Source organism: Hevea brasiliensis, chromosome 2 (genome assembly GCF_030052815.1).
Source record: "Hevea brasiliensis isolate MT/VB/25A 57/8 chromosome 2, ASM3005281v1, whole genome shotgun sequence".
Lineage (NCBI taxonomy): Eukaryota > Viridiplantae > Streptophyta > Magnoliopsida > Malpighiales > Euphorbiaceae > Hevea > Hevea brasiliensis.
The window spans coordinates 37629203-37701291 of record NC_079494.1 but is presented as its reverse complement, the minus strand read 5'-3'; positions in this window follow the sequence as shown (position 1 = coordinate 37701291).

Below are 72089 nucleotides of genomic sequence, written 5' to 3'. Positions count from 1 at the left end.
TCAAATTTTGAATCGTAAAATGTGACGTCGCTGTCCTTAGGACTATTGTGAACACAGTGGAAAAGAGAAAATCATGAAAAAGAATTGTTAAGCAGGTCAAATAATTAGGTCAGAGATCCGAAAGAAATATCGAATAAATTGCAAAACGTATTGAACCAGTGAGGGGCAATTTGGTCAATTTACCCCTAGAGTTGACTCCTGACCTAACTGTCCGATAAAATTAGAGAAAAGAAAATTTTGGGATCGAGAATTAAATTAAAGAACTAATGGAAAAAAATAAATGCAAAAGAAAAAGTAAAAGGAAAAAGTTTATTACATCATCTTACATCACCTTTATGACATCATTATGATGTCAAAATACAATTTTAATTTTCCTACCATAATTAACCAAGTTAATTAAGTGAAAATATACATAAAAATAACAAATTAAAAGAAAAAAAAACTCATTTTGGTCTTTTTCCCAAATGTGTGCCGCCCCACATCTTCCTCTCCATTGAAAAACCACCATTGAAGCTTGAGTTCAAGCTTTCTTCCAACCACTTCAACCCACTTTGACCCCAAAATAAACCATAAAAACTTGTTAGTTCAACTTGAGGAAGCTTTAGAGGAAGGAAAGAAAGAAGAAAAGGAAGAAATTGAAGAGTTGCATTTCAAAGTTAGGGTTAGTGGTTTAAATTGAAATTTTATTTTTTAATATTTGTGTTCTTGGTGTAAGTTAACTTAGAAATTAACTTAAAATCAAACAAAAACAATTATTGAGGGCCAACATGAAATTCATCTAGCTAGGGTTAGGGTTTGATATGAATGAGTTTGATGGTGTTGAATGGTTATTTGAGGTTAATTAGGTGTGTAGGTCATGCATGTACACTTTGAAATGCATTATATGAAACTTTAGATGTAGCTAGGGTTTTGAACATGTGAAAAATTGATGAAAATTTTGAGAATTAGCCAAATGATGTTATTGACCTTGTTTGAGTTGAGAAATGGTCAATTGTGACCATTTGTAGTGTGTATGAATTGTTGGAAACAAGTTCTAATTCGGATTGGTGAGGGCCAATCCGCTGACAGCTTGACCTAGGTCCCTTTCAAGGACCAAAACTGAAAATTTACCAACCTAATTGGTGTGAAGCCAATTGGGAATGAAACTAGACACAAAATGGCACATTTTTCATTTAGGAATCATGCCCAGAAAGTGACCATAACTTAGTGAACAATTAGGCCAAATCCGGAATTGGTAAACTGACCTGTACAAAAATGAGCAAATGAACAGTAGTTACGTAAATGACCATAACTTGGTCTAGGAAGGTCCAAATGACCTGAATTTTTACTAATAGAAAGCTGAGACATAGCCCTACAACTTTGGTTAACAAAAAAATCCAAATTTTGACCATAACCTATTTAGAGAACCACCTACAGTCAATGTATAAAATGCCATAATCCAGAATTTGCCCAGAATTCTGGGTAAAACCAAATCCGGCCAGCCATGTTCAAATGGCTATAACTTAGGCTACAAAACTCCAAATGGAGTGATTCAAAAAGAGAAATAAAGTTAAGAAAATAAGGAACAACTTCTATGAAGAAAACTTAGCCAAATTATCATAGTAATGTGACCAATGGAACAGTGCAAAACTGAATACCAAAACTGAAAATTTGAAATTTGTGCCTAAGGCACTTGAAGTTTGAGAAAACAACCAAAACTAACAAATTAGGTAACCAAAATGTGGTATGGGGTGAAATTAGAATTCCCATACCTATTAAGCATTAGAAAGTCAACAAATTGACTTGAATAGTATCATGAATAGTAACCCTAAAATAGAAATTTCAAAAAACGTCAAATTAAGCATATTAAAGTTAGATTTGAAATTATTTTCTGGCTTATGATAATTATGGTACTGAAATACTATGAAATTGTGTGTTTCAGTGGAAAAGAATACCGGAAAAGAACCCAAAGCATCGAGTCAAGGCCAAGAGGCGACTCGTATAAGGTTTGTGCACAACATATAATTTATATAAATTTTCTTCTGTAAATTGTTTTGAATGAATTGAGATATTAAATTGTGACTCAATTGTATTGAAATGTTTATTATGCTTTTGACTTAAATTGTTGAAAGTTTACTTGTATGTATTTGAAATGGCAATAAATGTTTAATAAATTTCTAAGACAGTTTTGAAACCACAGTGTTATGATCATATATTTGAATGCTTCACTAGCATGACTAGTGGGGGAAATTAGTTCTGAATTTTGATTCCTTCTCTGGCTGAAGTGTTGAGGTGTGTGCCAGTAGAAGAAGAAATTTGAATGGATATCCATATATTTGAGCTAGCTAGCTTTGTGATTACTCATAAGCCTCCAGCTATTGAGATAAATATGTTTCGAATGGCATGATATAACTGTGTGTTTTTATGAAATTGTTTTCAGACTTCCTAAATGAAATTGTTTGGACTAAAAGTTCATAAATCATGTTTTGCATCTGTCTTTCATTTTCAGTACTGTATTTGAATAAATGTGATTCGAATTATGCATAAATATTATTTTAGTATGTTTTGCACCACTGAGTCAGAATACTCAGCGATGGCTGTTATTGCTGTCGCAGATATAGGGACTAGAGGAGCAGCAGAGTGAGCTACTGAGGATCTTGGAGCCACCTTTCTTGAAGTTTTGTCGAGTATAAATTTATACCCTGAATGTAATGTTTATATTTGTGTATGTAACGGTATGTATATGTAAAAACTGATCATGAGCAGTTGTATAAAGTTGTAATAATATCATTTTGGATTTGCTAATGTAAAGTGGTTGATAAATGTAATTTGTTTTTACTTTAATGAAAAATGAATGAAAATATTGAGTTGTAAATTATTGATTTGAATTTTGGAGTTTGAGAAATGATGTTGAAGTTGGTTGTGGTAGTTGTTGAGTTGATAAAATAAATTATTGGAAGTATTTTTACAGGTTTTTGAAGAACTGTTTTCTTAAAATACAAATGCCACTCTGTAACACCCCTTTTTGCATAGCCTGGTATATTTTACTGTTCCGGTGACCGATGTCGGTCCGGACAATTGAGGGGATTAGAACCACACTTAAGACAACTAGATAAGCCTTAAACTCAAATAGTTAGTAATTGTCAATTAGTTAAGTATAAAATAAGAAAAACAGAACATAAGAAGTTAAACGAGTAGAGAGTCACAGCGATGGGTGACCTTCTCAGAAAGGACTGCGAAGTCATTTTAAACTCAAATTTCGAATCATAAAATGTGATGCTGCGGTTCCTAGGACCCTTATAAACACAGTGGAAAAGAGAAAATCACGAAAAAGAACTGTTAAGCTAATCAAATAATTAGGTTAGGGAGCCGGAAGAAATATTGAATTAATTGCAAACCGGGATGAACCAGCGAGGGGCAATTTGGTTAATTGACCCCGAGAGCTAACTCTTGACCTAACTGTCAAATAAAATTGGAGAAAAGAAAATTTCATAATCGAGAATTAAATTAAAGAACTATTGAAAAATTAATTAAAAAAAAGCTTTATTTCATCATCTTGATGACATCACAAATAATGTCAAAATAAAAATTAATTTTGCCCAGTAATTGACCAAGTCAAATGGCTAATTTAAGAGATAAATAACATAAAAAAAAAACAAAGAGAAATTCATTTTGCTTCTTTCTTTCTCCTTCTTGCCGATTCATCTCTTTCTCTCATCTCTCTCATTTTCTTCCTCCACCATGAAAGCTTGTGTTAAGCTCTCACAACCCTAAAAACCTCCATTAATTTCACAACTCCCATAAGAAAAAATCTCCCTTGAGCTTTGATTTGAAGATTGAAAAAAAAAAGGATAAGGAAAATTGAAGGATTGGAGAAGTGGAAATTCACAAATTTAGGTAAGTCCATTTCCTCTTTTAAATTAAAATCTCATAATGCATGATTTGTATTTAATTCTCATGTTCAATCAAATTTTTAAATAAATATGATTTAAGTTCTGCATAAAGATTATTTTAATATGTTGTGCACCACTGAGTCCTAGTACTCAGCGATAGCTTTTATTGCTGTCGTAGATATAGAGACTAGAGGAGCAGCAGACTGAGCTGCTGAGGATTGAGGATCTAATAACTTGGAGTTATCGGGTACAATTTATACCCTGCCTGTAAATATTTATTTTGATGTATGTATTGCACATAAATGTATGGACATGTAAATCGGTCTTGAGCAGTTTGTACAAAGTTTGTATGAAGTTGTAATAAAATTTAGTTTAAATTTTCGTACTGTAGATTTTGGTATGATGTATATACATAGTTTGTTGTCTTTAATGAATGGAAATGTTTTATTTTAATTTGAATGAGATTGATAGATATTATTTTACTGATGATTGAATTTTGGAAATTGAGAAATGTTGACTGTTGAATTTTGAGATTTGAGAAATTGTTGAGATTTATTGTGAAATTGAAGTAGTGGTTGAGAAAATGTTTGGAAGTGCTTTTTAAAGGTATTTGAAGAACTGTTTTCTCAAAATATAAATGGAACTCTGTCAAAATTTTTATAAAATTTGCAAAAAAAATAAAATGGGCTAAAAGTTTTAACTAGTTTTTAATTTTAATTAAATGTTTCAAATACCTATTAGAAAGTGCTCACCACTTACTAAAAATAAGAAAATTATTTTAAAATCCCTTGTAGGGTACTTAATGAGTTATCAGTAGATGAAGTGTGGTAGTTCATTAGATATTCTACGGGATGATGTTATGCCTTACAGAGGGGTAAGGTGTGACATGTTTTAGTGGTATTAGAGCAAAACTTTTGAAGTATGTTTTAACTTGTGAATTTGTGTCTTTCTTTGTTAAGTACAACTGCTCAATGTCCATATTTGTTACATACAGTGCATTAAATCATAAATATGAACTAACAGAGGGAAATCTCCATGTGTTACTTATTCAGGAGATACCTTAACTTCAGTCTGAAATGGAAGAAGGGGATCACTCAGTCGAGCAATTTGTTGAAGCTGAGGCACAAAGGGTAGCCCCAACTTTACAGAATGTCAGTGGATCAGTAGCACCAGCCTCGCAAATGTCGCATTTTCCTGCACAGTTTGCACAGCAGATGGTGGTAATGTTTTAACAAATGGCTGGGGGTATGCCTGCTCAAGCTCCACCTCAGACACCTGTAGCACAACCACTACCTCCAGCCAGATAGTATGATAAATTACTAAAGTATGGGGTTGTAGAATTTAAGGGTACAGTGGACCTTTAGAGGCAGAGCAATGGCTTGAAAGAATGGATAGAGTATTTAAGAAGCTGCACTGCCAAGATGAACTAAAGTTTGAGTATTCTGTGTCATTACTGCAAGGGGATGCATATGATTGGTGGAAGACCATCCCCCACAGCTTGGCTGAACCACCAGTGCTAACCTGGGATGACTTCATCAGAGAATTCAGACAGAAATACATCCCAGATGCATATGTTGATCAGAAACTGCAAGAATTTTTGAGTTTGAAACAAGGGAATAGATCAGTGGCAAAGTACGAGAGGGAGTTCTCCCACTTAAGTCATTATGCTGGAAATCTCCTTTCCACCAGCAAGGCAAGGTGCAAGAGATTTAAGACGGGTTTGAAGCCCAGCATAAGGATGTAAGTTATGGGATTTCAACACAGCAACTTCTCAAAGCTCATGTCTCAAGCACTTGAGTTGGAAAGAATAGAATCAGAAGCAACCCCAGTGAAAGAAAAATCAGAGAAAGCTGAGAAATCAGAAAAAGACAAGGGGGAAAAGTTAGTATAATAGAGTTCTGGTGGGACTTCTGGGAAGAAGAAGAAATTTAGTGGACCCAGCAGGGGTCGAGGTGGAAGATTTGGTAGGGGTAGATTTTCTGGATAGAGACCCCCTAGGTCTGGTCAATAGTCGAGCAGGGGTTCACCTATGAGACTTGTGGCAAGATTCATGGGGGGAAATGTTATTGGGCCACTAGAGCCTGTTTTAACTGTGGAGGCAAGGGCCATATAGCTAAAGACTATACTAGTGCTCCGAGATATGGTCCAGTTCGTACTACTGCCGAGGGATCTATTCAGAGTCCTGCTCCCAGAGGTTCACAGTCTGTTGGCAGAGGAAGAGGCAGAGGTAGAGGCACTGCTTTAGGCAGTCAGGGCACAGTTGGTCAATCAGTATAAGGAAGTGCTTCAGCCAGAGTTTACACGATAAGACAGCGAGAAGAGGTTGAGACTTCCGATGTGGTAGCTAGTACATTCTCTATCTCTGATCAAGAAGTATTTGTATTGTTTGATCCGGGTTCAACCCATTCATATGTTAGTGCTAGCATAGTCTGTTCACTTGCTGTTCCATGTGTGCAAATGGGTTTTGAAGTGCTAGTAACTAATCCATTAGGACAAGAGGTTTGGGTCAACAGAATCTAGAGAGACTGTCCTTTGGTAATTCAAGGACATGTTTTTCTATCAGACTTGATTGAAATGCCCTTCATAGAGTATGATATCATCTTAGGCATGGATTGGTTAGCCAGGCATCACGCCATGATTGACTGTAGATTGAAGACAGTCATTTTTATTCTCCCTTTATACGGTGATGTGGTAATACATGGGGAGAGGCATTTACTGCCATCAAACATCATTTCGGCTGCACTAGCCAGAAGGATGATTAGAAAGGGGTGTGAAGCATACTTGGCACATGTGATAGACACCAAAGTGGGGAGTCTAGCACTAAGGGACATCCCTACGGTATGTGACTTTCCGGATGTGTTTCCTGATGAATTGCCAAGATTACCTCTAGAAAGAGAGGTGCAGTTTGATATTGATGTTATGCCTGGTGTGGACCTAATCTCCATAATGCCATATAGAATGGCACCTGCAGAATTGAAAGAGTTGAAAGTGCAGTTGTAAGAATTGCATGACAAGGGCTTTATCTGAATTAGTGTGTCACCTTGGGGAGCGCCAGTGTTGTTTGTTAAGAAGAAAGATGGCACTCTCCATTTGTGTATTGATTATCGACAGTTGAATAAGGTGACAATAAAGAATAGATATCCATTGCCCTGCATTGATGACTTGTTTGATCAGTTGAGGGGTGCAGCTGTGTTCTCCAAAATTGACCTGAGATTAGGTTATCAGCTGAAAGTACAAGAGCAGAGTATTCCTAAAACTGCCTTCAGAACCCGCTATGGCCATTATGAGTTCTTGGTTATGCCATTCAGGTTAACTAATGCTTCGGCTGCTTTTATGGATCTGATGAACACTATCTTCAGACCATACCTCGACCAGTTTGTTGTGGTATTCATAGATGATATATTGGTCTATTCGAGGAGTGCAAAAGAGCATGATAAACATCTGCGAATTGTATTGCCAAATTGTCGAAATGTGAATTTTGGCTGAAGGAAATATCTTTCTTGGGGCATGTAGTATCAGAAGAGGGCATCAAGGTAGATCCAAGTAAGATAGAAGCTGTCCTTAATTGGAGGCCACCCAGAAATGTCATAGAGATTCATAGTTTTCTGGGTTTAGCTAGATACTACCGTAGATTTGTAAAGGGATTCTCCATGTTGGCATCTCCATTGACCATGCTGCTTAGAAAAGATGTAAAATTTCAGTGGATGGATAAATGCCAGTAGAGTTTTGATGAATTAAAGAGATGTTTGACTGAAGCTCCAGTCCTTACTTTACCTACTCCGGGTAAAGAATTCACAGTTTACAGTGATGCTTCTCACAATGGGTTAAGCTGTGTATTGATGCAAGATCGAAATGTCATTGCCTATGCATCACGCCAGCTGAAACAGCATGAGAGGAATTATCCAACACATGATTTGGAGCTTACAGCTATTGTGTTTGCTCTTAAGATCTAGAGGCACTATTTTTATGGGGAGAAATGTTATATCTACACAGATCATAAGAGTTTGAAGTATTTAGGCACCCAGAAAGAGCTGAATTTGAGACAGAGGAGATGGTTAGAGTTGATAAAAGACTATGATTATCTGATAGACTATCAGCCAGGGAAAGCTAATATTATAGCTGATGCCTTAAGTCGCAAGACTATGGCAAGTCTGCGGGTTACTCCTTTGTCTTTGGTACATGAGTTAAGATCACTGCATGCTAGCTTAGAGATTAATGATGATGGGCAGACAGCAGTTGCATGGCATGTACAGCCATTGTTGATTGATCAGATTAGAATGGCTACTCAGAATTATCAGAAGTATCAGAAGTTGTTGGAAGAAGTCAGGCAGGGCAAGAAACTAGAATTCTCAATAAGAGATGATGGTCTATTGCTACACCAAGGAAGAATATGTATTCCTAATAATGTTGATTTGAGGCAGATCATTTTGAAGGAAGCACATGAGTCTCCTTTTGCCATGCACCCTGGTGGCACAAAAATGTATAGAGGGCTAAAAGAGCAATATTGGTGGATGGGTATGAAAAGAGATGTGGCAGAATTTGTTTCTAAATGCCTAACTTGTCAGCAAGTGAAGGCAGAGCATCAAGTACCCACTGGGTTGTTACATCCACTACCAGTACCAGAATGGAAAGGGGAGAGAGTAACGATGGATTTTGTGATGGGACTTCCGAGGACACAGAAGAGTCATGATGCAGTTTGGGTCATTGTTGACAGACTGACCAAGTCTGCTCATTTTCTGCCAGTCAGAATGGACTATAGTTTAGAAAGATTGGCCAAGTTGTACATTGATGAGATTGTGAGACTGCATGGAGTGCCAGTATCCATCGTATCAGATAGAGATCCTAGGTTCACTTCTAGATTCTGGGGTAGTCTTCAGAGAGCCCTAGGAACTAGATTGAACTTCAGTACTGCGTTCCACCTACAGACAGATGGCCAGTCTGAGAGGGTAATTCGGATCTTGGAGGACATGCTACGGGCTTGTGTGATTGAGTTTGAGGGCAGTTGGGATACACACTTGCCTTTGATTGAGTTTGCTTACAACAACAGCTGCTAGTCAAGCATTGGAATGCCTCCATATGAAGCTTTGTATGGCAAAAAATGTAGAACCCCGTTGTGTTTGGATGACGTGGGTGAAAGAAAGATGATTGGACTCGAAATTGTTCAACAAACTGAAGAGAAAATCAGGGTGATCCGAGATCGACTTAAGACTGCATCAGACCGTCAGAAGTCCTACATCGATCTGAAGAGAAGGGATATTGAGTATGTAGTGGGTGAGAAAGTATTGCTCAAGGTTTCTCCTTGGAAGAGAATTATGAGATTCGGCTGAAAGGGGAAACTAAGTCCTCGTTTTATTGGGCCATATGAGGTTCTGGAAAGAGCGGGTCCTTTGGCATATCGTTTGGCACTACCTCCAGAGTTGGAGAAGATACATAATGTCTTTTATGTGTCTATGTTGAGGAGGTATCGATCAGACCTATCTCATGTACTACCAGTGGAAAAAATTGAAGTGAATCCAGACCTCACATATGAGGAAGAACCCATAGTGATTCTGGCTTATAAGGTGAAGCAGCTACGGAACAAGCAGATATCATTGGTAAAAGTGTTGTGGAACCATCATTCGGGCCAGGAGGCTACTTGGGAACGAGAGGAGGACATGAGGAGACAACACCCACAGCTGTTTAGAGATTAATACCAGGTAAAATTTTGAGACAAAATTTATTTTAAGGGGGAGAGAATTATAACACCCCTATTTGCATAGCCTGGTATATTTTACTGTTTCGGTGATCGGTATCGATTCGGACAATTAAGAGGATTAGAACCACACTTAAGACAACTAGATAAGCCTTAAACTCAAATAGTTAGTAATTGTAAATTAGTTAAGTATAAATAAGAAAAACAGAACATAAGAAGTTAAACGAGCTGAGAGTCACAGCGATGGGTGACCTTCTCAGAAAGGACTGTGAAGTCATCTTAAACTCAAATTTCGAACCGTAAAATGTGACGCTGCGGTTCTTAGGACCCTTATAAACACAAAGGAAAAGAGAAAATCACGAATAAAAAACTATTAAGCCAGTGAAATAATTAGATTAGGGAGCCGAAAGAAATATTGAATTAATTGTAAACCGGGATGAACCGGCAAGGGGCAATTTGGTCAATTGACCCCGAGAGCTAACTCCTGACCTAGCTGTCAAATAAAATTGGAGAAAAGAAAATTTTGGAATCGAGAATTAAATTAAAGAACTATTGAAAAATAATGAAAAAGAAAAAAAAAGCTTTATTTCATCATCTTGATGACATCACAAATGATGTCAAAATAAAAATTAATTTTGCCCAATAATTGACCAAGTCAAATGGCTAATTTAAGAGATAAATAACATAAAAAAAATAAAAAGAAATTCATTTTGCTTCTTTCTTTCTCCTTCTTGCCGATTCATCTCTTTCTCTCGTCTCTCTCATTTTCTTCCTCCACCATGAAAGCTTGTGTTAAGCTCTCACAACCCTAAAAACCTCCATTAATTTCACAACACTCTTAAGAAAAAATTTCCCTTGAGCTTTGATTTGAAGATTGAAAAAAAAAAAGGATAAGGAAAATTGAAGGATTGGACAAGTGGAAATTCACAAATTTAGGTAAGTCCATTTCCTCTTTTAAATTAAGTATTATGAATGGATATGAGGTTGAATAAGTGTGAATTGCATGGAAAATATGAAAAATCATGCTTGTTAGGAGTCATAAAAAAATTCACAGCCATGAGATTGAGTGGAGATGATATGTTTTAGTGTAATAAATTATGTACATAAGTGCAATGGAAGTAGTTGTTGTGCTTAGAATGTTTCAATTTCATGAATTGTGCAAATTAAAAAAATTTAGGGTTCTTGGTGCCATTGAAATTGGGAGAAAATTTTGAGAATTAGCCAAATGATGTTTTTGACCTAATGTGAAGTGAAAAATGGTCATTTGTGACCAAATGAAGTGTGTTGGAATGGTGGGAGTTAAGGCCAAATTCGGATGAAGTATGGTCATGCTGCTGACAGCATGACCAAATTTCCTTTAAGGGACCAAAAATGAAATTTTACAAGTTCAATTGGTATGGGACCAATTGGGGATGAAAATAGACACTAAATAACACAATTTTCATTTAGGAAGCATGCCCAAAAAGTGACCAAAACCTTGTGAACAAATTAACCAAAGTTGAAAAATCACAGTCTGCCTCCGTACAAACTGACCAAATGAACAGTATTTGTTTATTTGGCCATAACTTGAGCTAGGTAGGTCAAAATGACCTGAAATTTTACCAGTGGTTAGATGAGATATAGACCTAAAACTTTTATGAAGAACACTAACCCAAATTATGCCATTAACCAAGTCATTTGGCCACCCAAAATTGGTGACCTAAAACTGCCAGCACAAAAAAATTGCCCAGAATTCTGGGTTGTGTTCAATCCGGCAGCCATGGTTCAAATGGCTATAACTTGAGCTAAAAAACTCCAATTAGAGTGATTCAAAAATGAGAATAAACTTAAGACAATAATGAACATTTTCTATGAAGGAAGTTTTGCCAAATTCTAACAGAAAAGTGACCAATGGAATAGTGCAACCTTAGACTCCAAACTAAAAATTATCAAATTTGCCTAAAAAGACTTAGAATTTGAATAAACAACCAAAACCAACAAATTTAATGACCAAAATGTGATATGTGGGTGAAGTTGGAATTCCCATACCTATTAAGCCTTAGAAAGTCAATAATTTGACTTGAATAGTGTAGTGAATAGTAACCCCGAAACACAAAATTTCAAGAACGTCGAGTGTAGCAAGTTAGAGCTTGGTAAAAGTGAAGTTAAATTTATTTTTGGATTTATGCTAAGTTATAGTACTGAAACACTATAAAATTGTGTGTTTCAGTTGAAAAGAATACCGGGAAAGAACCCGAGGAACCGAGTCAAGGCTAAGAGGCGACTCGCTTGAGGTTTGTGCACAACATTACTATGCTTTAAAATTCATTGATAAAGTGAATGAAATATGTATTTTACTTTTGCTTTGAATTGTAAAAGTTTATTTCTGATATTATTTATGAAGTTTTAATTTAAATTGTTGAAAGTTTTTGTGTACATTTGAAATGACAATGTTTAGCAAATTGTTAAGATATGTTTTGAAACCATAGTGTCATGACCATATATTTGAACACCTCACTAGCATGACTGGTGGGGGTAATTAGTATCGAATTTTGATTCCTTCTCTGGAGAAGTGTTGAGGTGTGCCAGTAGAAGAGGATGTGAATGGATATCCATATATTTGAGTTAGCTAGCCTTGTGATGTGATTTCTCTTTAGCCTCTGGCTATTGAGATTCTATTTGTTTCGAATGGCATGATCTAACTGTGGGTTTTATGAAATTTGATTTGATACTTCAAAATGAAATTGTTTGGGATTACAATCTCATAATGCATGATTTGTATTTAATTCTCATGTTCAGTCAAATTTTTGAATAAATGTGATTTAAGTTCTGCATAAAGATTATTTTAGTATGTTGTGCACCACTGAGTCCTAGTACTCAGCGATAGCTTTTATTGCTGTCGCAGATATAGAGACTAAAGGAGCAGTAGACTGAGCTGCTGAGGATTGAGGATCTAACAGCTTGGAGTTATCGGGTATAATTTATACCCTTCCTGTAAATATTTATTTTGATGTATGTATTGCACATAAATGTATGGACATGTAAATCGGTCTTGAGCAGTTTGCACAAAGTTTGTATAAAGTTGTAATAAAATTTAGTTTAAATTTTCATACTGTAGATTTTGGTATGATGTACATACATAGTCTGTTGTCTTTAATGAATGGAAATATTTTATTTTAATTTGAATGAGATTGATAGATATTATTTTACTGATGATTGAATTTTGGAAATTGAAAAATGTTGACTGTTGAATTTTGAGATTTGAGAAATTGTTGAGATTTATTGTGAAATTGAAGTAGCAGTTGAGAAAATATTTGAAAGTGCTTTTTATAGGTATTTGAAGAACTGTTTTTCCAAAATATAAACGAAACTTTATCAAAATTTTTATAAAATTTGCGGAAAAATAAAATGGGCCAAAAGTTTTAACTAGTTTTTAATTTCAATTAAATGTTTTAAATACCTATTAGAAAATGCTCACCACTTACCAAAAATAAGAAAATTGTTTTAAAATCCCTTGTAGGGTACTTAATGAGTTATCGGTAAATGAAGTGCGGTAGTTCATTAGGTATTCTACGGGATCATGTTATGCCTTACAGAGGGGTAAGGTGTGTGTAAGGTGTGACACACTCTGTCAAAATTTTTCTAAAATTTGTGTAAAAATAAAAATTAACAAAAATTTTAGCTAGCTTTTAAACTTATATTAAATATAAGAAAATGCTCACCACTTCCAAAAAGTAAGAAAAAGGTTTTTAAAATCTCTTGTAGGGTACTTAATGAATTATCGGTAAGTAAAGTTCGGTAGTTCATTAGGTATTCTATGGGATCATGTTATGCCTTACAGAGGGGTAAGGTATGACAAATTATGCTTATAAGAACCTTAAAAATTGACCTGCAGTCACTGACCTGAACTGAAATCCTGTTGGCACAAGGTACATGAGTCCAGGTAAGTTAATTGGCTCTAAATAATTCCACAAAACTTGAAAAATTGTAATACAAATTTCTCAATGATCATAAGACATAGGGAAACAATTTCTATGAAAGTCACCATGCCTAAAAGTGACTGCAACATGCTCCATCAATTAGGTAAAATTTATGTTCAAAAGCTGCCTAGTTAAGGAATCAGAATCTAGAAATGAATTAGTTATGGTTATTCGACCATAACTTGACTTCTAAACATCCAATTGACATGATTCAAAAGGGAAAATAAAGACAAGACATAGAGGAACAACTTCCATGAAGGAAGTGTGGCCAAACAATGGCTACAAACTAATCAAATCGATAGGTAAAAGTTAGTGCACAAAAACTGGAAATGGTACAAGTGACCATTAAACCAAGCATATTCATTTAAGCATATTTTCCACCAGAAGTCTTCAATTGAAATAAGCCATACCAATCTGGAAAGCTAAGAAACAGACCAAAAACTTTGTTTTAAACATCATTCTCAAATTATAAATGTATGAAGCCTAAATTTAAGGTCAAAACTATTAACCTAAATAGAAAGCATGTTAATATAGACTATTTGAATTCAAGCCAATAATGTGACTATAAATAATTCCATAAGGCTTGAAAATTTTCAATTAAAATTTCTAAATGACTATAAGACATAGGGCAACAAATCTTATGAAAGATACTAGGCCTAAATGTTACTACAAGCTGTCCAAATAAATTATTCAAATTGATTTACAAAAATTTAGATACAAAAAAAAAATTGAACCTAAAGAAAGGTTCTTGAAATAAATTATTGACTTATTCCTAATGAGTCAATATATGCCAAATCACATAAAATAGTTATGTGGGACTCATTTTCCCATCATACATGAACATATAAATTCTGTTAAATAATTATTAATACTAAATTTCCCATAGTAAACCTAGGCTTATATTTGTATAGTTGGATCGATTGGTATACCAATTGGAGACTACAGATAGCAATACTGTCCACAGAGAAAATCATGAACTGATAATATATATCTGGTATGATTGTTCTACAGGCTATATGCCTACTTATTGGCCATTGTGCCTAACTTTATTTCTGCCTTTACAAGCCTGACAGCTGGCCTCGTGCCTGACAGCTGTGTACAGGGTAGACATATGGCTGTCTAACCCGTATACTCCCGTGTATCCAGCATTATAGTTTGTTATAGGTTACTTGGGCACAAATATACATATATGACATGAAATACACCGATATGTCATTAAATACGCTGATATGATTCCAAAGACTCTAATATGATTTTAAAAACCAGAGAATGAAATTAATACACAAAAAATATACTGATAATTAATTCATTTCTAAAGTACAGAAAAGTCATAAATGACTTAGGCTATATAAGAAATAAACAAAAAATATACTGTTAAATTTAACTATTCCCAAAGTGTAGGAAATTTATAAATGTCTTAGAATTTATGATAATTTCACTGATATGACTTTAAGGAGATTGAAAATAAGATATATGCACAGATAAGATCCTGATAAGTAAATTATTGTGACACCCCTTACCCGTCTACAGTGTAGCCAAGCAAGACATGTCACACTCAGTGCCGGAGCACCCTATCTTATCTAACTTTATTCTTTTAATAATTTGTTCTCATTATATTTTAATATCAATTATTTTTCTAAGGAGAAACCAGTGGAGTTTCCCTTATTTTATTTCCAGTTGGCGTATTTCACTATTTACCTGCTTCAAAATTCAACAATATTTTCAAATAAAATCTTATTCATACTCATCATAGTCATCTCACATTCAATTCTTGAAAATCACATACTCATTTGTACAAATCCATTCATTTCCATACATATTCATTAATGTACGATTTATATATATAAATTCTCGTAATTTCATTAATTTACATCTCATGCATATTAAATACAATTTCCTTGATTGCATTACAACATATGAAATAATTACAATACACAAAATACATAATATGACCTATATGGGCCCTATCTACATGCATTGCTGAGGAGGTGACAACCTTGAACACTCTGCAGATCTGAACTCCAAAATCCTAGTCTAGTGTCCACTGGGTTTTAGCTTCAGTACCAGTGAGAAGGAAACAAATCCATCGCGCTAAGCATTTCTGCTAAGTGGTACAATAATATAAGAAGAAAATAATATATACAAATAAGAAAGATTAAAGTATAATTCTAAAGCATAATTTAGATCCTCGGGTATCAATTAAATTTGGTATGATATTTCTAATATCAACTATCTTATATTTTATTTTGTCCCTCTTTGGAAGTGCTGAGTTTATACAGTAATAATATTCGATATACAGATTAATTTTAGGAGTATTATATTTTCGGTTCCTACAATTCTGAAAATTTCATTTGTACTACTTGATTCAGCTATGTTTCCATTGCTAATCTTTTTCCTCATTTCATTCAATACTAATGTTCTTAAATAATTTTAATAATTTACACTGCTCAGGTAACCTATGACAGGCTGATTAAACTGGATAATGGGTCGTTGGCACTAGATACCACGGTGCCTCGCGCCGTCATACCATGGGACGTGTAAGCTCAGTACGTCAATCACGTGTGCAGTCAGTATGGCTAGAAAGCCATGATAACATATCAGTATGGCTAAAAGCCATGATAACATATAATCAGGCATAAAAGCCATGAGTGCGGGCATAAAGCCATGAATATAGGCATAAAGCCTTACGCAGTACTACTAAACAATACCCTATTGGCATGCCAATCTATCCAATCTGACACACGTGCCTAAGCAATACAAAGGCACATAATATCATTATTTTATTAAATACTCCAATTCTAATTTATAGTATTTTAACTTTTATTCATAGAAAAAGCATAAATACCCAAATTTCATTCCTACACAATTTATATAATTCATTATACCATTTATGATAATTTCAATTCACATCAATCAATTTTTATTTACCATTTGTATATCGAAATATTTTCCTTTCTCTCATGAGGAGAACTAATGTCAAATTTATACATCCATTTATTTGTTACCCTATTTATGTAAATTATCATTCATATTCCAAGTAATCCATGAATATTTCATGGATTTCAACTTTAACTAAATTTTTCTTAAATCCTAATGTCACTCAAATTCAAAAATTTTGAATCAACTATTTATATAACTTATCATTTGCAATTCAAGAAGTATTTTTGCTTTCATAAAATTTATGAATCCTCTTATTTTCACTCATGTACCATTAAGTGTTAATAGGTTTTTATTTTATTTCCTAGTGGAAATACTATGTCCAATTTCATTTTTATCCAATGCATATATTTATAAATTTCATTTATATAGTTCACTATTTATCAACCTCACTATCTATTTGTCATTTACCTAATTTATTACACCAATTTACAGGTACTAAGGTTCAAGCATTTTCATTTATATGTACCTAGATTCAAGTATTTTCATTTGTATTCATAAAAGGAACCTAAGTCTCAAATATTATTTGCACATCCTTTATACCTTTAATATTTCATTTATAGTCATTTATAAATCACATTTCAAATTAAATTAACAATATCCCCTAAGTTCTATTTGTGATGAGAATACAAACATCATCTACACATTTACATAATTTAAACATTCATTAAATCATTCAAGTGGGGTAGCATTCACTCCATTAATTTTGGTTATTACTATTCACTTGACCATTCCTACACAAAAATTGACTTTTTAATTCATAATAGATTTGTTAAGCCTAAGTTCACTAATATACCACATTTTCCATTATATTTTTGTTGGCATTGATTGCCAATACCATTTCAAAGCTTATTTTATATTATTCAAAATTTTTAGATTTCATGCCTTAAATTTACTATTCCATTGGTCATTGTTACAGTGGAAATTTTGCAAAATTTTCTTCATCAAAGTTGTTCCTTTATGTGTCTTCTTTAATTTCCTTTTTGAATCACTCCATTTGGAGTTTTGTAGCTCAAGTTATGGTCAATTTACCATAACTGGCCGGATTGGTTCTTACTAAGATTTTCTGGGCAAATTTGATTCTGCCAGATTTGGTGTCCTAACTTGGACTAGCAATTTGAATTGGGTAAGTTCAGAATTTGAGTTTATGTTCTTCATGAAAGTTGTTCTAAATTTTCTAATATTTCCATTGATATAAAATTCAGGTCATTTGGATATTTCTACACTGAGTTATGGCTAAATGAACAAACACTGTTCATTTGGTCATTTTCCAGGGACAGCTTGTGTGTTACCCGGATTGATGCAATTTTTAGGGTATTCTAAGTTGGTTTTCTGGGCAAGGTTTCTCCATTAAAAATATGGCTTAAGGTTTTAAATTTTAGCTCCAATTAGCCTCACACCAATTGGAGCTGTCTAGCTCTACTTATGTTCATATAAACACATTGGACTCATATGTCCAGAATTTCCTACATAAAAATCAACACTTCTAATTCAATTTCTCCCAACTCCCAAACTTCAATTGGTATTCAAGGCACTTCTAATTGTCAACAAAACACCTCAATAAGATCAATTTCAAGCATACCACAAAATCCTCAATTTATGATCAAAACCCTAATTCAATATATCTTAATTCATACAAAGTCCTCCCATACAACTTCTAATACACTTTTTTGTCATCAATCATCATCATTAAGCAAGTTTATATTCAAAAATTCATCAAACTCTTATGGTCATCAAGGCTGCCGAATTTTTGGTCTTTCCAATGCCCATGGTTTTCTTAATTTTTCATGCAATATCAACTCCTCATGACCTCAATTCATGGTTTAATAAAGGAAGGAAGGGAGAGTAAGCACTAATCTCACTTGTGTCCAACTTGCCCTTACCTAAACTTCAATTTTCCTTCACTTCTTAGTTGCCACTATCTTCCTCAAGGTGTGGGATCAATTTTTATTAAAGTGATCTAGGGTTTTTATGGTGAGAAAGGGTGGAAATTCAAGCTTGGAAGCTTGAAAAATGGAAGAAGAACCCTTCCATTGTGGTTTGGCTGGTTGAGGAAGACAATGATCAGAATTGGTTTTCTCATTTTACTCATTTTTATCTCTTTTAATAGGGTATTTAAGTATGCGTTACAATGTGATTGGGTGGAGAGTTTTTAATGACATCATAGTGATGTCATAAGTCCATTTTAATTCATTTTCTTTTCTTTTCTTTTCTTTTTTTTTCTACTCATTTTCAATTTAATTTTTAGTAATATTATTCATATTTTATGTCATATAAATTATTTAATTAATTGGACAAGTTAGCCAAAAATCATCTCTGAACACGAAATGACCAAAATGCCCTCTATTTAGCTTAAGGAGCTAAAACTGTTTGTACCGATCTTAAAAATTCTCATAATATTTTCCTAGCATTCTAATGCTACCTAGGGCGCCATAACTCTTCTTTGGCATCCCAGATATTATTTCACAAGATTTCCCTCGGGTTTAGGATTACTAGCTGTGAAGACAGCAACTTCCCGTTAGGGTCACCCATCACCGAGGCACCAGCTCATTTAACTTTATCGTATTTCATTGCTAAAATTTTTCCTTAATTTGTCTTATTATTATTTGGTCTATTTATGACTCCTCAATCTAGTTTAATTATAGTTCCAGACATTCTAGCTATCCGGTCAGACATTGGTCACTGAAATAGTAGAACGTACGAACTATCTAAAGTGAGGGCATTACAATTATTCCCAAAGTGAAATAAAATATATAATTGACCTAGAAGTGCAAAATTCTACATAGAGCTATTACTTTTAATTATTCAGTTATTATTCCTTAAAATTATGCACCATTAAGCAATTTGCTTAGCGCGTTAGTTTTTCCATCGAGTAGGTATTAGAGATCAGTAGCCGCCACAGTAGTGTTCTGACCGTAGTTAACCAGATCTGTATAGAGTTCAGAGTTCACCTCGTTAGTCTTTTGTATTTTGGTAGGGCCCATGTATAGACTAGTATTTTGGTTCATTGTGTATAATCATGATGTAATTACTAGTTCATGATGTAAACCAAAATTGTAAATATATTTTGAGTTGTAAATAAAGTTATGAATTTCTGTATATAAATTCCCATATGAATGAATGAATGAAAAGTATATTCACTTGGAATTGTTTGAGTAAGAAAAGATATGTTATATAATAAGATGAATAGAATAGATATGACATGAAATTATTTTGACAGGTAACTATTAGAACCCGCTAGATGCCAATAAAACAGAGGAGGCTCTGCCCGGGTTTCCACAGAGATAAATTGCGATAAAAAAAATTTTCTACATGCTTTTCTATAAAGTTTAAAATTAACAATGGACATGATAGGATAAGATAGGGTACTCCAACACCGAATGTGGCACTCGTCGCTAGGCTACACTGTAGACGGGTGAGGGGTGTCACAAATCCCCTATTGGCATGCCAATCTATCCAATTTGACACATGTGTCTAAGCAATACATTGGCACATTAGTACTATTAAGTGTTAATATGTTTTATTATTTCATTATATTTTCTATTTATATTTTGTAGTATTTTAATTCTATTCCTAGTGGAAATACAATGTCCAAACTCATTTTCACCTAATGCATGTATTCATAAATTTCATTCATATGGATCACAATTTATCAATCACATCATCTCACATGTCACTTAGTTTCAAGCATTTTCATTTTTACTCATAATGGGAACATAAGTCCCAAATAACATTTGCACATCATTTACACCTTCAACATTTCATTTATGGTAATTACAATTCACATTTCAGGTTATGTTGGCAATGTCTCGTAAGTTCTATTTGTGATGGGAATACAAGCTCCAACTGCCTACTCACATGATTTAAGTGTTCATTAAATCATTTAAGTGGGTAGGTACCATTCATATCCCAAGTTGTCCATGAAAATTTCATAGATTTTAGATTTTATATCCTAATTTCCTCTAGTAATTTGGCCAAGATGATGGAAGTTGTTTCTTTATGTGTTAACTTTAATTTCCCTTTTGAATCATTCACTTTGAAGTAGTATAACTCTAGTTACAATCAATTGATTAATGACTGTCCAAGGTGTTGAACCCTATAAGTCTACTAGTTTCAGAATTTTCTATCCTCTTTGTCATACAATTTCAAGCTGTAACACCCCTCACCCGACTACAGTGTAGCCGAGCAAAGTGTGCTACATTCGGTGCCGGGGCACCCTATCTTATCTTACTTTATTCCTTTCATAATTTGATCTCATTATATTTTAATATTAATTATTTTTTTCGACGGAGAAACCAGCGGAGTTTCCCCTATTTTATTACCAGTTGACGTATTTTACTATTTACCTGTTTGAAATTCAATAATATTTTCAAAATAAAATCTTATCCTTGCTAATCATAATGATCTCATCAATCATTCTCAAAATTTTTTCATAATTCACATCTCATTCATATATCTCAATTTCATATTCATTTCCATGCATTATCTATATATTTCAAATCTGTCTTCGAGTCCATACAATCTCATTCATGCTCAAATCACATAAGTAAAATTTTCAAACTGCTTTAATTTACATATTAAAATACTTACTTTGAGTAGCTCCCATAATTCATAGGTTAATTACATGAGTTTATTTTGTACAAGATATACAAATAATTTACAATGTGCTAGAAATGAACAATATACATAACATGTATAAAATGAGCCCTATCTACATGCATTGCTGAGGAGGTGACAATCTTGAACTCTTCTAACATACGCAGATCTGGACTCCAAAAATCTCAGTCGATAGTCTACTGGTTTTTACCTTCAGTACCTGCGCGAGGAAGCAATTCCATCGCGCTAAGCATTTCTGCTTAGTGGTGCAATAATATAACAAGAAATAATATATACAAATAAAGAAAGAACAAAGCATAATTTGAATACTTAAGAATCAATTTAATTTAATACAATGTGTCTAATGTTAATTATCTTTTGTTCTCATTTGTTTCGCTTTGGAAGCGTTTAATTCCGAAATTCACAGTGATAATGTACGATATACAGGATTAATAAAAATACTCAATTTATATTCATATGGCAATCGAAGGTACATTTAAAATATTTAGTTAAGTTATACCTATTTTTGCAACTCTCTTATCATTTTACTTAACAATTTTTATGTGGTTGGATCATTTCATAATTGTAACTAATTCTTTTGAAGTCTTATTAACTCATTTATTTGATCTCTAATGTTTTTAATTACTAATAGTCTTAATTTATTTCAATGAATTACACTGTCCAAGTAACCTACGACAGGCTGAATAAACTGGATAACGGGTCGTTGGCACTGGACACCGCAGTGCCTTGGGCCGTCATACTATGGGACGTAAAACGTCAACCACGTATGCAGTCAGTATGGCTAAAAAGCCATGATAACACATAATCGGGCATAAAAGCCATGAATACGGGCATAAAGCCATGAATACAGGCATAAAGCCTTTCGCAGTACTGCTAAAACAATACCCTATTGGCATGCCAAACTACCCAATCTGACACACATGTCTAGGCAATACAAGGGCACATTAGTACCATTAAATGTTCATAAGTTTTATTATTTCATTATATGTTCCATTTATCGTTCATAGTATTTTAATTTTATTTATAGTAGAAGCATAAATCTCCAAATCTCGTTTTTATATAATTTATGCATTCATCGTACCATTCACGTTAATTACAATTTACATCAATCGATTTTCATGTACTATTTGTACATCGAAATATTTTCATTTCTCTCATGATGAGAGCAATTAACCCATTTACACATCCATGTGATTCATCTAATCGTTACAATATTTATATGAATTAGTATTCACATTATTACCCCTCATGTATCAATTTTTGTACAAGGTATTATAATCCTATTTGAAATAAAGACGTAAATCCTAATGATAACTTTATCTCATTTATACTCTAAACAATCCATTTGTGTTAATTACATTTTATATTTCAAGTTGTATTACTTATGTATTATGTGTCATTTTGTTTACTATTCACCTTACTAGTCAACCAAAATGTTGACTTTTTCATACATAATAAATTTATTGAACCTAAGTTCTCAAAGATACCACATTTTGCATTTAAAACTTGTTGGAATTGATTGCCATTACCATTTCTAAGCTTAAAACCAAGAGGGCAGAATTTTCAGTTTTTGAAGCCCCAATTTACTGTTCCATTAAGCCTTGTTGCAGTGGGTATTTGAGGAAATGGTAAACATGAAATTTGTTCCTTATTTTGTCTAGTTGAATTTCGTTTTTTGAATCACTCCATTTGGAGTTTTGTAGGTCCAGATATAGTCCGAAAACCACAGCTGGCCGGATTTCATTTCTGCCGAAATTACCATATCTACAGTAACATGAATAGTGACTGTGATTGCATTTTTGTATAGGTTCTGGCCATAATTTGGGGTAGGTTTCTTCATGAAAGTTGTTTTTCTATGTCTTAACTTATTGCTGTAAAAATTTCAGGTCAATTGACCATTTCTACAGTGAGTTATGGCCAAATGAAGTTTACTGTTTATGTGCACTATTCATACTGGTATCTTAAGTTCTGGCAGATTTTGATCCGACTTTGGTCAGTAATTTGATCAAGTTAAGTTCATAATTTGGTCTAACTTTCTTCATATGAAATGTTCTACCATGCCTTAGGTTTCCATCGGTTCAAGAATCGCCTAAATCCAAGTTTTCTGGAGAGAGTTATAGCCATACAAACATTACTGCTCAAATGAAAATTTGCAGAGTTGCAGGTTTGATAACTCAACTTTGCTCAATAATTTGAATGGGTTAATGGCATAATTTGGGGTGATGTTCTTCATGAAAGTTGTTTGTCTATATCTTATCTTATTTCTGTAAAAATTTTAGGTCAATTGACCATATCTACAGTGAGTTATGGCTTACTGTTCATTTGGTTATTTCTGCAGGTGTTGTTGCAGGGTATCCGGATTGGGGCCAACTTTTGGTCCTCTTGCTTTGGTCTTTTGGGCATGGTTTCTTCAGAAAAAATGTGCCATTATAAGCCTAGTTTCATGTCCAATTGGTCAAACACCAATTGGACCAACACAGCCAAAGTTATGGCTATCTAAGTGGACTGAAATTTCAGTCACTCTGCTGCTGTCCTAAGGCAGCCTACACATTCACTTTGCCATGCTACATTTCAGTCCAAATTGTGGTCAACTTACCTAAAATGGTCACTAATTGACCATTAAAATGTTCGCTAACAATTTCCTAATATAAATCCAAGTTTCACTCCCAAACCCTAGCTCATTTTCAAGGATTACACCAACTACCTTAGTTAGCACACCAATTCATCATACATATATATATATACCTTAAACATCATCTTTAGTCCACTCTAAGTCCATCAAAAACACTTAATCTTGTTCCTCCCTAGGGCTGCCAAAATTCATTGTATACATACACATAAATTCCATTCATTTAATTCACAAATTCTTGCTTATTTTAGGTCTCTAATCATGGAAAGAGAAAGATGTATGCATAATAGGCACTAACCTCTTGTAGGGTAGAATTTTCCCAAGCCTGACTTCACTTTCTTTCACTTTCTTCTCTTCTAATGGCTGCCCAAATTTAGCTCTAGTGATAAGGAAAATTTTTTGTGAAGAGAGGGTGAGGTTTTGGTGTAGTTGGCTATGGAATCAAGCTCATTTGGAGCTTTAATGGTGGTTTTCCTCTTGTTTCTCTCTTTGGTGCGTGAATAAGAAGAAGGGCTGCTGGAATTGTTCTATTTTTACCTCATTTTTTATATCATTTTAATCTCTTTTAATTTGCTTGTCAAATAGTGATTGGTTGGAGAGTGTTGGATGACATCATATGATGTCATAATTTGCTTTTTATTTCATTTTTCTTTTCTTTTCATCACTACTCATTTTCAATTCAATTTTTAGCAATATTTATTCATATTTTAGATCATAATAATTATTTACTCAACTGGACAAGTCGGCCAAAAATCGTCTCTGAAGGCGAAATGACCAAAATGCCCTCCGTTTGGCTTAACGGGTCAAAATTTGCTGTACCGATTGAAAAATTTTTCTAAATATTTTCTTGGCATTCTAATTCCATAGGAACCTCAATGACCCTTCTCTGGAGTCCCAAAAATTATTTTATGAATTTTTTTCCGGGTCTAGGGCTCCTCGTTGCGAGAACCGCAACTTCCCTCTGGTTACCCATCGCTTGGGCACCGGCTCATTTAACTTGATTGTATTTTATTTCTAAAATTTTTACTAAATTTTTCTTATTAATATTTGAGTTAATTATGGTCCCTCACTTTAGTTTAAATATTTTTTCGGACGTTCTAGCTGTCCGGACCGACACTAGTCACCGGAATAGTAGAATGTACGGAGTTGCTACCGGGAGGGTGTTGCATAAGCACTTAGGCTTAGAATTAGTTCTAGGTCCCTAAAATAAAGTTTTAGGCCTTCATCTTAGCTTTTCATATCATTTTAAATCATGTCATTGTGGTTACTATTCATATTACTATTCATGTAAATGTTGACTATTTCATAAATAATAGGAATACAAATTCTAAATTTATGGTAGTACCACATTTTGGGTTATAAACTTGTTGGCATTAGTTACCAATTACAATTTAAGTCTTTCTAGAAGTATTTCCAAAATTTCAGTTTTTGTCACCTAAGTTTAATATTCTATTAGACCAATTTACAGTGGGAATTCATCTAACTTTTCTTCATAAAAGTTGTTCCTTAATGTCTCTAATTTAATTTCCTTTTTAAATCACTCCATTTGGAGTTTTGAAGCTCAAGTTATGGCATTTTTACCATAACTGGTCGGATTAGTCCATGTCCATAATTTCTGGGCAAATTTTGGTTCTGGCAGTTTTGATTAGCTAAATTTGATTAGCAATTTGATTAGGTTATGGTCAGAATTTGAGTTTCTGTTCTTCATAAAAGTTGTTCTACTATGTCTAAGCTTTCCATGGGTTCAAGAATCAGGTCATTTAGACCTCTCTACACAAAGTTATGGCCATTTGAACAATCACTATTCATATGGTCATTTTTCCATATCCAAATTTTAGTTACCTAGATTCAAGCAAATTTTAGGTCACTTTTGTGTTAGTTTTCTAGGCAGGATCTCTTCATGAAAAATGTGGCATTATAACCCTAGTTTCATCTTAAATTGGCCTCACACCAATTGGAACAACACAACTCTACTTATAGCCTTAAAACTATACTAGACTCAAGGTCCAAATTCCTGCATGGAAAATCAGCACTCCCAATATCAATTCCACCCAACTCCTAAACTTCAATTCACATTCAATACACTTCAAATAGTCCATAATTGATCCCAACCTCAATAATTAATTAACATGTCATCAAATTCCCAATTTTCATACCAAACCCTAACTTATTAATTTTGTAATCTCATGTAACACATACCACTCAACATCTAACTCAAATATACTCATTAAAAACCACTTCTAGCCAATTTAATTCAAACAAAACTACCAAACACCAACCATTCTCATGGCTGCCAAAATTTACCTAACTCATATGTCATCTTTTTCTTAAATTTTTATGCCAAAATAACTTAATTCAACATGCTATTAAGGATTAAAGAAGGAAAATAGATGGGATTTGCACTAACCTCAATTGAAGGATTTCCCAAGCTTGCCAACTCCACTTTCTCCTCTCCCTTTTGCTTCTACTTTCTTAGGCAAAGTCTAAAATTAAGTTTTTGTTTTCAGGGCTAGGGTTTTTATGGTGGGAATTGAAGGGAATTTAAGCTTGACAAAAAGAAAAAATGGAGGAATAGGGAGGACTCATGGTTCAGCCAAGAAGATCAAATGAAGAAGATGAAGGCTTTTTAATTTATTTAATTAGTTTGTCCTTTATTTAGATGTTGTCCAATTATAATTGGTTGAAAATTTTTAATGAGGTCATCATATGTTCTGCTTATGTCATTAATTAGCTTTTTTTTTATTTCATTTTATTTTATTTTCTTTCCCTCTCTTCCCTACTCATTTCTAATTAAATTTTCATCAATATTAATTCATATTTTATGACATAAATCTCACTTACTTAAATAGATATGTGTTAGTAGTATGCCCTAGAGCATATCATTTAGTATGTATCTTGTACATATTTTTAATAATAAAAGGCATTTCCACTTTTCCGTTTACATAATATATTTATGTGTAATAGAAAAGGTCCATTGATATTTTGTTAGAAATATTATTCTTAAGTTGTTAAGAATATGAGTGACAATATTTCTAGCACAAAGTATCATAAATAGGTTCACAATCGAGGATACTTCATAATAAGGACATGACTTATCCAGAAAGATTGTATTCATGTTTGTTCCCAAGTTATTTATATGAGATATAAATAAGATGGAATGGTGAGTCTCATGCCTTATAACAAACATGATAGGCACTTATAAATGATAAGTAGGCCGAACCAGTGACACTTATGACAAGCACATGGAGTTTACTCTTGTCAATGTTTTGTCATAAATCATATCAGTGCATATAATCTTTAGACCTGAGATAGCACGATTATCTTGTATATAGGTAGTTTGAGTTTGATCTGCTTTCATACTTGTACTATGTATGGGTATATGGGCATGTGTTGGCTCTGCTAGTTATATATGGAGGTAGGTGTTGATCAAGATGGAATCTGTTCCTCTAAGTAAATAGAGATAAAATCCTATGTTCATTTAATTGTTCTTGATGTTTCAAGTTCTGGCCAGACAGATAGATTTATTGAAAAGAGTTTACGATGAGAAAAATCTTTTAATCAAGAACTGGAATTAAAAGAGAACATAATATTCATAGCAAATGGAGTTTGACATAAACCATGACTCGGCTTGAGTTGGGATTTTGTATGCAGAGAGATTCTAGTGCATGGTAACATATGATTATAGGTTCATTTAAGGTAAATCTTATTGCTAATTGGGTGGCCATGGCATGCTATGCTAGGTGTTAACCATGGTCTATGAGGTTCATAAAATGATTTAGAGAAATCATTTATGGTAAGAAAGAGTTCTGATGATATTAAGAGTTGATATCATGTCTCATTGTCAATTAGTGATGAGCCTAGTAAGTCACACACATACACAAGTTATCCCCTATTTAAATATGATTTAATTAATTAATTAAAGAGTTTAATTGATTAATTAAATAGATTTGGTTTGCAATTAAATTGCAAAGTCCCTAGCATGACTTGAAACTAAATATAGATTATTGGATGTGTAGTATAAATTAAATTTATATTTAAAGTGTTTAAATATGAATTTAATTGATGAGAAATTAATTAATAGAGATTAATTAATTAATTTATATTTGATATGAATTAATTAGAAGACGAAAATAATTATTTTGGGTTAAGAACTCAAAATTAAGACACAGGGGCATTTTGGTCATTTCACAGTGTGACACGTGGCACCATGAGATGGTGACACATGGCATAACACATAAGCTTGCCAAATGTTTTTTTAATCATGTAAGATGATTAAAATCAAGATTAAATATAGGTTTGACACTTGGCACAATGTGATTGGGTCACTTAAACCTAGAGCTAATCAAAAGGTGACATGTGGCTAGGGTTTAATGTGTTAACCTAGCTATTTAAGTGTGGTTATGAAAAGAAAACATAACCAGCAGCCTCTCCTCTCAATTGTCACACCACTTTGAGCCTCTCCAGCTATTTCTCTTCATCTCTCATCAATTCAAAGAGATTAGCCATCAATCTCTTGAATTAAGAACACTAGAAATTGTTTCTAGTGTCCTGTTTACATCTCTAATCTCTTAAAAGGCAGAACTTGAATTTCTAATTAATAGAAAAGGCTTTAGAAGCTGTTCAAGGGCTTCCATAGGTGTTCTTGGTGTGGACAAGCTAGAGGGACAACATCTGGTGTCCTGAAGACGAATCTCAAAGGCGCAGACACGCTGCAGCACATCAAGAGGTTAGTGTAATCGTTCTTGATTTAATCTAGGGTTCTAAAATTAATCTAATTAATTTTAAAATCTTAAATGGCAAATACAGATCCAAAAACATATTAAAAGAGTTTTAATATGTTGTTTATCATTGAAATCAAATAGATAAAAATAAATCTTGCATGGTGCATGTGACCCTAGGTGAAAATTTTTGAATTCAATGGTATAATCTTGTGTTTTTCACGCTTCCATTCCCTCAATATGTTGGTCAAAAATCATCTTTAAAGGTGAAATGACCAAAATGCCCTTCGTTTTATTTAATGAGCTAAAATTGTCTGTACCAATTTACATAATTTTTCTTGTATTTTCTTGGCATTCTATTATCATCAAAACCTTAGCAATCCTTTACTCAAGTCCCAAATAATTATTTTACAGGGTTTTCCCATGAGTCTGGGGTGGCAACTGTCTTTACAGACGCTTCCTGTTAGGGTTATCCATCGTCGTAGCTCCGGGTCATTTAATCTCTTTGCATTTGATTTCTTAAATTTTTCTTTAATTTTTTTCTTGTCATTCTTTAGGTTATTTATGACTCTTCACTCTAATTTAAATATAGTTCCAGACATTCTGGCTATCCAAACAGACATTGGTCACCAGAACAGTAGAATGTATGGACTACCTAAAGTGAGGATGTCACACAATATCTTAATTAAGACTCAACTATACTTCCATTTCCACTACAAACAGAGAAAATTCCACCTATTAATTGACCCCAAATCCTAATATTCCAAATGTCATACAAGGTGAATGGCAACTATTCCAAAGACAAGTCGGACACTTGTCACTAGTTGCACTATTAAAGATAATTTTAATTAACATTTCAACATTAATTATATTGAATATCAACATGTTTATCAATATGCCAAAAGGACCTTTAACATCTTTAAACATTCATAAACATAATTTAGCCCAAAATAAATAAATAAATAAATAAATATATCAGCTACATGAATAAAATTAAAATTTTCAAGGTTCTGTAATACCCCTTATCCAATCTACAGTGTAGCCGAGCAAGGCATATCACATTCTGTGCCAAAGCACCTTATCTCATCTTGTTACATTTCCTGCTAATTAAATTTAATTTTTAATAATTTAAGTTCACTTATTTAATTGGAGAAACTTACAGAGTTTCCCCTAATTTATTAACAATTTCCCATCTGTTTAAAAATAATTTCATATTTAATTCAATATTCTCCATAATCATCTCAATATCTCAAACTCATAATTTCATTCATCATCATTCCCATACAAGTTTAATTTATCATTCATTTCATACATAAACTTACAAATTTCATAATGTACAAAATAATTACATACAATTCATAATTTACATTCCAAAACTTATAAATAATTACATATATGGTTTGATGGACCCTACCAAAATGCACTGCTAATGAGGTGACACTCGGGACCCTATGCAAATCTGAAATCCCAACTCCCAGTCTAAGGTCCACTGGGCTTTCTCTCTTGATCTCTAGTACCTACACATGGCAAAAAGCGACGCGCTAAGCATAATGCTTAGTGGTGCAAGAATAATATAAAAATAAACTAAATAATTAGAAATAAAGAAATTATACTATTATGCCACACAGGATGTATTTTTGATAACTATTTGTAAGATATTTAATTTAATGGTTTTTCTATTCATTATTTATTAGTAATTTTTTAGGACTTATTTTAATGTTCAAGTAACCTATAAAAGTTGACTGGACTGGATAAATACGTAAACTGGCACTGGGCATCAAGTACCTCAGGCCGTCACACCATCGATCACATAATGTCTGCCAGGTGTGCAACAGAATGGCTAAAGAGCCATAATGTCAATCGGATATAAAGCCACGTATATCAAAGAGTAACAGAATGGCTAGAACCATAAGCAGTACTGCAAGTTAGAACCCTATCAGCATGCCAACCTATCCATACCAATCATAAAACTAGGCATACATGGGCACATTAGCATTTTAAATATTAGTTCTTTTCATTTTTTCATTATGATTACTATTCATAGCATTATTCATGTAACACCATTGCTTTAGCCTGACCGTACGTTCTGCTATTCTGGTTACTAAGGTCTGTTTGGACAGCTAGAATATCTAGAATTGTATTTAGCCTAGAGTGAGGAGTCATAAATAACTCAAATAATGTCAAGAAAAATTAAAAAAAAATATTTAGAAATAAAACACAACTAAGTTAAATGAGCCGGTGCCCTAGCGATGGGGGACCTAACGAGAAGTTGCTGTCTTTATAGCTAGTAGCCCTAAACCCAAGGGAAATTCCGTAAAATAATTTTTGGGACTCCACAGAAGAGTCATTGAGGTTTCGATGGCATTAGAATGCCAAGAAAATGCTCAGAGAAATTTTTAGATCGGTACAGACAATTTTAGTTCAACAAGCTAAACGAAGGGCATTTTGGTTATTTCTAAAGGAGCGAAAGCATGAAAAACACAAGTTTAGATCATTGAAATTCAAAATTTTTTATCTAGGGTCACATGCATCATGCAAGATTCATTTTTATATATTTGATTTCAATGATAAACAGCATATTAAAACTCTTTTAATATATTTTTGGATCTACATTTTCTATTTAAGATTTTAGAATTAAAAGATTAATTCTTTAGAACCCTAGATTAGATCAACAATAAGTGCACTAACCTTTTTGATGCACTGCAGTGTGTTTGGCACCTTTGGGATGCTCCTAGGACATCAAATGTTGTCCCTCTAGCTTGTCCACACCAAGATCACCTATGGCAGCCCCTTGAAGAGCTTCGAAAGCTTTTTCTATCAATTAGAAAATCAAGTTTTGCCTTTTGAGAGATTACAGATGTAAACAGGACACTAGAAATGATTTCTAGTATTTTTAATTCAAAGAGATTAGAGATTGTTTGCTAATCTCTTTGAATTGATGAGAGATGAAGAAGAAGAGAAGGGAGAGGCAGCCAAGGGTGGCGGCACCAAAGAGAATGATCAGCTTGTATTTTTTCTTTTCATCCTATTCTTTATATAGCTAGGTCACCACTTAAAACCCTTGCCACATGTCACCTTTTGATTAGCTCTTGACCCAATCACATTGTGCCAAGTGTCAAACCTATATTTAATCTTGACTTTGATCATCTTACATGATTAAAAGACATATGGCAAGCTTATGTATAGTGCCATGTGTCACCATCTCATGGTGCCACATGTCACCCTGTGAAATGACCAAAATACACCTATGTCTTAATTTTGAGTTCTCAATCCAAAATAATTATTTCTGTTCCTCTAATCAAATTATATCAAATATAAAATAATTAATTAATTAATCTCTATTAATTAATTTCTCATTAATTAAATTCATATTTAAACACTATAAATATAAATTTAACTTATATTATACATCTAATAACCTAGATTTGGTTTCAAGCCATGCTAGGGACTTTGCAATCTAATTGAAAACCAAACCTATTTAATTAATCAATTAAACTCTTTAATTAATTAATTAAATCATATTTAATTTGGTGATTACTTGTGTATGTGTGTGACTTACTAGGCTCATCACTAATTGGCAATGAGAAATGATATTAACTCTTAATATCATCAGAACTCTTTCTTACCATAAATGATTTCTCTAAATCATTTTATGCACCTCATAGACCATGGTTAACACCTAGCATAGCATGCCATGGCCACCTAATTAGTAATAAGGTTTACCTTAAATGAACCTATAACCATATGTTACCATGCACTAGAATCTCTCTGTTACAAAATCTCAATTCGAGCTGTAGTCATGGTTTATGTCAAACCCCATTTGCTATGAATATTATGTTCTCTTTTAATTCCAGTTCTTGATTAAAAAGATTTTCTCATCAGAAACTCTCTTCTAATTAAATCTATCTATCCTGGCCAGGAACTTGGAACATCAATAATAATTAAATGAACATAGGATTTTATCCCTATTTACTTAGAGGAACAGATTCCATCTTGATCAACACCTACCTCTATATATAACTAGTAGGAGGCAACACATGCCCATATACCCATTGTAACACCCCTCACCCGTCTACAGTATAGCCAAGCAAGGCATGCTACACGGCGTGCCAGAGCACCTAGTCTGTGATTATCTCATTTCCTGAACTCAATTTGATTTTAAGAAGTCTTTTATGTAAAATTCATATCATGCTGGTTCTATTTTCATACTTTAATAAAATCAGTGTTTCAAAAATGGTAATAAAAATCCAACAAGGTGTCGTTTGTATTTCAGACAAACTGTCCTTCTAAACCTGTTAAAAACAGTTTAATATGATAATATTCTCAAAATCTCAACTATTTCATAGTTTCAAAATACAATCCATCATAATTTACATTCATCCAAATACTCTCCATAGGAGTTTAATATATACAAATTATTACAAACCTTAAAGTTTTAGAATATACAAAAATTACATAACAAAATGTCAAAATACAACTGATAGTCATTACATAAGATCCTAATTCCTACCATGTGTGCAGTGTAGTGCAGATGACTCTGGACTCCTGTGCAGATTTGTTGTCTCACCTGGTCGTATGTCTGCTAGGTTCCCCAGCTGTGTCTCTAATACATACGCATAGCAAAAAGCAATGCGCTAAGCAATTCTGCTTAGTGGTGCCAAATATAAAGAAATATACACTAAAATAAAATAAATGAATTATTTATGAATTTATGATATCAATATTCTTTGCAGTTGCTATTTATATTTTTATTTGCTAACATTTTAATTTTTGCTAATTTTGGTGTTGCTGTATGTCAGTAGACTGGATTTAGCTATTTGAATTTAATAGTGCTTAAATTAACTGCCCATGTAGCCTATACACTAACCAGACTGGATAAATGGATATACTGGCACTGAGTACCTAGTACCTTAGGCCGTCACACCATCGGTCACAAAGTGTCTCCCGATGTGCAAACAGTGTGGCTAAAAAGCCATATAGTCAATCAGGCGATAAGCCAAGTATCATAACACAATTTGTATAGCCGTAGGCTATTAAAATCACAGTGCGGCATAATAAGCCATAAAAACACAGTATGGCATAAAGCCATTTACAGAACAGTAGTCAGAATCCTATTGGCATGCCAACCTATCCAAACTAGTCAACTAGGTAAACTAGGGCACATTACAAATTAATTGTTTAATTCTTCATTTATTTGAGTTTACTAGTTATCATGTAATTTACAAGTCAATGTAAATGTTGACCTTTTTAGGTAATATGGATAAGTTGATTCTAGTATCAACATGTCACAATTTGTAATTCAATATGCTGCCAATATAGTGCAATTTACCCTTTTCACAATTTGGCATTCATTGCCAAATTACTTCAAGCATCATTGTATGTAAATGTCAAATTTTCAGTTTTAGTGTGCTAGATTGGTCTAGCTTAATGTCCCATTTCTCTTGGCTTTTAGCTTCTGGTCAAAGAAGCAAAATTGTAGTCTATGTCTTATTGAACTTTTGGCACAAATTTCAGGTCATTTTGAGTTGTATAGACCAAGATATGGTCAATTTACTAAGGCTGGACATATTGCATCTTTAGTGCAAAATTTGATCAATTTTAGGTCACATTTAGTTCTGATAGTTTTGGCACCCGAAATTGGGCAAGTAATTTGACTTGGTTCTGGCCTTTTTTGGGCTTTGGTGTCTCCATAAGAATTGTAGCTCTATGTCTAAGCTTTCCATGGTAAAAATTTCAGGTCATTTGGACCTGTTTTGAGTGAGTTATGGTCATCTTAGTAACTACTGTTCATATGGTCAAAAATCTGGGCTTGTACTTAACAATTCCGGATTAGGTCATTTTTTAAGGTTAGTTTTTAGGCAGAATTTTGGCAACATTTCTACATGAAAGTTGGCCTATTTTGTATCTTGTTTCACCTCCCATTGGCCTCATACCAATTGGGGTCACCAATTGTCACTTAAGGTTCAATTTACCTACTGCCTTCATAACACAAAATCTGCACACAAAGAACACTTCCAAATGACACTTCTCCTCCTCCCAAACTACAAATATACATTTATAATACTTTTACACCATTCATCATATCTCAATCATGTCCATTTGGACAGAATATACAAGTCTTCAAAATACAATACACAACCTTAGTTTCAAAAGTCAAAATCAACATCTTACACATGAAATTGCTTAGCTAATACATATACTTCAATTAGCAACATACAATACACTTTTACTAATCCAATCGATACCATAATTTACCAATTAATTTCATGAAATTATCAACCTTCTAAGCTCATCAAGGCTGCAAAAATTTATCACTTGTCCAAGGTCTTCCACAATTACTCAAACCCTACCTCAAAACATCAACATTAAACACACTCATGAAATAATCTTTCTAACTCATGCAATACCTTAATTAACATCACAAAACACTTCTTTTACCCATGAATAAATCAAATTCTAAATTCTTCCATGGCTGTTAAAAATAGTATACATCAATAACCCATCAAAACCTTTCAATTTCTTCACCATTCAACTCATCTCAACCTTAGTATAAAGTTTAAACAAGTGAGGTAAGGAAAACTAGCACTAACCTTGTTTTGGAGCTTGCTAAACCTTGATATTTCTCTCTTTTTTACTTCCTATGTGTTACCCATGATGTGTAGACCAAGTTTAATGAAGGAACTTGCAAGAAATCATGGCTTGATCATGTACCATTGGAGCTCTTGCATGGACGGCAATGGTGGAAATGGGAGGATCAATTTCAAGAAGGTGAGAGTGAGGTTGAAGATTAAGTTGTTAGTGGAAAAAAAAATCTGTCCTTAAGTGGTTTGTGTGGTCCCATTAATCCTCCACTAAGTTCCACTAAGTATAATTTAATAATTTAATAATCAAACTTAGTAATATTTCAATTAATCCCCCAAACTTCCTTTAATTACATGGTGTGTAAACTTTCTTATTTTCATGGCATTTTCAAAATTTAATACTACTAATTTTTCATGGACATTTAGGTCAAAAGTCTACTCTAAGTTTCAAATGACCAAAATGCCCTTCTTCGGGTTGTATTTTTGATTTTTCGGTAACACCGATTTTTGTCTATTTCTCGATTTTTCATTTTTCTTTGTACTAATTTATTAATTTTTCTTTGATATTTCTAGTGTAAATTACATTTCAATAAACCTTTAATTATGTCTTGAAATTTAATTTTGAGGGTTTCCCACAGTCTTGGGGTCGGTAATTGCCTTTACCGTAACTTCTCGATGTGGTCACCCATCGCTACGGTGCAGGCTCATTTAACTTAGTTCCATTTTCTCTCTTTTATTTTTCTTTAATTTTTTTTATATTTTCTTTTTATTTATTTCATCAATATATGTCTGTTCACTATCAATGAAGTGTAGTTCCAGACATCCTGACTTGCCCAGACTGACATTAGGTCACCGTAGCTATAAAACATACAGAATTGGTACAGGGAGGATGTTACACCCATACACAGTACAAATATGAAAACAATATCAAACTCAAACCACCTATATACAAGATAACTGTGCTATCTCAGGTCTAAAGATTGTATGCACTGATATGATTTATGACAATACATTGACAAGAGTAAACTCCATGTGCTTATCATAAATGTCACTGGTTCGACCTACTTATCATGTATAAGTGCCTATCATGTTTGTTATATGGCATGAGAGTCACCATTCTATCTTATTTATATCTCATATAAATAACTTGGGAACAAACATGATTACAATCTTTTTGGATAAGCCATGTCTTATTGTGAAGTATCCTCGATTGTGAACCTATTTATGATATTTTGTGCTAGAAATACTGTCACTCATATTCTTAATAACTTAAGAATAGAATTTCTAACAAAATATCAATGGACCTTTTCTATTCCACATAAATATATTATGTAAACGAAAAAGTGAAAATGCCTTTTATTAATAAAAACATGTACAAGATACATACTAAATGATATACTCTAGGGCATACTACTAACAATTTCACCTTCAGAGATGATTTTTGGCCAACTTATCCAATTAAGTAAATAAATTATATGACATAAAATATGAATAAATATTGCTAAAAATTAAATTAAAAATGAATAGAAAAGAAAAGAAAAGAAATGAAAATGAACTAAAATTCCCATTATGACATCATTATGATGTCATTAAAATGCCTTCCACCAATCACCATTCAACAGCACAATTAAAATTCTTTAAAAAGGGAAAAATGAGTCAAATTAAGAAACTAATTTCTGGTTTCTTCTTCCTCATCCAGCCATGACCCTCTCTCTCCATTGATCTTCCAACAAAGTTTCAAATCCCACTCAATTTCACCATAAATCCACTTATTCCCTTCATTAAAATTTATCCTTGCAACTAAAGCAAGCTTGAGGCAGCAAAAAGAAAGAAAAATCAAAAAGTTTTGTAAGCTAGAGAATTGCTTACACAAGGGTTAGTGCCTAGTCCTTCTTCTTTTATTTAATTTTGTGTTAGTCTCATGAATTATGCTAGGAAATTGAGAAATTGAACAAATATGTGAATGTTAGGGCAACTACCCATTTTTGGCAGCCATGAGAAAGTTTAAGATTTGTTGGTTTTTGATGAAATTAAGTAGGTTAATTATGTTATTGATGAGCATAGATGATGGATAAAGTGATTTGGTATGAGTTTGTTGTGTGTATACCATGAATTGGAAAATTAAAGTTAGGGTTTTAGTGGAAATTTGTGGGTTTTTTTAAATTGTTAATGAATTGACATTATTAAAGTCAATTAATGACTATTTGAAGTTGTTTTACCATAAAATGAGGCAAATTGTGACATGGGATTGTGAATTGGTAAGGCTGCCCCATGTGATCAATTTTGGACCATTGGAGTCCAATGTGTTTGGACAACCCTAGTTGGATTTGTGTAGCTCCAATTGGAGGTGAAACTTCACACGTAATGCAACATTTTTTGTGAAGAAACCATGCCCAGAAAACCACAATAAAATGACATAAAAATTAACCTAATCCGGGTAACACACATTATGCCTTGGAAAAATGACAAAATAAACAGTGTTTATTCATTTGGTCATAACTCAGTGTACAAAAGTCTAATTGACCTAAAATTTATGTCAATGGAAAGCTTATACAATTTAGGACAACTTTTATGAAGAATACAACTCCAAATTCTGACCAACACTTAATGAAATTGCCCACCAAAATCAGGACACCAAAGCTGCCAGAATGAGATTCTGCCCAGAAATTCTGGATAGATGCCAATCCGACCAGCCTTGCTAAAATTAGCATATCTTGAGCTAGAAAATTCCAAATGGAGTGATTCAAAAAGAGAATTAAAGAAGACATATAAAGGAACAACTTTCATGCGGAGAATTTTGTCAAATTTCTACTGTAGCAATGACCAATGGAATAGTAAACTTAAGGCATGAAATCTGAAAATTTTAAATAACACACAATAAGCTTTGAAATGGTATTGGCAATCAATGCCAAAAATTTTAGAATACAAAATGTGGTATATTGGTGATATTAGGACTAATATAACTATTGTCTATGAAAAAGTCAATATTTTAGTTGACTAACGGGATAAATAGTAACTATTGAACTTCAATTACAAAGAATTTCATATTTAAAATTGTAATATGCCCTAGTAGGCCTAGTGTGATTAGTTTGGATAGGTTGGCATGCCAATAGGGCTCTGATAGCAGTACTGCATATGGTATCATGCCATTCTGTGATTTATGGCTTATGTGGCCATTCTGTGATTTTATGGCTTTTAGCCATTCTGACACTATTGTGATACTTGGCCTTGTGCTCGATTTCTGTGATGGCTTATCAGCTGTTCTGTTGCACACCGGAAGACACATTGTGATCAATAGTGTGACGGCCCGAGGTACTTGGTACCTAGTGCTAGTTTACCCGTTTATCCAGTCTGGTCAATTTGTATAGGTTACTTGGGCATGGAAAAGTATAAATGTAATTGAATTAATTATTAAAGGAAGTAATGAAATTAAATATCAAGATAAAGAACAAGAATGATTTCAATAAAAAGAGGCTCAAAATCATCATGAAAACGATTAATAAAATGCTAGGAAGAGTTAATATCATGAGATATAATTAACCTTCAACTAAAGAATAATTTAGTGATTATTTATTTTCTTATAAGCATAATAACTAGGGAATTTTTACTTTTATTTGTATATTATATTTTCTTATATTATGGCACCACTAAGCAGAAATGCTTAGCGCATTGGATTTTCCATCGCATAAGTACTGGAGATACGGAGGGCGAGCCTAGTAGACCATAGACTGGGAATTAGACTTGGATCTGCATTTTGGAATTTATGGTACCTCGACCAGCAGTGCATTTGGTAGGATTGCTAGGCTTGTAACACCCTCACTGTGGGTAGTTTGTACGTTCTACTGTTTCAATGACTAATGTTTGTCCGGATAGTTAGGATGTCTGGAACTACACTTAAAGGATAGTGAGGAGATATAAAATGATGGAATACATGGTAAGAAAATATATAAAAAAAAAATTAAGACAAAATAAAAGAAATGAAATGCAATTAGGTTAAACAAGCCAAAATCGTAGCGATGGGTGATCGCACCGAGAAGTTATGGCGAGAACCGTTAACAAGCCCTGGACTGTGGGGAACCCAGGAAAATATTTTTGGGACCAAATTAAAGGTTTACAAAGGTATAATTAACATTGAAAGTGTCAAGGAAAATTTAGTAAGTCAACATAAACGAAAAATAAAAATTAAAGAAATCGGCAGGTCAAGGAATTAATCGATAGTTCAGAAAAATCCGAAATACAACCCGAAGGGGGGGCATTTTGGTCAATTGACACCTAGAGTTGATGTCTGGAACTACACTTAAAGGATAGTGAGGAGATATAAAATGATGGAATACATGGTAAGAAAATACAAAAAAAAAAAATTAAGACAAAATAAAAGAAATGAAATGCAATTAGGTTAAATAAACCGGAATCATAGCGATGGGTGATCGCACCGAAAAGTTATGGAGAGAACCGTTGACAAGCCCTGGACTACGGGGAACCCAGAAAATATTTTTGGGACCAAATTGAAGGTTTATAGAGGTATAATTGACATTGAAAATGTCAAGAAAAATTTAGTAAGTCAGTATAAACGAAAAATGAAAATTAAAGAAATCGACAGGTCAAGGAATTAATCGGTAGTTTCGAAAAATCCGAAATATAACTCGAAGGGGGGCATTTTGATCAATTAACACCTAGAGTTGACTTTTGACCTAAATTTCCATGAAAAATTAGTAGTGTTAAATTTTGAAAATGCCATGAAAATTAGAAGTCATATATATAGAATAATTAGGGAGAAATTAAGGGGTGTAATTGAAATTAACTAAAGTTGATTATTATAATGCTAATGATGATTAGTGGAGCACTATGGGATTATATAAACTCATTAAGTGGACAAGTGTGTGTCCATTACATCTTCTTCCTTAAGTTTCACTTTGGCCGATTAAAATTTCTCTCAAAGAAAACCTTCATGGACGTCCACCTTTGAGCTTTCTCTCTCCATGATCAAACCATCATTTCTTCAAGAGTTCTTCATTAAACTTAGTCTACACATCATGGGCAGTATATTGGGAGCAAAAAGAAAAAGTTTTAGTGAAGTTTGTTAAAGCTCAAAATAAGGTTAGTGCTAGTTTTTTATTCCTTGCTTCATTAAACTTTGTTTTAAGGTTGAGATGAGTTGAATGGTGAAGAAATTTGAAGGTTTTAATGAGTTATTGATGTGTACAATTTTTGGCAGCCATGGAAGTGGAAGGTAATTGAGTTGTTCTTACATGTATTTGATGGGAATTAAGGTTGATTAGAGCAATTTTATGTGCTAGTAAGTCAATTTGGTGAATATGTGATGATTGGGTATTTAATTTAGGGTTTGAACAAATTTTAGAGACCTAAGAGCAAGTGGTAATTTCTGGCAGCTTTGATGGGTTTAGTAGATGGTTAATTACATGAATTTGATTAATGAATCATGGTATTGATGAATGGTGAAAGTATAAGGCATGTTACTAATTGAGATTACATGTATTGCTTAGTAGTTTTTATGTCTGCATTGTAGACTTTGAATAATTAATTTAGGATTTTGTATTAAACATTATGGACCAGTATAAACTATTAGAAAATTGACAAAAATGAGATGTAATGAATGATTTTAGTATGTTACCAATCCAGAATTTAGGTATAGGGAGCTAAGATATAGAAACTTGAATGTGTAGTTGACTGGTATTTGAGAATGGTATAAGGGCAGTATGCATTTGAGTCTATAACCCTAATTGTGTGATCCCAATTGGTATGAGGCCAATTAGAGGTAAAATTAGACAAATAATGAACCAACTTTCATGTAGAAGCCTTACCAAAAATCTGTCCAGAAAGTGACTCAAAAAGTGACCTAATCCGGAATTGGTAAATTGAAACCCAGAATTTTTGACCATATGAACAGTAGCCAGTATTTTGGCCATAACTCAAAACATATCCAAATGACCTGAAATTTATATCATTGGAAAGCTTAGACATGGCGCTACAACTTTGGTTAAGACCACCAAGCCCATAAATGTAACACCCCTATATGCATAGCCTGGTATATTTCATTGTTCCGGTGACAGGTGTCGGTCCAAACAATTAAGAAAATTAGAACCACATCTAAGACACCTAGATAAGCCCTGAATACAAATAATTAGTAATTGCTAAATAGTTAAGTATAAAGAAGAAAAACAAAGCATAAAAAGTTAAATGAGTCAGGAGTCACAGCTATGGGTGACCTTCCCGGGAAGTGACTGCGAAGGCCATCGTAACTCGAATTTCGAACCAGAAAATGTGACGTCGTGGTCCTTAGGACTATTACGAATATAGTGAAAAAGAGAAAATCATGAAAAAGAGTTATTAAGCAAGTTAAATAATTAGGTCAGGGATCCGGAAGAAATATCAAATAACTTGCAAACCAGATTGAACCAGCGAGGGGCAATTTGGTCAATTCACCCCTAGATCTGACTCCTGACCTAACTGTCCAATAAAATCGGAAAAATAAAAATTTTGGGATCAAGAATTAAATTAAAGAATTAATAGAAAAATAATGCAAAAGAAAAAGAAATTGAAAAAGTTTTATTACATCATTTGGATGACATCATGGGTGATGTCAAAATTGGTTTTATTTTTCCCATCAATTTTGACCAAGTCAATTAAGTAAAAATACACATAAAATACCTAACAAAGAAAAGAAAAATTATTTCTTATCTTCTCCCCATGTGTGGCCGGCTTGCTTCTCTCTCACCACCATTGAAGAACTCCATAAAAGCTTGAGTTCAAGCTTTAAAACTCCCACTAAACCTTACCTTGCCCTCAAATTTCTCCATTAGAACTTGAGAACCTCACTTGAGAAGGTGATTAAGCAAGAAAGAAAGAAGAAACAAGGAGTGAAATTGAAGAATTGAAGTTCAAAGTTTGAGGTAAGCAAATTAATTTGAAAATTGTGTTTAATACTTATGCTTTTAGTTCAATCCACCTAGAAATCAACTTAAAAATCAAAGAAAACAATTGTTGGGGGACTTTTAGGGAATTCGGCCAACCATCAAGGGAGTGTGAATTGAATGATTTTTGATGTATTTGAATGGTTGTTTAGGTTGAGTTATGTATGTAGAGTATGGATATATGTTTTGAATGCATTAGATTTGAACTTTATGTAATTAGGGTTCTTGAGTATTTTGATAATTGGGAAAAATTTGGGGAATTGGTTAATTGATGCCATTGACCTTACTTGAGTTGAGAAATGGTCAATTGTGACCATTTTTGGTGTGTGTGAATCGCTAGAACCAAGTTACAATTCGGATTGGTTAGTGATCAGATTCTAACAGCTTGACCTAGGTCCATTTCAGGGACCAAAACTAAAAATTTACCAACTCAATGGGTGTGAGGCCAATTGGAATGAAACTAGACACATAATGGACCATTTTTCATTGAGGAAGCATGCCCAGAAAATGACTATAACTTAGTGAACAATTAGGTCAAACTCGTGTGTAGTGCACTGCCACTATACCAAAATGAACAAATGAACAGTGTTTGTTCATTTGTCCATAACTAGAGCTATACAAGTCCAAATGGCCTGATTTTTGTGGCATTGGAAATGTATGAAAGAGCACTACAACTTTCATGAAGAACACCACCCCAAATTCTACCCATAACCCAGTCGTTTTGTCACCCAAATTTAGTGATCCAAAACTGCCAGAACCAAATTAGGTACCCAGAAATTCTGGGTAGACCAATCTAGCTAGCCCTGTTCAAATGGCCATAACATGGGCTAAAAAACTCTAAATTGAGTGATTCAAAAAGGGAATTAAATTTAAGACAATAAGGAACAAGTTTTATGATGAACACTTTGCCAAATTCTAATAGCAACATAACCAATGGAGCAGTACAAAATAGGACCTTAAAACTAAAATTTTGAAATTTTACTTAAGAGACCTAGAATTTGAAGAAACAATCAAAACCAACAAATTAGGTAACCAAAATGTGAAATTGAAATCCCTATACCTATTAAGCATAAGAAAGTCAAAATTGACTTGAATAATGTCGTAAATAGTAATCCCAAAATGCAAATTTTAAAGAACGTCAATTTAAGCATATTAGAGCTAGAGATAAATAGATTTGAAGTTGTTTATGGATTTATGATAAATTGTGATACTGAAACACTATAAAATTGTGTGTTTCAGTTGAAAGGAATACCGAGAAAGAACCTGAGACGTCGAGTCAAGGCCTAAAGGCGACTCGCACGAGGTTTGTGTACAACATAAAATATTCTTTAAATTTCCTTTGTAAAGTGTATGAAATGAATTGTGATTTATTTATATTGCAAAATGGTGATTGAAATGTATATTATGCTATTAATCTAAATTGTTAAAAATTTAATTTCATGTGTGTTAATTATCAGTAAATGTTTGGAAAATTATTGAGATAGTTTTGAAACTACAGTGTCATGACCATATATTTGAATGCCTCACTAGCATGACTAGTGGGAGGAATTAGTTTTGAATTTTGATTCCCTTTCTAGCTGAAGTGTTGAGGTGTGTGCCAGTAGAGGAAGAAATTGAATGGGTACCCATAGATTGAGCTAGCTAGCCTTGAGATTTCTCATAAGCCTCCGGCTATTGAGATGAACATTGTTCTGATGGCATGATATAACTGTGTGTTTTTATGAAATCCATTTTGAGACTTCCTAAATGAGATTGTTTGGACTAAAAATTTATAAATTATGTTTTTATCTATTTTTCATGTTCAGTACCTTATTTGAATAAATGTGATTTGAATTATGCATAAAATGTTATTTTAGTATGTTGTGCACCACTGAGTCTTAGTACTCAGCGATAGCTTTTTACTGTTGTAGCTGGTAAAGAGACTGGTAAAGCAGCTGAGTGAGCTGCTAAGGAGTATTGAGCTACTTTTAGATATTTTATCGAGTATAATTTTATACCCTTATTGTATATATTCCTTTTCATGTAAATAACTATATATACCTTTGTAAATGGGTCTTGAGCAGATTTTACAGATTTTATACTAATATTATTTTGGACTTCCTGTTGTAACTTTTGTACTAATGAATGTAAATTAAATTTTCTTTAATGCAATGAGTGTGACATTAATTATTACTAATTTTGGAAATAAGTGAATTGAAATTTTGAGTTTTGAACTATTTATTTGAAATGTGGAGTTTCGAGAAAATTTGTGTTGATTGAGTTGAAATGGTCGTTGATTTTGGTTGAAGTGTTATATTGGAATTGTTTTCAACAGGTAAAATTTATCGGTTTTCTCAAATACAGCCGGTACTCTGCCAAAATTTTCCTAAAATTTGCAAAAAAATGGAAATGGACAAAAATTTTACGTGACTTTTAAACCTTAATTAAATGTTTTAAATTCCTACCAAAAACGCTCACCACTTCCAAAAAGTAAGAAAATAGTTTTAAAATCTCTTGTAGTATATTTAATGGGTTATCAGTAGGCAAAGTACGGTAATTCATTAGGTATACTACGGGATCAAGTTATGCCTTACAGAGGGGTAAAAATGGAATAATTCAAAAAAGTAATTAAAGACGACACAATAAGAAACAATTTGATGAAGAGAATTTTGCTAATTTCACCCTATAGCCTGACCCAATGGAACAGTAACCATTAGCCATGAAATCTAAAAATTTGAAATCACATATAATTAGCTTTGAATTAAGTTTGGAAATCAATGCCAACGAGTATAAACTCAAAATGAGGAATCCTAGTGCAACTAGAACCAATATATCTATTCAGTGTGGAAAAGTCAATGTTTATATTTGACTAGTAATGTGAATAAGAAACTTAATGATTTAATAAATCACATGAATGTGTGAATGGGATATTAGTCCTTATTATCAGAGACAGGAAAAATGCTTTGAGCACAATGGTTCTTCAGAAAAATTGATATGAAATGTGATCTGTCTGATGATCTACTGAATAATTGTGACATGTTGATATTAAAATCAACCTATCCATAATGCATACAAATGTCAACAATTTTATTGACCTGTGAAAGGCATAATGACCTATAAACCCTAAAAATAAAGAATTAAATATTTAAGTTTGTAAATGCCCTAGTATTGCCTAGTTGACTAGTTTGGATAGGTTGGCATGCCAATAGGTTTCTGACAGCTGTATTGTAAATGGCTTTATGACATACTATGTTTTATGGCTTATTATGCCACACTATGATTTTAATAGCCTATGGCTATACGGATTATGTTATTATACTCGGCTTATTGCCTGATTGATTATATGGCTTCTTAGCCCCACTGTTTGCACACTGGGAGATACTTTGTGATCGATGAATGTAAATTAAATTTTCTTTAATGCAATGAGTATGACATTAATTATTACTAATTTTGGAAATAATTGAATAGAAATTTTGAGTTGTGAACTATTTATTTGAAATGTGGAGTTTCGAGAAAATTTGTGTTGATTGAGTTGAAATGGTGGTTGATTTTGGTTGAAGTGTTATATTGGAAGTGTTTTCAACAGGTAAAATTTTTCGGTTTTCTCAAATACAGTCGGCACTTTGCCGAAATTTTCCTAAAATTTGTGGAAAAATGGAAATGGACAAAAATTTTACATGACTTTTAAACCTTAATTAAATGTTTTAAATTCCTACCAAAAACACTCACCACTTTCAAAAAGTAAGAAAATAATTTTAAAATCCCTTGTAGTATATTTAATGGGTTATCGGTAGGCGAAGTACAGTAATTCATTAGGTATAATAAAGGATCATGTTATGCCTTACAGAGGGGTAAGGTGTGACATGTTTTAGTGGTATCAGAGCGATTTTTTTGAAGTATGTTTTGACTTGTGAATTTGTGTCTTTTCTTTGATAAGTATAACTGCTCAATGTCCTTATTTGTTACATACAGTGCATTACATCATAAATATGAACTAATGGAGAGAAATCTCCTTGTGTTATTTATTCAGGAGATATCTTAACTTGAAACTGAAATGGAAGAAGGGGATCGCTCAGTTGAGCAGTTAGTAGAGGCTGAGGCCCAAGGGGAAGCCCTAGCTCTCCAAAATGTTAGTGGTTCAGTGGCACCAGCCCCACAAATGCCACAGTTTCTGGCACAGTTCGCCCAGTAAATGGCTGCAATATTTCAACAGATGGCTGGGGGGTATGCCTGCTCAAGCTCTAGTTCATACTCCTGTGGTGCAACCTCAGGCTCCAGTCAGACAGTTTGATAAATTATTGAAATATGGGGTGATAGAATTTAAGGGTACAGTAGACCCTCTAGAGGTAGAGCAGTGGTTGGAGAGAATGGATCGAGTGTTCAAGAAACTGAACTACCTAGATGAACTAAAATTGAATATTCCGTGTCATTACTTCAAGGGGATGTAGATGATTGGTGGAAGACCATCCCCCATAGCTTGGCAGAACCATCAGTATTGACCTGGGACAACTTCATCAGAGAATTTAGATAGAAATATGTCCCAGATGCATATGTAGATCAGAAATTATAAGAATTTTTAAGTCTGAAGCAAGGGAATCGGTCTGTGGCAGAGTATGAAAGGGAGTTCTCCCACTTAAGCCATTATGCAGGGAGTCTCCTATCTGCCAGCAGAGAAAGGTGCAAGAGATTTGAAACTAGCGTGAAGCCTAGTTTAAGAGTACAAGTGATCGAGTTTAAATACAGTAACTTCTCTGAACTTATGTCCCAAGCACTTGAACTAGAGAGAATTGAGTTAGAAGCGACACCAATGAAAGACAAAACAGAGATGACTGAAAAATCAGAGAAAGATAAAGGTGAAAAATCTGTTGAGCAAAGTTCCAATGGTGATACTGGAAAAAGAAAGAAATTTAGGAGATCAGGCAGAGTTGAAAGGTTCAAAAGGGGCAGATTCTTCTGACAGAGACCCCCTAGGTCTGGTCAGCAGTCGATCAGGGGTTTATATCCTCCTCGCCCCTGTGAGACACGTGGCAAGTGTAACACCCTCACTGTAGCAATTCCGTACATTCTCTTTGTTTGATGTAGATGTCGATGCGGGCGACTAGAACGTCTGGAAAAAATATTTAGACTAGAGTGAGGAGTCATAAATAACTCAAATAATAATAGTAAGAATTTAGGAAAATTTTTAGAAATAAAATACAACCAAGTTAAATGAGCTGGTGCCCTAGCGATGGGTACCCTAGTGGGAAGTTGCGATCTTCGCAACTAGGACCCTAAACCCAGGGAAAAATTCATGAAATAATTTTTGGGACTCCAGAGAAAAGTCATTGAGGTTTCCATGACATTAGAATGCCAAGAAAATACTTAGAAAATTTTTTAGATCAGTACAGACAATTTTAGTATGTTAAGCCAAACGGAGGGCATTTTGGTTATTTTGCCTTCAGAGATGATTTTTGGCCGACATCTCCAGTTAATTAAATAATTATTATGACATAAAATGTGAATAAATATTGCTAAAAATTGAATTGGAAATGAGTAGAAAAGAAAAGGAAAGAAAAATAAAAGAAATTAGGAATTATGACATCATATGATGTTATTAAACACTCCCCACCCAATCACAACTTGACAAGCATTTAAAGAAGATAAAAACTAAATAAATAGGGATAAAAATAAAAAGAAATCAGATTGTGTTCTTCAATTTACCGGCAGCCTCCCTTTCCTCACCTCCATTGAAGAAGCTTTCATCTCTCTCTTTTCCAAACCTTGATTTTTCACCACTAAACGTTAAGTTCTTTTCATTAAAAATTGTCCCTACCTCTTGGGAAGGTGTTTGGCAGCCAAGAAAATCAAGAAAAGTGAAGTTTAAGCTTGGGAAAAATTCTGCTCAAAGAGGTTAGTGCTATATCTCTCCATTTTTCCCTCTAAATTTGAAGTTAGGTGTATGGAATTAGTAAGAAATTCATGAAATTAAAAGCAAATCTCCATGTATGGACCAACTAAAATTTTTGGCAGCTTTATGGGGGAAGTAGTTCTAAGTATTTTGATGGATTAAAGTGGATTAGAGGTGGTTTTTGAAGTGTATATGTAGAGTGATAATGAATTAGTATGATTAATTGATGAATGTGCATGAATGGACACTTTGGAAATTAGATTTTGTGAAAAATTAGAGTTTTGCTTATGTAATGGTATGTTAACCTTGTAATGGTCAATTAGTGACCATTTGAATGTGTGTGAGGAGGAATTGAAGTGAGTAAGGATAATGGAGTTGAGTTTAGGCATGCTGCCCTTGGTGACCTGCAAGACTGGTTGTGAGTCCAGCAGGTTTGGGTAGCTATAAATGGAGTCGTATAGGTTCAATTGGTGCAAGGCCAATTGGATATGAAACTAGACACATAATGGAACAACTTTGGTAAAGAAACCCTGCCCAGAAAACCAAACCAAATTGACCTAAAAATTGCCCTAATCCGGGTGACTTACATTCTGCCTGGGCAAAATGACCAAATAAACAGTATTTATTCATTTGGTCATAAATCAGTGTAGAAAAGTCTAATTGATCTGAACTTTTACCAATAGAAATCTGAGACATAGACCTACAACTTTCATGAAGAACATAAATTCAAATTCTGACCATAACCTAGTCAAATTGCCAACCAAACTTAGGTCACCAAATCTGGCAGAACCAAATTGCCCAGAAATTTCTGGGCACAAGTCAATCCGGCCAATTATGATAAAATGACCATAACTTGAGATACAAAACTCCAAATGGAGTGATTCAAAAAAAGAAATGTAACTAGACACAATAAGGAACAACTTTCATGAAGACAATTTTATCAAATTCCTATTGTACAAATGACCAGTGGAATAGTAAACCTAGGGTATGAAATCTGAAAGTTTTCAATAATATAAGATAAGCTTTGAAATGGTATTGAAAATCAATACCAACAAAAATAAAATGCAAAATGTGATATCTTGGTGAACTTATGTTCAATAAATTTATTATGTATTAAAAAGTCAACAATTTGAGTGAATAGTAATGTAAATAGTAATACAAAACACAAAGTGTAAGAACTATATTGTTAAAGGAAAATTAAGGCCATAAATTTGAAATCCATGAAATGTTCATAGATTGCTTGAAACATGAAAAGTAAGCCACCTAATTGATGTGAATAGGTAGTTAGGGCTTATATGCCCATCACAAATAGAATTCATAAAATGTATAAATGAGAAAGGAAAAATGTTTTGAATACAATGGTACATGTGAACCATTGTTTTGAATTATGATCAATGTGAATAACATAATGAATGAATAAATGAACCATATTAATGTATGAATGAGACATTAGTTCTCATTATTGTAGAAAAGAAAAGTACTTTGAGTATAATGGTATAAAAGGATAATTGATGTGAATTGTGATCATATAAATGATCAAATGAATGTATAAATTATAATTGAAATTTATCATGAAATAATGAAGTCATAAAACACAATATATTAACATTTAATGGTACTAATGTGCCCATGTATTGCCTAGACACGTGTGTCAGATTGGATAGATTGGCATGCTAATAGGGTATTGTTTTAGCAATACTGTAAAAGGCTTTATGCCTGTATTCATGGCTTTATGCCCGTATTCATGGCTTTATGCCCGTACTCATGGCTTTATGCTTGCACTCATGGATATTATGCCCGATCATGTGTTATCATGGCTTTTTAGCCATTCTGATTGCATACGTGGTTGACGTTCCACGTCCCATAGTATGACGGCCTGAAGCACCGCGGTGTCTAGTGCCAATGACCCGTTATCCAGTTTAGCCAGCCTATCATAAGTTACTTAGGCAGTCTAATTTATTAAAATAAGTTACAAATATTAGCAATTAAAAATGCTAGAAAGAAAATAAATGAGATGAAGTTTTGAAATAAATTAGATTAGCTCCAAAAATTTATTCTTTAGAATGATCTGAAGTAAATTAAACTAGTTTTAAAAATTTTAAATATTACGGAATGATTGTAAACAACTTAGAAAATATCAAGGAAGTGATAAAAAGACTAGTAGAAAAATTATAACTTAAATAACAATACAGATGTGACTTTTATAAGAATATAAGTATAAGTATAAATTTTAGATTTATTTGTACATGATATAAATGATTATTGTAAACTTATGAAAGAAGTGATTCTAGAGAGCAACATAAAGGACGAAAGATATATTGTATGGAAAATTTCATATGAACCCAGTAAAATTCTTGAGTATAGAAAATATGCTCCAATCATTTTTACTTGTTATATTATTTCCTTGTTATATTATTGCACCACTAAGCAGTAATGCTTAGCGCGATGGATTTGTTTCCTCGTGCAGGTACTGAAAGTAAAAACCCAGTGGACATTAGACTGGAGAATTTAGAGTCTAGATCTGCGGAAGTGTCAGAAGTGTACAAGGTTGTCACCTCCTCAGCAATGCATGTAGATAGGGCCCATATAAGTTATTTTATGTATTTTGTATATTATGTAAATTATGAACTTATGTAATTAGTTTATAAATCATATAAATTTACATAATTTGACCATTTTTACATATGAATTAAGTATGAATGGAAATGTATGGAAATGAATATGAAATTGAAATGTATGGATGAGATTTGAAATATGAGAAAATTATGAGAATGATTGATGAGATAATTATGATTAGCATGGATAAGATTTTATTTTGAAAATATTATTAAATTTCAAACAGGTGAATATTGAAATACGCCAAATGATAATAAAATAGGAGAAACTCCGCTAGTTTCTCTATAGAAAGATAATTGATATTAAAAGATAATAACTTGAAAATGATTAAAGAAATAAAGTAAGATAAGTTAGGGTGCTTCGACACCGAGTGTGACATGCCTTGCTCGGCTACACTGCAGACGGGTGAGGGGTGTTATAGCAAGACTCATGGGGGATAATGCTATTAGGCTATAGGAGCTTGCTTTAACTATGAAGGCACGGGCCATCTTGCTAAGGACTGCACCAGTGCCCATAGATTTGGGCCAGCTCCCACCACTACTGAGGGATCCATTCAGAGTTTTGCTACCAAAGGTTCACAACCGGTTAGTAGAGGTAAAGGCAGAGGTCGGGGCAGTACTTCAGGTAGTCAGGGTACAGTAAACCAGTCAGAACAAGGTAGTCCTCCAGCTAGAGTCTACACTATGTGTCACACCCTACCCCTCTATAAGGCATAACATGATCCCGTAGTATATCTAATGAATTACCAACTCCGTCTACTGATAACCCATTAAATACACTACAAGGGATTTTAAAAACTTTTCTTACTTCTTTTACAGTGGTGAGCACTATTTACAGGTGTTAAAAACTTTGTGAACTGAAGTGATAGAACTAACACATTTGAATTATTTGGAATTTCTGTAAAAATTTTGGCAGAGTGCCATCTGTATTTTGGATAAAACAGTTCTTCAGAAAACCTGTAAAAAGCACTTCAATATTTTTCCAAATCTGAACTCCAACATTTTTCTCAACACAACATGTTTCTCAACTCAAATCCACAGTAATTTTTCAAAGACTAAGATAAAAGAAATATAATATAATTTTTACAAGCCAAAATATCTCATAATTATTTTACAACTTCAAGGTACAATTTGAATTTACAACTGCTCAAAACCAAAAACAATATATACATACAGTGGTCATACATTACAGTACAAAATGCAAAATGTTTGTATACTCATTATACCTGGTAATCTCTCGCTGGAGGTACTAGCAGCCTAGTTCATGCCTATTCATCTGTCTGTCCTACTGCGACAAAGAATAAAGCTATCACGAGATAATGTCTCAGTGGTGCACAACATTAACCAAATACAATTTAAATCACAATTCATAAATCATATAAATAGTGGATACTTAAAACCATAATTAATTTCATGACAGTAGTTGTCAACAAGAATTTAACTCCATTTCTCAATATCACAATAAATTTCAATAAGTCAGATCATGGTTGAATTCAAAATACAGTATATGTAACACCCTCACTGTAGCAATTCCGCACAGTCTACTGTTCCGGTGACCAGTGTCGGTCCGGACAGCTAGAACGTCCGGAAAAATATTTAAACTAAGGTAAAGAACCATAATTAACTCAAATATTAATAAGAAAAATTTAGGAAAAATTTTAGAAATAAAATACAACCAAGTCAAATGAGCCGGTGCCCAAGCGATGGGTAACCAGAGGTAAGTTGCGGTTCTCGCAACGAGGAGCCCTAGACCTGGGAAAAAATTCATAAAATAATTTTTGGGACTCCAGAGAAGGGTCATTGAGGTTCCTATGGCATTAGAATGCCAAGAAAATATTTAGAAAAATTTTTCAATCGGTACAGACAATTTTGACCCGTTAAGCCAAACGGAGGGCATTTTGGTCATTTCGCCTTCAGAGGTGATTTTTGGCTGACTTGTCCAGTTAAGTAAATAATTAATATGACATAAAATATGAATAAACATTACTAGAAATTAAATTGAAATTGAGTAGTGAAGAAAAGAAAAGAAAAATCAAAGAAAATCTCATTTATGACATCTTGATGATGTCATTTATAAATTATGACCAATCACAATTAAGCCATCATTTGACTAACTAATAAAGAGACTAAATGAAGACCAAATAACCAAAAATTACAGCAGCCATTCTTCTTCTTCTTCACCAAAACGTGACTTCTCCCCATCTCCCTCCATTGATGCACTCACCCAAGCTCCAAAACCTAGCCAATTACACCATAAAACCCCTATATGCCTTCATAAAACTTGGTCCTCACACCTAGAGCAAGCTTTGGACAGAAAAAAGAAAGGAAGAAAGTGAAGTTTTGAAGTCTTAGAAGTGGCTCCATTCAAGGTTAGTGCACATATGTATTTAAAACACATTAATTCCATGTTAGAGATGTGTAATAGGTAAGAAATTGTGGAATAAATGAACCAAACCCATGTGTATGAATGCCATGAATTTCGGCAGGCATATTGAAGGAATAGAAATGAGGGTTTTGTTGGACTTAGAGTGGATTAGAAATGATGTTTAAGATACATATACACAAGGATAATAAATTGGTATGCTAACTAAGGCATCTTGTAGAAAACATAAGGTGAAGCTAGGGTTTTGGGGGAGTGAAAATTGATTTGGCTTATGAAATTGTTAGAGCACATTTTAATGGTCAATTAGTGACCATTTTAGGTAAGTTGACCATATTATGGACTGAAAAATAGGATTGCAAAGTGAAGTTATAGGCTGCCCTAGGACAGCAGCAGAGGGACTGAAAATTCAGTCCACTTGCACTGCCATAACTTGGGCTGTGTTGGTCCAATTGGTGTTTGGCCAATTGGACATGAAACTAGGCTTATAATGGCACATTTTTGCTGAAGAAACCATGCCCAAAAGACCAAAGCAAGAGGACCAAAACCTGGCCCCAATCCGGATACCCTGCAAACAGCCCCTGCAGAAATGACCAAATGAACAGTAACTGTTCATTTGGCCATAACTCACTATAGATATGGTCAATTGACCTGAAATTTTTACAGCAACAAGATAAGATATAGACAAACAACTTTCATGAAGAAACCTACCCCAAATAATTCCATTAACCCATTCAAATGATTGGGCAAAGTTAAGTTATCAAACCTGCAACTCTGCAGATTTACATTTGAACAGTAATGTTTGGATGACTATAACTCCCTCTAGAAAACTCGGATTTAGGCGATTCCTGAACCGATGGAAACCTAAGGTATGGTAGAACATGTCATATGAAGAAAGTTAGATCAAATTATGAACTTAACTTGGTCAAATTACTGACCAAAGTTGGACCAAAATCTGTCAAAACCCAAAATTTCAGCATGAACAGTACACGTAAACAGTAAACTTATTTTGGCCATAACTTGAGCTACAAAACTCCAAATGGAGTGATTCAAAAAAAGAAATTCAACTAGACAAAATAAGGAACAACTTTCATGTTTACTATTTCCTCAAATTCCCACTGTAGAAATATCAAATGGAACAATAAAGATGAAGCACCAAATCTAAAAATTTTGTTCAATTAGCATTAAGCTTAGAAATGGTATTGGCAACCAATACCAACAAGTTTTAAATACAAAATGTGGTATGTTTGGGGTGTTAAAACCAATACACCTATTTTCTATCCAAAAGTCAACATTTTTGTTGACCAATGAGGTGAATAGTGACACCAAAACCAAAAATTGGCAATTTTGCCAAAATGACCTAAGCTTTGAGAAAGTGACCAAAACTAACAAGTTTTGAATACAAAATGTGGTATGTTGGGAGTATTAAAACCAATGTACCTATTGTTTATGCAAAAGTCAACATTTTAGTTGACTAATGAAATGAATAGTGACATGAAAACTTGAAATTCAAAAATTGTGAAACTTAAAAATGCAAAATGCCCTAGTAGGCCTAATGTGAAATGCAAAATTTGGATAGTTTGGCATGCCAATAGGGTATTGTTTTAGCAGTACTGCGAAAGGAAAGGCTTTATGCCTGTATTCATGGCTTTATGCCCGTATCCATGGCTTTTATGCCCGTATTCATGGCTTTTATGCCGATTATGTAATATTATGGCTTTTTAGCCATACTGACTGCATGCATCGTTGACGTTCTGCGTCCCATGGTATGACGGCCCGAGGCACCGCGATGTCCAGTGCCAACGACCCGTTATCGATCCAATCGCCCAAAGATAGGTTACTTGGGCATGGAAAAGTATAACTGTGAACTGATTATTAAAGAAAATACGAAAATTAAGTATCAGGGATGATTACAAAAATACAAAGAAGCTCAAGATCATGAAAAAAAAAATAAATAATTAACGAAATGCATGAAGAAGTTAATATCATAAAACATGATTAGCCCTCGACTAAAACAATAAGTGAGTAATTATTCATTTCTTATGAACACAATAGCAAGGAAATTATTATTTTTATTTGCATATTGTATTTTCTTGTATTATTGGCACCACTAAGCTTTATGCTTAGCGTGTCGCTTTTGCAACGCATAGGTACTGAAGATTTGGACAGAGGGCCCAGTAGACCACAGATTGGGTAAGGCCGTTCACAGTTCTGCATAGTGTCCGTGTCACCTCAACTTCTGCAATGCATTGGTAGGACACTAGATTTCATTTTGATATTTTGTAACTAATTTCTATTTTCTCATATGTATTTGAACTTATGTAATGAATTTTGATATTCATGTAAATAATGAAAATTGTATTTGTGAATGGAAGAGTGAATGTCTATTTATGACTTGTACATGATTAATAAATGAGATGAATGATTGAGAAACGAATGGTTGAAAAATATTGAGATTTTGATATTGGAGTTTGTGAATGGATGAATATGATTATTAGAAGTGTTTTTCATAGGTTCCGAAGAACTGTTTTCTCTATTTGTAGCCGGTATTCTGCCGGACTTTCTTTAAAATTTTCGGAACCTCAAATAAATTACAATTTCAATAAATGAATTATATTTCACAAGTTATTTTCAAAACTATGATAAAAATGAATTCAGATAAAATAGAGTGCTCCGGCACACTGAGTGGCATAACTTGCTAGGCTACACTGTAGTCAGGTAAGAAGTGTCACAGTATATGTCAATAAGAGTTTAAATTCATTTCACAATCTCACAATACCTATCAATAAATCACACACAGCTTAATCATGTTCCAAAGTTCAATTCGTCCCAAAAGCCGATGGCTAATGAGGTATTCAATTCGTCCCAAAATTCGATGACTAATGAGGAATAACATAGCTAGCTAGCAAAAATATGAGTACTCATCCAATTCTTCCTCAACAGGCACACACCTCAACACTTCAGCCAGAGAGGGAATTCAATTCGTCCAACTAGACAAGCTAGCGAGGAATACAATCAATATACATGATAGCTGTGGTTTCAAACCATTTCCAATGCTTTTCAATCAATAAGTATCCATCAATATCATTCAAACAATTTCTCACAATTTCAAACCATTTACAGTGCTTTTCAAGCGATAAATATCCATTCAAACACATTTCCACAATTTAAAACAATAATGTACAAATAGTCATAATTCATTTCAATTGAAAAATTCAAAAAAAATAGTTGTTGTGCACAAACCTCTGATAATTATCTCCTGGTCTGGACTCAGTGTTTCCTTCCCTTTCCCTGAGTCTTTACTAACTGAGAAACACAATTTGAAGTGTTTCAGTACTAAATTAAACTGTCTCTATCGATAATGTTTGACAAATAATTCACTGAAAGCTATTATTTGCTTAATCACCTAATATACCGACCCTCGATGTGTTCTAGATATTTTAGGTTTTAGTGTCACTAATATGTCACATTCGATAGTGTTTTAGGGATGGTACTCGTTACCAATTTCATTTCCTTGTTTAGTGCATTTTATTGCAAATTGCTGGATTCTGGGATACTAGTTTGACCTAGCCGGACGACCTAGTTCCCTCGGTTTTCGGGTTTCGGTCAAAACTACAAACTTGTAGATCTATGTCTTATGGAATGCGGGGCAAAATTTCAGGTCAATCCGAGTTATGTAGACCAAGTTATGGTCATTTTACTATTGCTGGTCAAATGGCATCAAATTAGGTCATTTTAGGTCAAATTTGGTCAACTTTGGTTCGGCCAGTTTTTGGACCCGAACTTGTGCAATCTGTTTGACTTGCTTATGGTCATTTCTGGGCTTTGGTGTCTTCATAAGACTTGTAGGTATGGGTCTTAACTATTCATGGTTAAAAGTTCAGGTCAATTGAACCTGTTTTGAGGGAGTTATGGCCTAAACACTAACTGCTGCCCAATTGGTCAATTTTCAGGCCTCATTTGCACTTAATCCGAATTGGTCATTTTTCATGCTACCTTGCAAGCAGAATTTTGGTATGCTTTCTCAATGACAGTTGGTAAATTTTATGCCTAGTTTCACATCCAATTGGTCTCATACCAATTGGAGTTACACATTTAGAGTTATAGGCCAAAATGCACACTGTCCTTAATTACCTTGCTTAAACATGTAGCAATTACACATTTACCTTACCATAAATCCACTCCTCAACCCAATTCTGTTTTGGTACATTACCAAAACCATATACCACTTCACTTTAAAGTCACTTTGGGCAGATTACAAACATCCTTAACACACCAAATAAAACTCTAATTCATAAAGTCCAAATACAACCACAAATACACATAAACACTACTCATTATTTTATACAATTTCGACAACTAATTTATATACATATCCATCAATCCTCAATGTCATAATTCTGCCAATATCTTCATGAATTCATACATTCATCATGGAGTCTCAAGGCTGCCGAAATGCTCCACCTTGCCAAAGTTTCACATAATTTCCTCAACTTCAATTTCAAATGCACAATTACCATTACATATGGAAATAACTTACTAGGACATTAAATCACCCTACTCAACATGAATCCACATCAAATATATGTAAGAATACTTCATCAAATATAAAACTCCATGGCTGTCCAAATTTGGACATATCAAGAACTCCTCAAACTTGAAAATTTTCTTCACAAATCAAACACCCATAACATGTATACAAAGTTTAACAAAGCAATATTCAAAATCTCAAACTTACCTATTGTTGGGACTTGCTAAACCTTCACTAAACTTCTTGATTTTGGTATCAAACTCTTCCTTATGATGTGGAGATAAAACTTAATGAAGATAGGTGTGAGAAAAGAAGGCTTGATCATAGGATTGTGAAGGTTTGAAGGTGGCGGCCATGGGAGCTTTTTGGAGAAATTCATTCAACCATGGGTGAAGGGTTTGGAGAAAATGAAGTGCAGATTGTGTAATGGACTTACACCTGCCCCATTTAGCTTTTAATTTATTCTTTAGTGGTCCACTTACACAAATAAATCATATTATATGTTTAACTCCCATTTATTCCACATTAAACCCTTAATTTTTGTTATTTACTTTAGGTACCACCAATTTAATTTTTCATTATATTTTCCAAGTGTAATATTATTTATTTTTAATGGACATTTAGGTCAAAAGACAATTCGGGATGTCAAATGACCATAACGCCCCTGTTCGGGTTGCATTCCTGATTTTTCGGTAACACTTGGTTTTGTCCGTTTTTCGATTTCTCACTTTTCTTTGTACTAATTAATTAATTTTTCTTTGATATTTCTAATGATATTTATACTACAATAGGGGTCTCTTTAAGTCCTAAAAATATTTTTCAGGGTTCCCCGCAGTCCAGGGCTAGTCAACGGTCCACGCCGTGACTTCCTGCAAGGCCACCCATCGCTAGGGTTCTCGCCGCTTAACTTGGTTACATTTCTTTGCTATTATTTTTCCTTTGTTTTTCTTATATTTTCTTTTCTTGTATTTCATTATTTTATGTCTCCTCACTCATAACGTGTAGTTCTAGGCATCCTAGCTGTCCGGATAACATCGCCACCGAATAAAGAGAACGCACTCATCAACATAGGGTGTTACAATTCTCCCCTAAAATAAATTTCGTCTCTAAATTTTTTCCTGGCATTAGTCTCTGAACAGCTGTGGGTGCTGTCTCCTCATATCCTCTTCACGTTCCCAAGTAGCTTCCTCGGCCCGAATGATGGTTCCACAAAGACTTTAACTGTGTGTATCTGTTTGTTCCTCAACTGCTTCACCTCATATGCCAGAATTTTTATGGGTTCTTCCTCATATGAGAGGTATGGATTTACCTCAATCTCTTCAACTGATAGTACATGAGATGGGTCAGATCTGTACCTCCTTAACATGGACACATGGAAGACACTGTATATCCTTGCTAGCTCTGGAGGTAATGCCAACCGATATGCCAAAGGACCCACTCTTTCTAGAACCTCATATGGTCCGATGAAACGAGGACTCAGTTTCCCCTTTCTACTAAATCTCATAATCCTCTTCCAAGGAGAAACTTTGAGGAATACCTTATCACCCACTGCATATTCAATATCTCTTCTTTTCAGATCAACATAGGACTTACGATACCGATGCACCTTTGAGTCTATCTCTAATCAACTGATCTTTCCTCCTGTCACTGAACAATTTCTGGCCCAATCATCTTCCTTTCACCTACTTCATCCCAACATAAGGGAGTTCTGCACTTTCTACCATACAAAGCTTCATATGGAGGCATCCTAATGCTTGATTGGTAGCTGTTGTTATAAGCAAACTAAATCAAAGGCAAGTGTGTATCCCAACTACCTTCTAATTCAATCACACAAGCCCGTAGCATATCCTCCAATATCTGAATAACCCTCTCAGAAAGGCCATCTGTATGTGTGTGGAATGTCATCTTGAAGTTCAATCTAGTTCCTAGGGCTCTCAAGACTACCTCGTAATCTAGAAGTGAACCTAGGATCTCCGCTGACACAATTGATACTGCACTCCATGCAATTTTACAATCTCATATATGTACAATCCGCCAATCTTTCCGTGCTATAGTCCATCCGAATCGCAAAAAGTGAGCAGACTTGGTCAATCACAACTATAACCCATACTGCATCATGACTACTCTTTGTCCTTGGTAGTCCTGTAACAATATCCATAGTTATACGTTCCCATTTCCACTGCATCGACAAAGGATGTAACAAACCAGCTGGAACTTGATGTTCTGCCTTTACTTGCTGACAAGTTAGGCATTTGGAAACAAACTCAGCTATATCCCTCTTCATGCCCATCCACCAGTAATGCTCTTTCAGCCCTTTGTACATTTTAGTTTCACCAGGGTGCATAGTAAATGGAGACTCATGTGCTTCCTTCATAATGATTTGTCTCAATTCAGCATCATTAGGAATGCACATTTTGCCCTGATGTAGCAATAAACCATCATCTCTCACAGAAAATTCAGGTTTCTTGCCCTGCTGGACTTCTTTCAGTAGCTTCTGATATTTTTCATCACTCTGAGCAGCCATTCTGATCTTATCAATCAACACTGGCTGTACATGCCATGCAACTACTGTCTGTCCCTTATCATCAATCTCTAAACTGGCATACTGTGCTTTCAATTCACATACCATGGGCAAAGGAGAAACTCTGAGACTTGCCATAGTCTTGCGACTTAAGGCGTCAGCCACTACATTTGCTTTCCCTGGCTGATAGTCTATTAAGCAATCATAATCTTTGATGAGTTCTAACCATCTCCTCTGCCTCAAATTCAATTCCTTCTGGGTGCCTAAGTACTTCAAGCTCTTGTGATCTGTATAAATGTAGCATTTCTCCCCATACAAATAGTGTCTCCAGATCTTCAGAGCAAAAATAATAGCTGCTAACTCCAGATCACGTGTTGGGTAATTCCTCTCATGCGGTTTCAGCTGGCGTGATGCATAAGCAATGACATTCTGATCTTGCATCAGTACACAGCCTAGCCCATTGTGAGAAGCATCACTATAAACTGTGTATTCTTTACCCGAAGTAGGTAAAGTGAGAACTGGAGCTTCAGTCAAACACCTCTTCAACTCATCAAAACTTTGCTGGCATTTATCAGTCCACTGAAATTTTACATCTTTCCAAAGCAGTTTGGTCAGTGGAGAAGATAACATAGAAAACCCCTTCACAAACCGACGATAATATCCAGCTAAACCTAAAATCGCACTTCTGTGATGTTCCTGGGCGGCTTCCAATTAAGGATAGCTTCTACCTTGCTTTAATCTACCTTGATCCCTTCAGCTGACACAACATGTCCCAAAAAGGAGATTTCTTTCAGCCAAATTTCACATTTCGACAATTTGGCGTATAGCTGTTTCTCCCTTAAAGTCTGTAGTACAATCCGCAGGTGTCTATCATGCTCTTCTACATTCCTCGAGTATATCAAAATGTCATCAATAAACACCACCACAAATTGATCAAGATATGGTCTGAAGATAGTATTCATCAGATCCATAAAAGCAGCTGGAGCATTTGTTAACCCGAATGGCATTACTAGAAACTCATAGTGGCCATACCGAAGTTCAAAGCGCTTTTGGAATACTCTGCTCTTGCACCTTCAACTGATAATAACCAGATCGCAAATCAATTTTGGAGAATACAGCTGCACCCTTCAATTGATCAAACAGATCATCAATGTGAGGCAATGGATATCTGTTTTTTATTGTCACTTTATTCAACTGCCGATAATCTATACATAAGCGGAGAGTACCATCCTTCTTCTTAACAAACAACACTGGTGCTCCCCAAGGTGACATACTAGGGCAGATGAAGCCCTTTTCAAGTAATTCTTGCAATTGTATCTTCAACTCCTTTAACTCTGCTGGTGCCATTCTGTATGGCGTTATGGAGATTGGATCCACACCAGGCATAACATTAATTTCAAACTGCACTTCTCTTTCCAGAGGTAATCCTGGCAATTCATCAGGAAACACATCTGGAAAGTCATGTACTGTAGGGATGTCCTTCAATGCTGGACTCCCCACTTGGGTGTCTACCACATGTGCCAAGTATGCTTCACACCCCTTTTTGATCATTTTTTCTGGCTAGTGCAGCCGAAATGATGTTTAATGGCAATAACTGCCTCTCCCCATGTATTACCACATCACTGTACCGAGGAAGGCCAAAAGTGACTGTCTTCAGCCTACAGTCAATCATGGCATGATGCCTAGCTAACCAATCCATGCCCAAGATGATATCATAATCTCTGAAGGGCATTTCAATGAGATCAGACAGAAAAGTGTGTCCTTGGATCACCAAAGGACAATCTCTATACATTCTATTAACCCTGACCTCCTGTCTTAATGGACTTGTTACTAGCACCTCAAAGTCCATTTTTGTACATGGAACAGCAATGCAATCAATGATGCTAGCACTCATATAAGAATGGGTAGAACCCGGATCAAATAACACAAACACATCTTGGTTAAAAGTTGAGAAGGTACCAGCCACAACATCAGATGTCTCTGCCTCTTCCCTCTGTCTCATTGCATAGATTCTGACTGGAGCACTATCTTGCTCTGAATGTTTCACTGTGCCTTGGCTGCCTGCTGGGCTACCTCTACCCCTGCCTCTACCTCTACTAGGTGGTTGTGAACTTCTGGTGACAGGGCTCTGAACTAACCCTTCTGCAGTAGTAGGAGGTGGTCCAACTCTGTGACTACTGGTGCAGTCCTTGGCAAAGTGTCCTGTGCCTCCATAGTAATAACAGGCTCCAATAGCCTTGTAGCAGATCCCACCATGATTTCTTCCACATGTCTCACATTGGCGGGGAGGGTAGGAACCTCTGGTATTCTCACGACTGGATAGGGAGGCTTCATCTGAATATCTTCCCTACCAGATTTCTTGCCACCTCTCTGTGTCCCCATAATTCTTCCTCTTTCCAAGAGGGACCACCTGGAACTCGTTTCTCGATTTTCCCTCTTTCTCTGTCTTCTCTGATTTCTTTTTCTCAGGAGCAACTTCAGACTCAATTCTTTCTAACTCTAGAGCTTGAGAAATAAGTTCAGAGAAGTTAGTGTGTTTGAACCCGACTACTTGTAATCTGATATTGGGCTTCAAGCCAGTTTCAAACCTCTTGCATCTCTCCCTGCTGGTAGAAAGTAAACTCACTGCATAATGGCTCAAAGTGGAAAATTCTCTTTCATACTCACCGATGCTCCCCTGCTTTGGACTTAGGAATTCTTGTAACTTCGGTCTACATAAGCATCGTGGACATACTTTGTCCGAATTCCCGAGAAAGTCATTCCATGTTAGCACTGCAGTTCTACTGCATGGGGAATGGTTTTCCACTACCATAAGCATCCCCACAGAGCAAAGATACAGAGTATTCGAATCTGAGCTCCTCTGTGCAATGCAGTTTCTTGAATACCCTATCCATCCTCTCTAACCATTGTTCAGCTTCTAGATGATCTACTGTCCCCTTAAACTCTGTAGCCCCATATTTCATCAATTTGTCATACTGTCTAGTAGGAGATTGTGGTTGTACCACTGGTGTTTGTATTGGGACTTGAGTAGGCACATTACCAGCCATTTGTTGGAATATTGCAGCCATTTCTTTGGCGAATTGAGCAGAAATCGCGATGCTGCGCAGCGGTGTTCTTTGAACCACTAACATTGTGTAGGCCTAGGGCATCCCCTTACACCTCAGCCTCAATAGATTGATCGACTGAACGATCACCCTCTTCCATGGTCAATTCGAGGATCTCAAACCTCCTGAACAATTAACACAAGGAGATTTCCTCCCGTTAGTGCATATTTATAATGTAATGTACTGTATGTATTAAACAATGATATTGAGCAGTTGTACTATGAAGAAAGAATGTTCAAATAACATGTGAAAACAGAATTTAAAAACTTTGCTCTGATACCACTAAAACATGTCACACCCTACCCCTCTGTAAGGCATAACATGATCCCGTAGTATATCTAATGAATTACCAACTCCGTCTACTGATAACCCATTAAATACACTACAAGGGATTTTAAAAACTTTTCTTACTTCTTTTACAGTGGTGAGCACTATTTACAGGTGTTAAAAACTTTTGTGAACTGAAGTGATAGAACTAACACATTTGAATTATTTGGAATTTCTGTAAAAATTTTGGCAGAGTGCCATCTGTATTTTGGATAAAACAGTTCTCCAGAAAACCTGTAAAAAGCACTTCAATATTTTTCCAAATCTCAACTCCAACATTTTTCTCAACACAACATGTTTCTCAACTCAAATCCACAGTAATTTTTCAAAGACTGAGATAAAAGAAATATAATACAATTTTTACAAGCCAAAATATCTCATAATTATTTTACAACTTCAAGGTACAATTTGAATTTACAACTGCTCAAAACCAAAAACAATATATACATACAGTGGTCATACATTACAGTACAAAATGCAAAATGTTGGTATACTCATTATACCCGGTAATCTCATTGAGGTACTAGCGACCTAGTCTCACGCTCTGTCTGTCTCACTGCGACAAAGAATAAAAGCTATCGCTGAGATAATGTCTCAGTGGTGCACAACATTAACCAAATACAATTTAAATCGCAATTCATAAATCATATAAATAGTGGATACTTAAAACCATAATTAACTTCATGACAGTAGTTGTCAACAAGAATTTAACTCTATTTCTCAATATCACAATAAATTTCAATAAGTCATATCATGGTTGAATTCAAAAGACAGTATATGTCAATAAGAGTTTAAATTCATTTCACAATCTCACAATACCTATCAATAAATCACACACAGCTTAATCATGTTCCAAAGTTCAATTCGTCCCAAAAGCCGATGGCTAATGAGGTATTCAATTCGTCCCAAAAGCCGATGACTAATGAGGAATAACATAGCTAGCTAGCAAAAATATGAGTACTCATCCAATTCTTCCTCAACAGGCACACACCTCAACACTTCAGCCAGAGAGGGAATTCAATTCGTCCCACTAGACAAGCTAGCGAGGAATACAATCAATATACATGATAGCTGTGGTTTCAAACCATTTCCAATGCTTTTCAATCAATAAGTATCCATCAATATCATTCAAACAATTTCTCACAATTTCAAACTATTTACAGTGCTTTTCAAGCGATAAATATCCATTCAAACACATTTCCACAATTTAAAACAATAATGTACAAATAGTCATAATTCATTTCAATTGAAAAATTCAAAAGAAATAGTTGTTGTGCACAAACCTCTGATAATTGTCTCTGGTCCGACTCGTGTTTCCTTCCTTTCCTCGAAGTCTTTACTAACTGAGAAACACAATTTGAAGTGTTTCAGTACTAAATTAAACTGTCTCTCTCGATAATGTTTGACAAATAATTCACTGAAAGCTATTATTTGCTTAATCACCTAATATACCGACCCTCGATGTGTTCTAGGTATTTTAGGTTTTAGTGTCACTAATATGTCACATTCGATAGTGTTTTAGGGTTGGTACTCGTTACCAATTTCATTTCCTTGTTTAGTGCATTTTATTGCAAATTGCTGGATTCTGGGATACTAGTTTTACCTAGCCGGACGACCTAGTTTCCTCAGTTTTTGGGTTTTGGTTAAAACTACAAACTTGTAGATCTATGTCTTATGGAACGTGGGGCAAAATTTCAGGTCAATCCGAGTTATGTAGACCAAGTTATGGTCATTTTACTATTGCTGGTCAAATGGAATCAAATTAGGTCATTTTAGGTCAAATTTGGTCAACTTTGGTTCGCCCAGTTTTTGGACCCAAACTTGTGCAATCTGTTTGACTTTCTTATGGTCATTTCTGGGCTTTGGTGTCTTCATAAGACTTGTAGGTATGGGTCTTAACTATTCATGGTTAAAATTTCAGGTCAATTGGACCTGTTTTGAGGGAGTTATGGCCTAAACACTAACTGCTGCCCAATTGGTCAATTTTCAGGCCTCATTTGCACTTAATCCGAATTGGTCATTTTTCATGCTACCTTGCAAGCAGAATTTTGGTATGCTTTCTCAATGAAAGTTGGTACATTTTGTGCCTAGTTTCACATCCAATTGGTCTCATACCAATTGGAGTTACACATTTAGAGTTATAGGCCAAAATGCGCACTGTCCTTAATTACCTTGCTTAAACATGTAGCAATTACACATTTACCTTACCATAAATCCACTCCTCAACCCAATTCTGTTTTGGTACATTACCAAAACCATATACCACTTCACTTTAAAGTCACTTTGGGCAGATTACAAACATCCTTAACACACCAAATAAAACTCTAATTCATAAAGTCCAAATACAACCACAAATACACATAAACACTACTCATTATTTCATACAATTTCCACAATTAATTTATATACATATCCATCAATCCTCAATGTCATAATTCTGCCAATATCTTCATGAATTCATACATTCATCATGGAGTCTCAAGGCTGCTGAAATGCTCCACCTTGCCAAAGTTTCACATAATTTCCTCAACTTCAATTTCAAATGCACAATTACCATTACATATGGAAATAACTTACTAGGACATTAAATCACCCTACTCAACATGAATCCACATCAAATATATGTAAGAATACTTCATCAAATATAGAACTCCATGGCTGTCCAAATTTGGACATATCAAGAACTCCTCAAACTTGAAAATTTTCTTCACAAATCAAACACCCATAACATGTATACAAAGTTTAACAAAGCAATATTCAAAATCTCAAACTTACCTATTGTTGGGACTTGCTAAACCTTCACTAAACTTCTTGATTTTGGTATCAAACTCTTCCTTATGATGTGGAGATAAAACTTAATGAAGATAGGTGTGAGAAAAGAAGGCTTGATCATAGGATTGTGAAGGTTTGAAGGTGGCGGCCATGGGAGCTTTTTGGAGAAATTCATTCGGCCATGGGTGAAGGGTTTGGAGAAAATGAAGTGCAGATTGTGTAATGGACTTACACCTGCCCCATTTAGCTTTTAATTTATTCTTTAGTGGTCCACTTACACAAATAAATCATATTATATGTTTAACTCCCATTTATTCCACATTAAACCCTTAATTTTTGTTATTTACTTTAGGTACCACCAATTTAATTTTTCATTATATTTTCCAAGTGTAATATTATTTATTTTTAATGGAAATTTAGGTCAAAAGACAATTCGGGATGTCAAATGACCATAACGCCCCTGTTCGGGTTGCATTCCCGATTGTTCGGTAACACCGGGTTTTGTTCGTTTTTCGATTTCTCACTTTTCTTTATACTAATTAATTAAATTTTCTTTGATATTTCTAATGATATTTATACTTCAATAAGGGTTTCTTTAAGTCCTAAAAGTATTTTCCAGAGTTCCCCGCAGTCCAGGGCTAGTCAATGGTCCACGCCGTGACTTCCCGTTGTGGTCACCCATCGCTAGGGTTCTCGGCTCGCTTAACTTGGTTACATTTCTTTGCTATTATTTTTCCTTTATTTTTCTTGTATTTTTTTTCTTGTATTTCATTATTTTATGTCTCCTCACTCATAACGAAGTGTAGTTCTAGGCATCCTAGCTGTCCGGATAACACTGGCCACCGGAACAGTAGAACGCACTACCGAACATAGGGGTGTTACACTATGAGACAGTGAGAAGAAGCTGAAACTTTTGACATTGTGGCTGGTACATTTTCTATCTCTGATCAAGATGTATTTGTGTTGTTTGATCCGGGTTCTACCCACTCATATGTTAGTGCTAGCATCATTAGTTCCCTTGCTATTCCGTGTGTTAAAATGGGGTTTGGGGTGCTAATAACAAGTCCGTTAGGATAAGAGGTCAGAGTCAACAGAATGTATAGAGATTGTCCTTTAGTGATCCAAGGACATGTTTTTCTGTTAGATTTGATTGAAATGCCCTTCAGACATTATGACATCATCTTGGGCATGGATTGGCTAGCCAAGCATCATGCAATGATTTACTGTAGACTGAAGATAGTCACTTTTGGTCTCCCTCTATACGGTGATGTGGTAATACATGGGGAGTGGTAATTACTGCCATCAAACATCATTTCAGCTGCACTAGCTAGAAGGATGATCAGAAAGGGGTGTGAAGCGTACTTGGCACATGTGACAGACACCCAAATGGGGAGTTCAGTATTGAGAGACATCCCTACTATATGTGTGTCACACCCTACTTCCTCGTAAGATGTAACATGTTCCCGTAATACACCTAATGAATTACCGTACTTCATCTACTGGTAACCCATTAAATATACTACAAGGGATTTTAAAAAAATTTTCATTCATTTTGGAATTAGTGGGTAAATTTTTTTTTTTAAATTTTAAAAACCTTCATTTAGAGTCCAAACATAAATCAAATTTTTGGATTTTTAAAATCTCCATAATTTTTACAAAAATTTCGGCAGAGTGTCGTTTGTATTTTGAGAAAACAGTTCTTCAAAACCTAAAAATAGAAACACTCCTAATATATTTCTCAATCACAACTCCATTTGCAACCACCAAACTTCAAATCAACAACAATAGCAACACTTCAATTTAAAATCCAAATTTCAAATCAAGAATTAATATCTCAAAACATTTCATAACTCATGCACATTGCATTTTAAATCATTAATTTACAATCATAAGTTAATTTACAGATGCAAAATCTCAAAAATAATATTATTACAATTTTATCTGTACAACTGCTCAAATTACAGAGATACATATGCATACTATCATATTTACATCAAACTAAACTACCAGGGTATAGACAAATACCCGTGCAAAAATTCTTCAATTGTGCTCCTTGCTAACTGTAGCAGCTCGCTCTGCTGCTATGCCCTTTTCTCTATCTACGACAGCAAGTTAAAGCTATCGCTGAGTGTATAAATACTCAGTGGTGCACAATAAAACATAAAATGCAAAATATAAAACATTTATGAACAAATCATCATTCAAAAATCTCATAATCGCATTTCACAAATTTTTTCTCAAATCACATTTATAACAAATCATAATTTTCAAAACTTAATATAGCACAACTTGATCAAACAATTTAATAAACATAGTATTGCCAAACAATAACACATCTTAGGCCATGACACAAAATTTCCGAACATGTCGTGTGTACATCACGACAAGGCATACTCACCCCACTAATCGAAATCAATGAGGGAGGTGGCTAGCTAGCTAATGAGTACTCATCCAAACTCGCCTCTCAAACTGGAAAGTCAGAGAGGGAGGAATATGGTCAAATATCAAACTCACCCCACAAGTGGAGGAGGAACATATTAATATTGCCATGCCAAGGGTGAATTAAAAATAATTTAAATCAAGTTATTCAAACATCTCATACAATTCACAAATCATATTTCATTCCAAACTTTTCATTTACAAAGTAGGCAACACTATTTTTCAAATAAGATTTTCAAAGCCATAACTAAATTCAAAACCATATTGTTCAAATATTTCATACAAATCAATAATTAATTTTCTTTCAAAATTTTCATTGTAGAATAGGCAACACAACATTCTCGAAATTCATAATGAACAAACACATTCACAATGTATAATAAATCAATTTCCATTATGAAAACTATAATTTAAAATTTTTGTGCACAAACACAATCAATTTTCAAAATCAAATTTCCATTAACAAGTGGCAACACCATAGTTCTCCAAACCCATAATTAACACAATACATACAAATCAAGTTTTCAGTGGAAAAACAATAATTTAAAGTTATTGTGCATAAACCTGGACTTAATCGCCTCTAGGCCTTTTGGGTCTTTTTCAGCTGAAACACAAAATTTATAGTGTTTCAGTATCTTATTTCACAGTAAATCCAATAATTAATTCATAAATACATAATTCTAGCCCAAATATGCTTAAACTAACATTCTTGAAAATTTTTATTTTGGAGTTACTATTCATGATACTATTCAAGTCAATTTGTTGACTTTCTAAGGCTTAATAGGTATGGGAACTTCAACTTCACCCACATACCACATTTTGGTTACCAAACTTGTTGGTTTTGGTCATTTTCTCAAATTCTAAGTCTTTTAGGCAAATTTACAATTTTTCAGTTTTTGTGTCCTAAGTTGCACTGTTCTATTGGTCACTTTCCTGTTAGAATTTGACAAAACTTTCTTCATAGGAAATGTTCCCTATTGTCTTAAGTTTATTCTCCTTTTTTAATCACTCCAATTAGAGTTTTGTAGCTCAAGTTATAGCCATTTGAACCATGGCTGCCGAATTGGACTCAACCCAAAATTCTGGGCAATTTTTGGTACTGGAAGTTTTGGGTCACCAATTTTGGGGTGGCCAAATGACTTGGTTAATGGCATAATTTGGGTTTGTGTTCATCATGAAAGTTTTAGATCTATATCTCATCTAACCACTGGTAAAATTTCAGGTTATTTTGACCTGCCCAGCTCATGTTATGACCAAATGAATAAACACTGTTCATTTGGTCAGTTTGTACAGGGACAGACTGTGATTTTTCAAGTTTGGTCAATTTGTTCACTAGGTTTTGGTCACTTTTTGGGCATGATTCCTAAATGAAAATTGTGTCATTTTGTGTCTATTTTCATTCTCAATTGATCTCATACTAATTAGACTTGTAAATTTTCAGTTTTGGTCCCTCAAAGGGACCTTGGTCATGCTGCCAGCAGTATGACCACACTCAATCCGAATTTAACTTTAACTCCAACAATTCCAACACACTTCATTTGGTCACAAATGACCATTTTTCACTTCAAACTAGGTCAAAGATATCATTTACAAGTTTCTCACATTTTTGGTCTCTAAACCCTAAGTCCAAAACCCTAATTTGTCTAATCATCACAATTCATGTAATCTAAGTATACAAATCACATATACAACATTAATTCAGCAAGATTTCATGTTTAACCTAACTAAACATCATCAAAATTCTAGGGTTCCATGGCTGCCAAATTTTCTCTTCCCTTATTCAAACATGGTTTTCTTTATTTCTAATGTAAATTCATCACATTTAAACTTAAATTCATGAATTCAATAAGAATCTAATCTTGAAGTTACACTTACCTCAATTTGTAGATTCCCTAGTTCTTCAATTCCCCAAAATTTCTCTTCCTTCTTACTCCCAAAGTGTTTATCTAGGTCTAAGAGTAAGATTTAATGTTGGGATTTAGGAGATTTATGGAAAGGTCCCAAAGAATTCCAAGCTTTTCTTGCTTAAAAATGGTGGAAGTAAATGAGAAAGAAAGGAGAGAGACTTGGACTGCAATATGAAGAAGAAGATAACTTTTGTTTTATTTTTTTTATCTTTTCTTTTATCAAGTACTTAACCTATGGAAGACCAATAATTATCCAAAAATTTAACTTTTTTAATTATAATATTTATTGCATCATGCATGAGGTCATGCATGATGTCATCACCTTTTTCACTTTTCTTTTTTTCTTTTTTTTTTATTTTTCTATTAGTTTTTTAATTTAATTCACGATTCTAAAATTTTCTTTTCTCCAATTTTATTTGACAGTTGGGTCAGGAGTCAGCTCTCGGGGTCAATTGACCAAATTCCCCCTCGCTGGTTCAACCCGGTTTGCAAATAATTCAATATTTCTTTCGGCTCCCTGACCTAATTATTTGACTGGCTTAACAATTATTTTTTGTGATTTTCTTTTTTTCACTGTGTTCGTAATGGTCCTAAGGACCGCGGCGTCACATTTTACGGTTCAAAATTTGAGTTTAAATCGACTTCGCAGTCGTTCCCGAGAAGGTCACCCATCGCTGTGACTCTCGGCTCGTTTAACTTCTTATGTTCTGTTTTTCTTATTTATACTTAACTAATTGACAATTACTAATTAATTGTGTTTATGGCTTATCTAATTGTCTTAAGTGTGGTCCTAATCCTCTTAATTGTTCGGACCGACTCCGGTCACCGGAATGGTGAAATATACCAGGCTATGCAAATACGGGTGTTACAATTCTCCCCCCCTTAAAATAATTTCATCCTCGAAATTTTATCTGGTATCAGTCTTTGAACAGTTGTGGGTGCTGTCTCCTCATATCCTATTCACGCTCCTAAGTAGCTTCTTGGCCTGAATGATGGTTCCTTAGTACTTTAACCAATATCATTTACTCATCGATTGCTTACCTCGTGTGCCAAGTTTCTTATGAGCTTCTGTCATAAGTTAGATTCATATTCATTTTAATTTTAGAGGTAAGCAAATCTATGTGCTAGTGGATCCGCTTTTCTAGGACCTCATGTGACCCTATAGGTGAGAACTTAGTTTTACTCTTTTCTTATCAAATCTCTTGATCATTTGATGTAACCTTTGGTTTAGTTTAGAATATTTTAGTCTTTTCTTGCTGTTGTTTTAGCAATTATTTTCTTTTGTAGTCTTTTCTTTCTTGGCCATAGGTCCATAACCATTATCTTACCATCTCCATTTATGACCAAGGCCTATGTGCCATTTTGCACTATCTTGTTTGCTTTTGTTTAACTTATTTCTTTCTTGATAAAATAGTTCGGGATATCGTTATGCATCTTAAGTAAATTGCTTGCCTTGGTAGCAATTCCTCATCTAGTATTTTTCTCATTTCTTACTATTCTATTTAGTTTTATCTATCGATATTCTATAGCTTATTTTGCACTGATGTGTAGTCATTATTTTCTTTTGTACTGAACTATAACCTTTCAATATTCTAACTTTAGAGTTTTAAATCCCAAGTTAGGATTTTCAAACTCCTTTCCAACAAGAAAACTTTATCTGATCATAACTATACTAAAATAGATGCCATTT